The sequence below is a fragment of the Melospiza georgiana genome, chromosome 2, assembly GCF_028018845.1.
Source record: "Melospiza georgiana isolate bMelGeo1 chromosome 2, bMelGeo1.pri, whole genome shotgun sequence".
Taxonomy (NCBI): domain Eukaryota; kingdom Metazoa; phylum Chordata; class Aves; order Passeriformes; family Passerellidae; genus Melospiza; species Melospiza georgiana.
The window spans coordinates 107,597,329-107,669,417 of record NC_080431.1 but is presented as its reverse complement, the minus strand read 5'-3'; positions in this window follow the sequence as shown (position 1 = coordinate 107,669,417).

Below are 72,089 nucleotides of genomic sequence, written 5' to 3'. Positions count from 1 at the left end.
ATTGATCTTCCATACTGACCCAGCTTTCAAGTTGCTTTCCTCAGGTGTTTTGCTGGGAAAGAGCAAAGCCTCAGGATGCAGTTTCAATTTGACTTTAGATATGTGCACTCCAATCTGACAGCCAAGGTTAAATAGCCGGGATTATCAGAACATATGTGTCCCATTTCTGTCGACACCAGCAACTGATTGTCAACCAGATTTGAGTGAAACATGGACATTTAGAATTGCAGAAGCATTATGTCAAGAAGCTATGCCTGTAGGTAGAGATGCATTCACAGAAAAAAAGCTGCAGGGCGGTCCTTCAGTTTGCTACAGTGAGACCACCTGCAGACAAAGAGGAGGAGACCACTTCCAAGCAAGTGGAAAATGTCAATCCATCTTAAACAAACCAAGCTGAGAGGTCGAATGAAACTTGCTATCTCATTTTAAACAGAAACACATCTCCTGCATTTTGCACAATACACAGGAGTACTCCTGTACTACTGTATGTATTGCGACGTATTTATTGGATGCAACAACTTTACCTAGAAGAGTCAGAGTTTTTATTCTTTATGAAAATCTGATAAAGGATGTTCCGTAATAGTTTTAGGAAAATTTGGGACTTGAGATAAAATAATATTATGAATAGAGCAAATTGAGATAAACCAGGAACAGTAGTGTTCCACTATTCTAACAGGGCTTGTAAACAAGATTTCATTCTCAAATATCTATGCCTAAACTTTTAAACTAACAGTATACTTATCTTGCTTTATAGAAGTCCTTCTAACCTGAATTAAACTTTTCTTACTTGAATTATTCAATAAATTTTTAACTTTCTTAATCTGAGTAACAGAAGATGCTCAAAAATATTATCACATGTGAATGATGACTTTTAAAATGTGCACAGAAGTTTAACTTGATCAATGCTTTGTGTTCCTAGTAAAATCTTACACATTTCTTTTATCCTATACAGGCCAAAACACATTTTTATACCAAGTATTAAATTAAAGTAATGAAAATACAATTAACATATGAAATAAATACTATTGTTGTCCTCGATTTATCATTGAAACAAGATAAATATATGTACAATAGATCAAATAGATTTTATCTTCATTAATATGTATATCAATTAAAACATCCATGTACTAAAATGATCCCATTACCATGTTCAATGGGCTTATAAAATTGGACATAAAAATACATTAGTTGCCTTTCTCATGAGCCACTTTTGGTATCTATTTCGTCAGCTCTTCAGATAAGGTGTAAATATATTTATGTATGCTGCATAGATAATGATGTAAACATACAAAAAGCTTATGCAATATGTCTGAGTAGCAGTAAATAATTTTTTTTCTATTCTCCATTGTTAAGATATGCAGTTGGTTGGCTTGGACAAGTGACAGCAATACCAGGATTTTCTTTCATCTTTGCATGTCCTCCAATTCTCAAACTAACAGTGACTAAAGAGAGAAAGATGCTCGTTCTAGGAGGAACAGAACTGAGTTCTTTGACAATTTCATTTAAGTGTCTGCAGCTACAAAATTGATAGCTGATGCAACATGGGACTCCTGTAAAATGCCTCATTTGTTTGAAGAAATGTATGTTTACTGCAACAATCTGTGGGCAGCTGGGTGGCAAAATGGTTCACAAAATATCAAACACCATTCACCATAGTGAGATACCAGATGAGACTCATGTCTGCTTCATGAAACAGGTGATTACAAACTAATAAAAGGGAGAGGGGAAGGGAAATGTGCTGTATTCACCTCTTCTGTGCAGTCCTAAGTACTGATTTATCTTTTTTATGGGAAGGAAAGGTTTTTTCTTTCTCACTGAGGAATTTTGCCTCACACAATAGCCACTGGATTCCTCAGTTGGTGCTGGGGACGGAGGTAAAAATATTTATGGCGAAACTTAGCAAATGTATTTCAGTGCAGCTTTCAGATAATGCCTGGGATAGCTGCATTTATTTTTCATCAGTCCCTGGAGTCTTGTCACACCTTGCAACAGGCATATTTTCCTGGGTTAGAGGTAAAAATACCCTGTCAGTAGCTAGTGGTTAATGGGTAAAGAGTTTTCATGTGGCTCTGCAATCCAAGACCGACCTATAATTGAATCAAAATATGAAGATTTTACCATTGAAACTAAAAAATCAGACAAGAGTATTAGTAGAAAATCAATTTACTCTATAGGTTTAAAAGAGGGAAATTGGGTGACTTAAAGTTTGACAGTGGATGAAACTATGAATAAAAGAATGAGCACCAGGAGTTTGGAAAGGAAGATGGGGGGAACACTAATTTACCAGACAGTATAGCTATATGTTTAAACACAGTGAAAACCTCCACCTCTTCCAGCTAGGGAATGAAGTATGGACATGATGCCATAACTGTGGAAAACTGCTTCAGGAATTTGGGCAGCAGAAGACAATGATGACCAAGGAAGTGAAAGAAATAGGAACATTTCCTGAATATTAAATTGGGGGAAAAGGGAGTAAGCCCATATTAGTAGATTTCATTGAATTACATAATAAAAAATTAATTTTATGTACTTAGTATCTAAATGGCAATGTTTAAACAACACAGAATTTGGTGAGAAAGAACATGTGGACAGTGCAACTGTCCAAAGAATGACTGGACCATGTCTAACCATGTAAATGGACTAACAGTAAATTTATTGTCCATAAAATAATTAGAAATCAGAAGCACAGTAAAACAAAAAAATGTCAAAAATGTCACTGGCCAGAAATTTAAGAAAACCATACAAGTATGCTCTCAACAGTATTAATGTTTAAAGTAGAGCTAAAAGATCACTAAAAAATGAGAACACTGCTCAGATTCAATAGCCTCTCCATTGTTATTGAAGAAAATCTCAGGAAAGAAAAAATTATTGTTGAATCTAGGATTAGAAACAAGTAATAATAATATGGAAACAGAAATTATCACAAAAGAGGTAGTAGAAACTCAAAGACTATAGTCCTCTTGAGTGAGGGAAGGGACCTGGTAATCTTCATTTCAGAAATCTGAAGCAATTGGTGCATGAAATTGCAGTCTCAGGAACATTTATGCTTTAAGAAGACAGTGAAGTGATCTTGGTTCTTTCAGGCTCATTATTCTGACATCTGTAATGTACAGCTCTCTGCAAGGGCCAATGCAGCCCTGACCTGAATGAAGGGCTGAGCATCTGTGCAACCACAAGGCATGTGATGTCCAGAAGCATTTTCCATGCCAGCCAGTGCTAATGGAGTGAGGAAATGAAAGAAATAAAAGGAAATAAAAAGAGATGCTAGCACCTAGATTTAATATATTTATTTTTATAACAGTTGTTTTGTGTATGCTATTATTTAAACAACATTAGAATTTTATAAAATATCAGATTAGGAAACATTAATTAGGAGGGAAAAGAGGAGAATAAATAAAAATATGACACAAGAAAGGGCCTCATAAAAGGTCAATACTCAAGAGTCCTGGAAGAAAAAACATATTAGGTTGAAATTAAGTTATTGATAATGTTTTTCATGCACTGCTCACCAATTCAGCAAATACTTATTGATATTTTTATTAATTATTTTGGCACAGGAATCAGCAAAGTCCTAGAGAAGCTGGATTGTGCAGTGCAGACATACATTTATTTCTAATTTAGATATACCCAGACTTTCAAATACCTTGAAGGAAATGCATTAACAGCTGAACCTGACCCGCATTATTAGCACAGAAAAACAGCAGTACACACTGATCTGTTCTGCAGACATCCACAGATGTCAGAAAAGTTGGAAAGATGGTGGCACAGAGAATTTCAGTCTAGAGTTCAGGTCATTTTTGCACACTCAGACACTTCAGATTACCTTGCAATCTCTCAAAATAAATCTCTTTTTCTCTCAGACATTGCCAAATGTCTGAAACTTCCAGTCTGTCATGTATGTTTGTTTCACTTTTTAAGCAAGGACAGAGAAGGTAGCTAATTTTCTGGATTGTGTCTGTTGGACACAATGTTTCAAGGCTGTTTTAATTTTAAAAAATCTTTAGTGAACAAACAGCATTTAATGTCTTCTATAATATTTTATCAATAAAGGTCATCAAATTCCAGTTTTTCCAGAGTATTTTAACATCAGCCTTTGAGAAAATTCCTGGATTATGCCACAGTCAGTAAGAGATTTCCAGCTTTGATTTTCCTGAAAATCTTACTACATGGAATACTCAGTCTGAATTGTAGAACTTATTTTCTGCTTGGACAAAATAAACTTCATAATAACATTTTTCTTTAACAGATAGCCATCTTTAATTTGTGATTCCAGCAAAATATGTCAATTATTAAGATTTCAAATTCCAAAGAATATTTCAAAAGGTATTTTCTGATACATGGAAACCATGTAATTTAGTCCCTACAATCTCTAGCGAAATCTTGGGAAACACAGGGTTTATCTTCATATTGTACTGAGATATTTGAATCTCAGGTTTCCTCAAAAAGGATGAAAAGGATCAACGCTATGTATTTTAATTATCTTTTCCTCAGAAATCAAAATGCATTAATTTCAAAATACAAGCTTAAGGTACTACAAGTAGCCAGCAGGGAATCAAAGCGAGTTCGTCACAGACCCCAAATTCACGGATGGAGCAAAGGACACGACTGGAGGACACCTGGTGTACTTGGGGCCGTGGGTCAGAGCAAGGTAAGGGGCATAGCCTGGGCACAGCATCTGTGAGGCAAAAGAGATCACACAGAATCACAGAATCACAGAATTTTCAAGACTGGAAGGGACCTATAAGATCATCTAGTCCAGCCGATGTTCTAACTCTTCAACTAGATCATGGCAGCAAGTGCCACATCCAGTCTTTTTTTAAATTCTTCAAGGGATGATGCCTCCACCACCTCACTGGGTAAATGATTCCAGTTTCTGACCACTCTTTCTGTGAAGTATTTTCTTCTTACTTCTAACTTACATCTACCTTGACGCAACTTGAGACTGTGTCCTCTTGTTCTATCCGTTGTCGCCCGGAGAAAGAGGCCGACCCCCAGCTCACTACAGCCACCCTTCAGGAAGTTGTAGAGAGTGATGAGGTCACCCCTTAGTCTCCTTTTCTCCAGGCTGAACAACCCCAGCTCCCTCAGTCGCTCTTCATATGGCTTGTGTTCCAAGCCCTTTATTAGTTTCGTTGCTCTCCTCTGGACACGCTCAAGTAACTCGACGTCCCTCCTGAAGTGAGGGGCCCAGAACTGGATGCAATACTCTAAGATCAAATCATGTGCTAAGAATTTAATACCTGAGTGAGAGTTGACCTTAGGAAATGGGTTCTTACTGGGAACAGGCAGACAGGTACATGCAGCTCTCTGAGACCGGGAAGAGCAACTGTTGTTGTTTCAGTAAATCAGAGGGAAATGAAAACAAGGACATTGCTGCTGCATTCATTGAAAGACACAACTTTCAGTTTTCATCTCCCATCTAGTTCTGTGAGGAACAGAAGCTGAGCAGATCTCATCTGCTAAAAGATAATGAGATCTTCATTTAAAGTCCTAATGTTTGTATTCTTACCTCCATAGGTATTTATTATCACTTTCCATATTTGAAGTTGTTACTCTTAACTTTCCTCTTTCAGATTTTAGTTATTTGCTTAAAGTCACATTATATTAATCAGAAAATTTTAATTATTTATCCCATTCTCACTTGGATGTTGGCTGCATAATAAAATATAACTGGATATACCAGCAAATACTGGTACTCACTACTTACTCGCTCTGTAAAATATTCACGTTAATTATTGTTTTACATTAATCTCCCACTCCTTTCTAGCCTTTTATCTCTATTTTATTTTTCTTAAATGCTTCAAGTTTTTCTTGACAACATCCTGAAACAGAAGAGCTTTTGTAATACATATTCCATCCAAGACGGAAATTTCAAATGTGCCTGGTGCATACAGTAGTCATGGAATTCTAGGAGCATTTGGATACAAAGACTTGTGAAAATCCTCATTTAGGACTTTAGGGGAATGATTCATAATTCCATTGAAAGAATCTCTTTAACATATGGGTGTCTCAGTGGGTGCAACTCAGATTGATTGCACTGTATTTCTTTTCCTCTAAATGGCACTAAAAACGTAATTTCCAATTTGACTGGTTGGTTAGTTTGTTCATTTCCTGATGTTTCCTCCTGAAAGAATGAGGTTGCAGTTATCCAAGTTGAAAATCACATTATTGCTTCTAGTATATATAATTAACTTTGCTTTTTCTATATATTCTTTCATGGTCCAAAACACCCCTTCATAGAATAGCTTCAATGAATCTATTACTACAATATTTACTGATTTCTCACTTTTACTTCAAAGCTAAACACTGTAGGCCCATTTATCAAGTAAGACCAAAGTTTGGCTTTATGTTCAATTCAAGATTATTGCCAGCCACAGAGATCATGGTACAGATTCAAACCTACAGCTAGTGGGCACAATATGTTGATACTAATCCTGTAAGCAGTTTAGTGCTTAGCAGCATATAATTTAAAATTTTTTGGTTGGTGAGCCAAATCCTGAAATCCCTCCTGAGCTGCCATTACATTTTCTCAAGGCAAAATTTTACAATCTTCTGATTTCAACTTGTGGCCAAAATTGACACCTTGTATAAGCAGGATTTTCATACAATTCAAGCTGCCCCTGTCCCTGTGTAAACCACTATTAGTGTGAAAAACTAATTGTTTCAGCACAGCTTGCAATCTTTCTAAGCCCAAAAGTAGTATTTAACCCAAACATTATGCTACTTTGGGCATAGTGCTACTTAAAATGGTGTTACAGGGCTTGCAAGGGTCTTCAGGGTGAAGAGAGAGGCGAGACTCTTGACCTCATGTTCAGAAGGCTTGATTTATTATTTTATAATATATATATTACATTATAACTACACTAAAAGAAGGAAAGTTCTCAGAAGCTAGCTAAGCTAAGAATAGAAAAAGAATGAATAACAAAGGAGCTCTCTCTGATTCTGTCCCAGAGAGAGCTCGGTGAGGGATTGGCCACTGACTATACACATCCAACATGGGCCAGTCACAGGTGCACCTGTTACATCCCACAGCAGCAGATAACCATTGCTAATATTCTTTTTCTGGGGCCTCAGCTTCCCAGAAGGGAAAATCCTAAAGAAAGGATTTTTATGAAAAGATGTTGGTGACAAAATGGTTTATCATTTGTGTTTGGCTTCTTGATCACTTTTGTTCCAGGGAATTGTTTCACACAGGGTCTGGAAATGCCCCAGAAGACAGTAATATCCCAGGTATGGGGTGTTTGGGTGCTTGGGCAGGTTTCAGCAGTCATGCTTAAAGCCTCCTGTGGAAAGGAGGAGATCTGGAACAGCCACACTCTCCTGTGCCCAGCTAGCACAACCACTCACACACTGACCTACCCATACAAATCCCTCTGGAAAATAAATGCACTCTCTCAGCAATTTAAGTCTCAGATAACATTTAAAATATTATTAAATGAGTGTAAAGGATATAAAAGTAATAAACATCCTGGTTTTATTATTTTTTTACATGGTACCTAGGTATGTAGCTTGTAAGCCAATCTTTCCAGATGTTACCTAAAAGAGACAACTTACAAACCCTTGAAATCTGAGGCTTGTAATACAAATGTTGACAGCTTTTTAACTAGAGCAGAACACCAGTTCATTTGGTGTGTATACATACTTTTTCAATGCTGCCGTGCCATCTGTTCACTCTGTGAATTGTAAATGGTTTTTCATGTATTGGTTTTAAAATCTGTTGGATAAATTGGATAGTAAAAGGTGAAGACACAAATGGATGACGCCCTCTCTTTCTCTTCCCCTGAATTACACTACCTTTCATGCCAGTGTCCAAATGCTGAGAATGGAAAGGTTATTGAAAATTGTGATGTGATCTTGCAGCAAACCATTGCTATAGCTGTCACTAAGCAAGAAATGCTATCATTAGGTTTGTAAAATATATTTTATAATCACACCCAGTTTTGCGACAGTGATACCTTCTTGATAGTTTTCTTCTGGACTGAAAGTATTCATGTTGATTCCTGGCCAAAGATGAGCTCTTCAAAGTAACTGAAGTGCCTTCAGTAATTGTGGAGTTTTCCTAGTGTAAGAAAATTTCATGTCTCTGTATATGTGTTTTTAAAAAGTTAAAAGGTAAGCAATAAAATCAGATCGACTCTGAAATGCAGAGCTTTGAATCTGGCAACAGGGAATTTAAACAGTTCTTCTAAGAATGGTTTTATGTTAAGAAACATTAAATGAAAAATTCATATATAAATATATACACATATACAGGGAAATCTGTTAAGATTTGTACTGGATTGCTACCCTTAAACTGCCTGCTTGGATTTACTCATGTGAATTTTCATTGTCACATAATTGAGCTCTTACATCTGAATAATTGAGATATTATCATGACAGGAGAGAAGCCTGATCTTGTAAGGCAGGAATGTCTATCCTTTCCTTCCTCCTGTTGCACTTATACAGACTCTGATGTCTGTGGCTGGAAAAACTGAAAAAACTGGAATTTGGGAAACTGGAACATGAGCACACATGTTTAGCACAGACATTCAGATGGACAAACTTGTACCTTGGGCATGGATGAGGAATGCCTTAGGAAAGGCAAGACAAAAAGGTAGCTCAACACCTGACTTGTAATAGAATGTGTGAAGTCCTGTCTTAATAGTTTCTGTAGATGTAATTGGCAGTGAAACAAGTATACTCCAATTAAATTTTTTGGGAGAGGTTGGGGGTGGAATGAAGTGCAATAACTTATGCTGTGTGAGGTTGCCTGGAAAACTTTTGACTTTTACCCACATTTTAGGTCATTAAAAAGCTGTCCAGTGCTTTTTTACTGTTCATAATGATGACATCTAGGGCAGGTTCAGTTCATATCCCTCTCTCTAGGGCATACATCAGTCAGCTTTGTCAATTAATTAGTATGCCTCCAAACTACACAGGAATGAGCTCTCTTAGTAGGGAAACTTATCAACAGCATTAGTTGAGTCCTTCTACTACAACTACAACTACAACTGCTACTATACTACAACACTGTGGATTTGATCTTTTTTCGGTTGGAAAAAGCCCCATGAGCTATAACAACCAGCAGATTTGGCTTTTCAGCATTCTAAACTCAACAGCCTAAGACAAAATACCAATAAAGAAAACAAGAATCTGCTGTTCTTTTTGATAAAGGAGTATTCTGACATTTTTTTTCTGCACATTATTTTGTACATCCTGAGGCTAGTTGGGTTTTTTTTTTTTTGTTTTTTTTGGGTTTTTTTGTACATGTATTATTGCAGCACAGAGGGTTTTTTTAGCAAAATTTGAGTTAGCTAAATGATTACAAGCATTGTCACCCAGGGATAACCAATTGCAAAAAAGGAAGACTTACAAACGTGGACCTCCTGCAGTAATTGTTATGTGGTAGCTATCTATGAAATTGCATAATTTGACAGTAACATTATTTTTCTTGTACTATTTTTATTGCCTCAGCTGAGACATCAGACTAGACCCTCTGAGTTTAAAGAGAATCTAAAAATAATCCTCCCTGTGCAAGGCTGATGGGATGTTTATCTTGTTGTTAAGTATCTATTTGTTCATATTACATCTCAAAACATGTTATGATGGGGTAACTGAGAGTAATGACACTAAATTAGGATAAGGAAAATTGAGGTTAAATAGCATGCTGATAATCTTCCTGACAGTAAGATCACTGAAATCACTGAATAATCTCCCATGGGAATAAAATGCAGCTACACTGCTTGATGCTTTGGAAAGGGCTAATAAACACTAGGTGTGCACCTTAGGGAACAGCCATTCACTAGTAAGGAATGAATAAGGTGGCTGAACAGGTGGCTTCTTTCCATCCTTCTATAATTTTTCATGTGTTTTTTGTTCTATTTATAAAGATACCACTGCTTTCTATACTATCTTTTAAGACAATACTTTCAATATTTTGTAAAATGTGACATATATTTGTCACATATTTTGTAATATGTGACATAAATTTTTCACATACTGAGAAAAATTGTTTACAATAGTGAGTGTTTTTGAAGAGGAGGGTTTTATTTAAAACAGAAATATTACTTTTCTCAAGAAGGTAGCACACAATGTTGGGCTAGTTCTCCAAAATACCTTCTTAATATTCAGCATGAAATGTACTTTTACTCAAGAAGAACCTGAATAGAGAACTCCAAATATCCACACTATAAATTGTTATTTATGGTTTTGACTGTAACAGGAAAGTGCTAGAACTCCTCCTGGCTGAAAGGAAAGTTAAGGAATTGGGGTTTTTTTCATGGTACCTACTAGTAAGCTGAAAATCTTAGATAGCACAGCAATTCTAAACAGCAATGATCCATGTGTTTCCTTTCTTACTAGAAAGCACATTTTAGTATATTTTATTTTTCTTAACAGTTTCTTATTGAGTTTTTGGTTGGTTGGGTTTTTTGTTGGTTGGTTGGTTGGTTGAGTTTTTCCTATTATAGAAGGAAACAAAGCTCAACATGGAGATCTTACAGGCATCTTTTGGAGGTGGGGTCCTGTTTGTTTGTTTGTTTGTGGGGGAGTTGCGTGGTTGTGTTTCTGATTTGTGTATGTGTGTTTCTTTGTTTGTTTGGGGAGTTTTGTTTGTTTCTTTTTTTCCACTGAGTTTAAGGCCTTCTACATGCTTTCTTGAAAAAAACACCACATAATAGTTTAATTTCAAAATTAAATTTCTGTTACCCAGGAACTCCATTTTACAATGTCACAGGCTGCTATGAAGTGCCACAAGTCCCCCCACTGCTGACTAAGATCAAGACAACTCCTGCAGGTGTCCACTGTTGTCTTCTGTTGGGCTCTACTCTTCAGTCAGTAACAAGGGTCTGACAAGGTTCAGCAGTCAGATGACAAAGCCCTTGATGTTGGTTTTTAGAAGGGTATGATGAAAAATGACAAATAAACTGATCAACAGTGTTCACCCATGTTTCTAAGATCCTGATAGTATGGAAGGACCTGACAGTAACAAAGAAACTCGGCATCATTGTTCTGTATTTGCCCTGTTCTGTGAGCAGATGAGAAAAGCAAACCTAAAATGTTTCTCTCAAGACAGAAGGTTCATTGTCCTGGCAGGAAATCAGGCAAGATTACTTAAGGCATTACAAAAATTAACTTTTCATCATAAAATATTTCTATTTTGTCTGAGAAGCAAATCCTAACTCCTCCAGAAACACCCTCAGAACTCTGTCAGGCCATTCCTGATAGGAGACCCTTGATAGCTTTCAGCCAAAGAAAAAAGTGCAGGATGGAGAAGTCATGAGGGAAAACCCAAAGGCAAATATCACATATTCACAGCTAGAAGTGAAACCCTCAATTTTACCTTCTTGGTTAAGTCATAGAAACACTGTGTGGGTTTGCTAGAATTAAGAAGCAATATATATTAATTTGTTTAGAGATAATAATTATAACCATGCTGTGTGAGATCAAGGCAGCAGGGTTTGGTTTCTAACAGAACTCATAAGAATAAAAAAAAAACCCCACAATTGTACACATCTTGTCTGCATTTTTTTTTTTATTTGGCTATTTTAATTCCAAGAACTGGATATGTTTTCTTTTGCAGCTTAGAGAACACAACTTTATTACGAGAAGAAGGCCATAAGTCTTTTATTGCCCTGATAATGCAGGGTCTCAGCACTGTTCTCAGCACTATTCTGAGCTTACCCACATGTGAGCTATTTCTAATTTGTTTCCACAGTGTGTTTCCCTAATCTCTACACACACCAGATCTGTAAGAGGTCTGAAAACTCTGGCTTATCACTGCACAACAAACAAGAGCACTTTCTGTTAGTAATTACTGTAAAATGCTACTGCACAATTTTCAAACTTTACCTGGGAACCAGTGAAGTGGAATCAGACCTTGCTAAACATAAAAGCAGGTCTAAGAGTGAGGAGAAATTACTCTTGCCACCAGCACATTGTTCCTTGCACCAAAAAAACTGAGAATGTCACTGATAACCTTTTCCCTGCTGCTATGCCTCAGGAAAACTGTTGCTGTCAGCCTGGAGATCCACAGGGATTTTTGCAGAATGATCAAAATGAAAAAAGCAATGGGTAAACATTAGTAAGTTTTCTTGCATAATAGTTTTAGATGTACTATTAGTGATGCAGCTATTCTCTATTAATTTGCTCTGTCAATCTCAGTATTATTTTAACTGAACAACTAACTTTTTGTTGCATTTCTGATGATATTATTAAGTTTTAATTAGGCTATCATTAAGTTCTTGGCTTCACATGTATATCATATTTTCTCTTGTTAATGTAATATTCTGAGTGCAAATTTACACATTAGGTAATCATCACTAAATCATTTTGAAGCAGTTGCCCAGTCTTCCCTCAAGCCCCAAATTTAGCAGCCACAACATTCTGACAGAAGTGCCACAGTCCTTCTATCAGCAAAATCAGATCATTTGGCTTTTAAACTGGCTAATAGAGGCATTTTCAGGCTCACCATTAATTCTTATGCTGGAAGAGAATATGAACAATGATTTGCTCACCATGCTACTAATTATTTTGTAGACCTCACTTAAAGCATATCTTTTCCACGCTGACAATTGCTAGTTGAACTCCTTATTCCCCATACACAGGCTCTTCCAAATATTTGATCAGCTTTCTCTTTGAAGCTTAATAAGATCAAACATATCTTCCTTGAGATGAATGTACCAGAACATCACTCCACACTGCACATGAAAATTAGCCATGGCATTGTGCAGTGTCATGATGAAGGGACTTCAGGAGCAGTTTCCTGTCTCAAACACTCACATAATGATAAGGTGAGTGCATTTTATTTTGTATTCCCTACCTATCAGTTTCATGGTATGAACCTAATTCTGAGCAGCAGTAAATAAAAGAAAGCATATCATAGGAATCTTCCAACAAAAAACTCAAGTCATACCTGAGTGATAATATCAGCTCCAAGGTATTCTGTGAGCATGTGATTTATCTGTAGAATGAGTTTTGCTTGTCATTGGCAAACACATTGCTCAATGCTGAGTTCCTTCTGACATTTTAATGAGTCAGGAAGCACCATAAGATCCTTCTCCAGCTATCTAGATTTGTCCTTGTCCCTAAAACAAGAAACTAATGTCAAAATGTTTTTGTTCTCTTATATATTCTTTTCTAAAATAGTTCACAAATACAGCATAAGACCCAACAAAGATGCCTCTAGAATTCCAGTGTTCCCAATATTGTGAAAACTCTTCCTTTACTACCTGAGCCATGATCATTTAATTTCCTTAAAAGCCTTTGGTCTTGCAATATCAAAAGCCTTCCAGTAATTCAAGAAGACTGCAGAAATCACCCCTGTTCAACTGCTCAAGAACTACAAATATCACCACTCCCAAAACACAGGACTTTTGTAAAAGTCCTGTTGAACCTTTCATACTGATTATTTTTAAGCCGTATCTACTAATTCCTTTCTTTCCTAAAAGTGTCTACTAATTTCCACTTAGCACAACAGAACTAGAGGGCTGCAGTTCCAGGAGAAATCCATAAACAATTCTTTAAACAAGAGAATCATATTTCAACTTTTAGTCAGAAGTATCAAAGCATCTTAAAAGAGAGGTTGTGTGCTTTATTGCTTCAGCTCTCAGGTCCTGCAGACCTCTTGGATTAATGACATTTGGCCTAAGCAGTTTTTTAGTGTAGCTTTGTTTAACATCTACAGCTGTTTCAGTTTCAGACAGATCCTCTTCTGGTGTGGGTATCTCCTGAAGTGAACAGTGCTCAAAAGAATCGATAAACACTTCTGCTTTTATGCAGATACAAGATTCTCTGACAGGTTTTCTACTCTGCGTGTGTTTGAAAACAGGTTTATTATTATTTTTACTCATTTTGCTATTTAATTCTCAGACTCTCTTTTTCACTGTCTCTTTGCTTTTGCTGTCCATATTCAGAAATTTATGATTGTTTCTCTTGCCTGTATTTAGACAGATTTATTTTTTCTAGATAATCTCTTCTTGCCTCTAATATCTTTACTCATTTTTTTTTTTCATGCTGGCTGCAGTTCACCTCTGCTCCAGCCTTTTTAATAGTGGTGTGCCCAGGCAGTAGTATTATTTATAGCCTGATCTTTAAATAGTGAATATTCCTCAAGAAACTCTATTAGACTCTAATTCAATAATACTCGTGCCCAAGTTAGAACATTGTGAGTGGCCTCACTTACTTCCTTGGAAGTGCTTATGTTCACATTATATTCATGTTTAGCCAGTATTTTTTAACTGCTGCAAGAATGAAGATTGTTTAAAAGTTTATTAACAAGATGTAGAAATCAGATTTTTTTGGTTGTTTTTTATAACATAGTAAAAAAGATGTTATTCTTGTAACTTCCTCATGTCTTTTGTAGGTTTATTCTAGACGGTTTTGCCCATGAGTAAATAAATGTTAGTTAGATTGGATCTTTTTCATTATGAAGTGCAAAGGAAGTTGAATTTCATAAGATTGCTTATTTGATAGAAAATGTATCAAAATTCATTTCAAGCAAAAGATAACTTCTGCTCAACAAATGGTTCTGTGGATTTTTTTCTATGATGGAAAAGCACCAAATAATACTAGAATTGTCTTTGCAATTTTACCTTTAATAAATATTGTATAAATTACAATTCATACAAAATATTAACTGAAATTAAAATGAAGAATGTAGATTATGTGACTGGCTTCTCATTCTCTGCTTATGAAGTATTACCAGTAATTTTAATTAAAGTGTTAAATGACAGATACATCTGAAAAGCAAATCCAATAAACAATTCATAGTTCATTCTTAGAAAAGCTTTTTTCATTTCTGTTCTATAATTAAAATAAAGAAATAGATGTATACATCCTCTTATGCTTCTGTATGAAGGATAATAGAAAAGGTGGAAATACACCCAGAACTGTATATAAACCTCATAACACTTTCTGAAAATTCATTTTATAATCCCCTAACACTGCAGAGATTGATTGGCTTGTGCAGATATAAATGAAATTTTACAGACTAATTTGCTGCCCTCCCAGCATGATATGCCACACAATTTCTTACTGTTAGTCTACACAGCTACAGATTAATCCAGGTTAAAGAAAACTTTGCATTGCTCTGCAGTAATTATAATAAAAAATGCTAGTTTATGGGGGCCTGTCTTGCTAACAATCACATATAGATTAATTTCTTAGTGCATCACAGCCTATTTTTTGGTAAAACACTCCTTTAAAAAAAGCATGTAGAAATCGCCGAGTGCTCTTTTTTGACTGAATAAGTCTTTGTGTCACCTTTAAACAAGTCTCTATATGTGGATACAAGATAAAAGTAAGGAAAATAACTTCAGGGATAAAAAAAGTTGCACTTAGGCAAAATTTGTTCATCATAAACAGATGGTCTAGTAGGTTAGATTTTGAAAACTGATCTGTGATATCGTCTTTCAAAATTATTGATGTTTCTGAATTTATAACTGGGCTGATTTTTGTAGTTTTAGAGGCTTTATGAACTCTCAAACAGTTGTCTTGTCCTGCTTAGCAATAAAGATTACAATTAACCTAAATCAGCTAAGTCAGTGTAAGCACAAATGTGTAGTTGGGTGAACTATAATAGGTTTAAATCATTTGTTGAGAAAACAACAAACTGTCATTTTAGATTATAGTCATATTCTCAACAACTTGGATTGCACATGTTGATTATCATATACTTTATTTCTGATAATGCTAGCTTATCTACACAAAGCCTCTGCTTCCATGCCTTGTTTCTTAAAATATGTTTATCAAAGTTCTGAATAATTGCAAATGTCTGCCTGACCTGTAAAATTCAACTCTGAAAAGCAGCCTAGGCACGTCCTGTTTAAAATCCTGCTGGATTCTATTGGTTTGACCACCTGAAGTAAAGTATTTAAGTAGTGCCAATATAATATATGTTTTGATTACTACTTGTTTCATTTCTTGTTTTTTGGTTCTTTGTCTTTGGTTTGTTTCTGTATAGATTCACATGAATGTCTCTATTATTTCAGCTGTTAAACTGTCAGGTTGTACAGTGGATGTGATACCTCTGCCTGTTTATTTTGGAGAATCTGTTTCTATTCAGAACTTTGCTTTCTGCAGTAATTTGCATGTACTCCTATATTCACAACAAACTACTGTGAGGAATTTTCTCTTCAGGTTTGAAAAATTATTTTCCAAACAGAACAGAAGAATAGATCACTGATTCCCATTTTTTTCTGTTTTGCATGGATGTACATAAATGTGTGTATGTGCATGTGCCCTGTGCTTGGCACTGGCGAGGCCACACCTCAAATCCTGTGTCCAGTTTTGGGACACTCACTACAAGAAAGACATTGAAGGGCTGGAGTGAGTGCAGAGAAGGGCAAGGAAGCTGGGGAAGGGTCTAGAGAGTCCTATGATGGAGCTGGGAATGTAAAGCCTGGGAAAAAGGAGGTTGAGAGGAGATCTTATCACTCTACAACTCCCTGAATAGAGGGTGTAGCCAGGTGGGGTTGGTCTCTTCTTCCAGGCAATCAGTGATGGGACAAGAGGAACTGGCCTCAGGCTGTGTCGGGGGGATTCAGGTTGGACATCAGTAAGAATTTTTTCACTAAAAGGATGATTAAACATTGGAACAGGCTGTCCAGGGAGGTGGTGGAGTCACCATTCCTGGAAGTGTTCAAGAAACATCTGGATGTGGAACTCGGCCATGGCTTAGTTGACATGGTGGTGTTTGTTCAAAGGTTGGACCTAATTAACTTGGAGGTCTTTTCCAACCTTGAAGATTCTTGTGAGAGTACATACTTTTTGATGTTTTATTAAAATTTCTTCTGCATTTAGCACAACCTTTGTCTTCTTATATATTACTTTTTCTATTCTAATTTCCAATATGGACTAGAAAAAAAGGTGTTCTAGTATTTTTTAATGTGTAAATAACATGCAACAAAAAAAAAGGTCTTTGCTTTAGGAATGACTGTCACTCAATCTAGTAACTGGAATTATTCACTCTTTCGTCCTCCTGGGAGTGTGTTCTTGCCAAAATGTTGATATTGGCCATAGACTTAGGGGATGTAAAAGACATACCACAGTCATATAAATATGCTCTTAGGATGCAGAAGCAGTTTCCTTCCTCTGATCAACTCAAATATAGAAGATTTTTTCTAGTCCATTTTAAGCCAAATTGTCCCATAAAGTAATGATTCCATATAGACTTGGAGTACCCTAAGGAACTGATCCCTTTTTAGACCATCACTAGATATTTACCTCTGTTCAGCTTCTGCAAGTACCTCATCTGTTCTGAGGCAGTGAAAAAGGACAAATGAGAGAAGAAAGTAGTTTTAAAGAAACATCTAAATCTACCTCATTACATATTTTCTCTTGAAATGGGCCAATGGGTCTCTGATGAGCTTTAGATTTAACAATCAGTAGTCAAAAGGGCTCACCAAAAGTGATTTTCTTTCTTGTAATACCAAGAGTTTCTTCAGTGAGAAAACACCTTGGCTTGACCTTTTGTTTCATATGCTATAATTATTTGGAGCTTTGCTATAATAACAGCATTTTTCCCCTTTCAAATGTGATCTCAGGTAGTAGTATCTGTGCAAATGTTTGGCTCTATGTCAAGTCATTTGACAGCTAAGCTCCTAATATATTCAGGCTAGAAAATAGGAAGTATACACCTTCTGCATTTTAATATGAGAATAACATTAATTATTCAAGTTAGATCAGCACAAATTAAATATTAATGCCAACAAGTCATTATCCTGTTATCTTAACCAAAGAGAATATTAAGTCTTTACTTCAGTTCTTTTTTCCCTGAGTGAGCAGGTAAATTTGATCTCACCATTTTCAGAAATCATGTAGTTCTCAACCTCAAAAGTATTTGAAAGAAACTAAAAAAATTGAAAACTTTAAAATCTCCATTTTTGCACATATTAATATTTGGGTGATCACAGGTCTGAGTGACCTGCTGTAGTTGATGCTGCCCTGAGCAAAGGGCTGTACTGGGTGATCTCCATGGGTGCCACAGTCACTCTGTGGGCCTGTAGTACAGGTAAATTCTAAAAAATCTACTCTATTGCTAAGATGGAGTTGCATAGATAAAATGTGTGGGTATGTGTGTATGTAAGTGTATATATACATACTATATATACATATGTTTGTGTACATTTACATTAATTAAATCCCAACTACCAAAGGCAAGAATTCTATGAATATACAAGATTCAGCTGTAAATCTGAACCCTATTCAGTACATTATTATGAACTGCAGTACTGAACATTCCATTCTGTTAAAAAAGCCCCAAGCTAGGAAAGGAAAATAGGATAAAATTTTTCAATAGATTTTTTACACAACTCTTTAAATTCAGCTGCAGTAAATGCAAGTGGATCACTCACCACACAAGAGAGTTAAAGAATAGAATAAAATTTAGTAGAGTCAAGACATTCTTTTAAATTACTAAGTTACCAACCTTGGAATTATTTTTTCTTCTCAGACTTCAGCTCCTTCCAGAAATTATGTACATTTCAGAATAGAGATGCAGAGTGCCAGTACTCTTCCAGAACTGACCACAGGGAGATTGGGGTCATTCCCCAGACTTTGGGAACAGAACCTGCTCTGCACACCTTGACATCTGCACTTCTGTACTTGGGATTTCACTATAAATCCTCAGTGCTGCTCAAGTGTTACAAGTGGGCAGGCTATTTATAAGGAAATCACTGCTAGAGGTTGTACACTGTACACTGCAAGTGATTCCAGACCCACTGGCAAGGCAGGGAGGTCCTTTCCCATGATGGGATGGGACTGAGAGACAAAAGGGTGAATAAATTTTTTCCAACAGAGTTTAGAGTCCCACATTTTAGAAGCGCAAACCAGTCCCAGGGTTTCCTGTCTCAGCTGCACTTGTTGCAAACCTGGATGAGTTTTGAACAATGTTCTCACTCTCAGGGAGAAACTAGAGAAACAAATTCTACAGAGAATGAAAGGTTTGTCCTGTCCTGAAGAGTCTATGTTGGTTGTGTGCAAACAGAGCTAGGTTACTGTGAAGCCTTCATTAGGAGTTAAAGAATATACACACTTAATAGCACTTTCCTAAAGTCTAACATTGTAGTCACTACTAAACTCACTTCTGTAATTTAAGATCTTTAGTAAGGCTGTGGATATTTCTCTGTGCTTAACATTTTAAAAGTTCTGGTCTCTAGTATCTTCCTTCTATTTTCCCTTATTTATGGATATTGATGGAGGGAAATTTGGAGTGTAATTAATAGAGCTTTACTAAATTAATAGAGATACACCACTTTTAGGGTTATTTCTTTTTTCAAAACACTTATATTCTTCATCTTTAATATCCATTGTCTCTTATCACCATACACTTTTATGCTCTCTTTAAACAATGAATGTGTCAAAAAGGCACTTTGGGGGATTTTCAGAATTATGCCACTCAAAAGATTTCAATAACAAAGTGTGCTTTCTCTAAGGAGCATTAAGTTTTAGGTGAGTTATTTGGTCCTGGATGGCTCTTTCAACCAATATTTTAAAATCCTTTATAAGCTTCAGATGGCTTCTGAATTTACAGTGCTGCTAAGCCACATAACAATTCTTCAGAATATGGCCATGGTTCTGCAGTACAAACATGCAGGGTGTTAATCACTAAAGCAGTTTCTGAGCTCCTGAATGAACTTGTTAAAAATGGAACACACACAGATTATTGATATTTTTAGCAAGCTCTGATTTATAAATTTCATCTCCCTTCCCAGACTGATCTTTTTTCCTGGATTTCCATCCAGACTTCACAGAGAGTTCACAATCCTTGTGTCTTCCTGGTCCTGTCTGTTCAATGTCATTATTCACCACAATTCAAAAGAGATTTTTTTTTCCTTGTATTTGAGGTAATTATGCAGTCCTAAAACTAGTCTCATTTATAAGGTAAGGCTACAGTCTAAAAAAATATAGGTCTACATGGTATCCTATCAGATGCAGGAAGAGCCTGCAAGGAGCCTTGCTGTGAAGCCACAGGGTCTGCATCTCAGACTGAGGTGTTTAGAAAACCAAATCACCAAGGTCTGCTGGTTCTTACTCTAATCACATAAACAGATTTTACCAGTTTAATAAATTTGTATTAAAATAATTTTAATAATTGGTCTTTAATTTAAAACTATTGTAAGTGAAATATAAATAAAAAATCTGCAACTGTAATGTTTTAAAAAATTCTTAAATAAGCATTACTTTATACATCACATCAAATAAACAGCTACAATCTCAATTTTTGTGAAATGTTCTGGGAATGACTGCAAGATAATAATGTTCAGTGATAAGGTTTCTTATTAATAAATAGTGAAGGAGTTCTAACGTGTTTTTTAAGAACATACTTAGGAATTAAATGTGTTGCATATATATGGGATGTTTAATTTCCACCTTAAAGAAGTTACATATTGTAAGACTGTACTTTTTAATGTGACATTCCAATTTGTTCAGCAAATTATAATTTTTACTTATTTTAATGGAAGCTGATCTAATTTTCAACTAGGAGAAAATACTGAGATGCTGACCGGTGCCAAATTTCATTGAAATACATTATTTTAATCAATGATGAAAGAGAGAAATAGAACAATTAAACCCTTTTCATATTCACTGCCATTAAGTAATAATATTGTCATACTTTTGTCATATTGTGCCTTCAAATATTTAATTAACCATCTGGAGAAAGGATAAAATGTGCAGCCTATTGTGCATTTCGCATTAATTCACATTTTGCTAATGACCCATACTTCACTAATTTATTTTGGTAGACCTTGGAGCTTTAGTTATATGACTGAAAAATCATTGAGAGTCATGAGGAGTATTGTAGATGGTTTTTCTTCATAAAAATAAAAACTAAAAGTGCCATAAAAATCAAGGGCTGTAATGATTTTTATTAAATGGTTGAAAGACTAACAGGTTTTGTGCGTATTAGTAATATTTAGACTGATGAAATTGTATTGAGAATATAAAGTAGCTGAAGTACCTCATTTATAACAACACTAAAGAGACAAAAATAGAAACAGCTTGGACACAAAGTGAAATAGAGTAAAGAGAAAACACATAGTCTCAAAACAGGAAACAAAACATTGATTTTTTCCTTGAAATTCAGGATTTTGGAAAACACCTTTTTATATTTCAGAGTAAGAGTTTGTGAATAAGAATTGTCAACAGCTTTTATTTCTCATATCTAGTAAGAATACTTTGCTGGCTCATGTTCATCTCAGTGCCCACCAGGACCCCCAAGGCTCCTTTTCTGCAGAGCATCACTGGGTGGTCTCCAGCACTCACTGGCACCTTGGGTTGCTCCTCCCCAGCATAACTTTGAACTTCCTTTATTTGAACTGTAAGAGATGCCCACCAGCTGACTTTTCCAGCCTGCCAAGGTCCCTCTGGATGGCAGCACGACCCTCTGACATCAAGGAAGGAACATCCACTGCTCTTTCCTCATCCACCCAGCTAGTCACTTTACTTTAGAGAGTGACTGGGTTCATTAAACATGACTTTCCCTCTTTGAATCCATGCTGACTACTCCAAATCACCTTCTTGTCATTCATGTCTCTGAAAATTATCTACAGGATTAGCTGATCAGTCTGTGTCCTTTTTGTTGCCTTTCTTGAACACAAAAGTGACATTTTTTCCCCCTCCAGCCCTCAGAATTGTCTCCTAGCCACCAGATCATCTGAAGATAATTAAGAATAGCCTCACAGTGACATCTGCCAGCTTCCCCGGCTCTTGTGGCCCATGGGCTTCTGTATGACCAGAATTATCTGATCTGATTGTCTTCCACCAGTGGTAGTTTTAATTTGCTCCAGACATTCCACCCTGGTCTCCAAGGCCTGGGATTCCTGAAGGTTGGTCATACTAGTAAAGACTAAAGTGGAGAAGAGACTCAGTACTTTTTTGTGTGTCCTGTGCCTCTGGGGGCCCTTCCTAATTAAACAGTGGAGACACATTTCCTCATTCTTTCTGCTCATGGACTTCAGGAAGCTTTTCCTGATGTCTTGACACGCCTGTCCAGGTTCCACTCAAGGTAGCTTTGAATTTCCTGACTGCATCTTTGCATGCTCAGACAGCGTCTCTGCATCCTTCCTGCAACATCTATCCCTGATTCCACCCTTTGCATACTTCCTTTTTAGGTTGTTTCAGATTTTCTAGGATCTCCTGGTTTGTCAAATTTTCCCTGACTTGCTGTTTGTTGGGATGAACTGTCTCTGTAGTAAGCTGTCCTTAAACAACAACTGGTTTTCTTGGATCCCTTTTCCCACTAGGGTCCAAATGTTCCTGGGCTCTGGAACCTCAATTATCTCTGCTGTTAACTCGAGAAAATGCTGCCTTGCCATTGTCTTGTCTCTCCCAGAAGCTGTTACCTGTGGGAATTGTGTCAGGGAGCATTCCCAGTACACAGAATGGAAATGGCTGTCACATTTTGGAAGTTAACAGCTTACGGATATGTGCTCTTTCAGAGAGGATGACTTACAGCTCAGGGTTTTGTCTGCAGTGTATTTTTAATTCAAGGCACAGCAAATCAGAACTGCAAGTCAGGAGCTAGCATCCACATTCAGTATATTCATAGAATCATAGAATGGCTTGGGGTGGAAGGGACATCAAAGACCACCCAATCCCCCTGCCTTTGGCAGAGTCACTTCTCACTAGACAGGGTGATCTTCTGTTCCATCCACAGGTGAAGTTCAGTGAATTTATATTGGGAGTGACTGCAGATCCTGTAGGACTGTATCTGAGTGGTCCCAGTTGCCTGGTTCTGCAACTGGACAGATGATGTTGCAAATTTCTGAGTTTCTCTCTCTCTGACAGACTATCAAGGTCCTAAATGTAGGTGGATAAGAGCTCTCCACCAAGATTCTAAATGGAAAGAATGCAAGCTAGCATTTATTAAGCTCTGTTAGAATTAATTCCTGTATACTTTCTATGAAACTGTCATTACTTTTCAAAAATAAAATTTCTTTTTATTTCTCTTCAACAAAGCACTTAGTATTTAACAATATACCACTACCTACCCTTCAGGGAAAATTTAAGGGAGCTCAGCCTTAGGTAGCATACTCTATATTGATCTCTTTCTGCATTGAAAAACAATTATGTCATCCAGAAAATAGGACAGGACTTATGGATATTAATGAGTGGATCGTGGCTTGCTTTCCATCACTGAAAGAGAAAATATTAGTACGATAGTATCTACTATGCTAACATGTAATGCATTTGTAAATTTTATGTAGAAGTGAAGGGAGACGACCCATTCTTTGATCAGCATCAAACTCCAATTTATTGATCCAACATGCACATTTTATAACTGTGTTAATTAAGTTCATACATATTGCAAAACCCAAGCTCATCATTGGTTACAGATTACACACCAACCCCTCCTTTTGTTTTCAATACCTGTGGTTTGTTATTGAGACCAAGACTTGTTTTCTCATCCTGTTATGAACGGTTCTCAAGGCCTCCATGTTTGTCACTTTTGCTTTCCCATACTATCCAAGGACAAAATATTTACTTGTTATTAAAAACAACCTGAGAACTTCTGCTGTTTACAGAAACGTGCCTGAGAATTTTGTTGTTTACAGGAACAGGCTTTGAGAATTAGCTGCTTACAGCTGCCTTTTACTTTTCCATCAGCTGTATATGATTATGGCATGTCTGAACAAAACTCTATAAGCCATGTCTGAGAAAAATTCTCCAACAATTTTATATCTGTAAATGGAAATACAGTTTCCACTCATCACTTTATCAAGTAATTCAAGCAACAGTTAAACTGCCTGTCTCATAACACTCAAAGACATGGTACTTAATTAGAGATTGCTTTGCTTTTAACATAAGTTCTAGTCAAATGACACAGAGCACAGCAATTATTGAAAACTCTATGTGATTTACAAGATGATAAGAGAGATGATCTAGGACTGCTCATATCTGGAAAAAGATTTATGTATTCAAGAATGCAGTTTTTCAAATCAAACTTTTATTCTTGATGTTGTCAGACTACATGGTCTAATTAATCTTCTATTACTCCAGCAGCAACTTCTATTACTTGCAGCATTACTATCTTTCCAGTCACAAGGAAATATTAAAAATTACACACTCACAAGACAAAATATAAAAACAAATGTTAGTGTTCAACATTGGAATTAGAGTCCCATCAGTACATTAAAAAAAATTTTTAAATTTAGTATATATATATATATATATATATATATTTGTAGAGCATAACAAACTAAAAATTGTGATAAGCAGCAAATACTGTTCCAAGGAAACAGTTTTAAAAGTACTATTTGTGCCTTACCTTTTTTTTGCATTTCCAAGCATTTTCTAAAAACTACTCAATTAATAACTACAGGTATCTGATTCTCCCTGACTGCAAAATCACTCATTTGCATTTGCAGTAACAAATACACAAAATAGGCACTATGTGTCTCCTTTATGGGTTCCTATTTAATAGGTATCTCTTTGATCTGCTTACCAGTTAAGGCTCTTAGATCCTCAAGTAAAAAGAGACTATATCACAGCTCATCTACTTATATCAAGAAGTTATTTTTTTTAATCAGGTGCTGTATTTTTCTTCTTTGTTCATGCCCAAATCTGATTAAGATTTTCAGTATGCTGTGGAACACCATTGAATTCAAACTAGAAGAATTAATTTAATCCAACAATCAGTTTGGTGCAAAACTGATTTATTTAAAGTCCTAAAGTGATCTAAGAGCCTTCAATTCCCATTAAATTCAGTTTATTAAAATCCCTCAGGGCTGGGTTTGTCTTACTCTTCCTTCCACATCTGTTAGCACAGATGTGTTTGTTACAGCTGTACCTGGCTTGCACAGAAGCCCACACACGTTTTCCACAGACACAGAAGTTTCCAAACCAGCATTAATCAAGGCAGCATATAACAATGCACAATGTGTAAGCAGAAAAAATCTGATGTGTCTGGGCTACAGGGGCAGAACTTTCATCCTGAATTATTCCCCATATTCAGCTCTCATTAGCTGTACAGATTATAGAATGTTTTTGTGCTGGAGCAATTTCAGGGACTTCTGCCCATTGTTAGGAAAGTGTTATAACATTTCAGCACTATTTGATTGCATTGCAGGACTGCAATGTGCTAGAAGTGCAGGCTTCCATTTATTCTCCCACTAGAGGCCTAATTGGTGAGAACACTGACATGTGAATTCTGCCCCAGTCAGCTGAGATCAGAATAAATATCCCCACTGTCACCTTTCCATTGCCTTATTAGCATTCAATCTAGATTAATTTCAACAAGGTCCTTAAAATATCAGGCATCTACTCATAATTTTGCAGCTTTCAGATCAACCTATTCATTTCAAAATTATCTGAGATTATTTTAATAAAATCAGATGAGATCACTCTCTTTTGTGACTTTTAAGACCAAACCACCACTGTTCAAGCCTTAAAGACTTATCACTGCACAGAGTAATTAAGCACTGAAACAATTTCTTTTCCACATATTCAAGCATTCGTATCTGCACAAGCTATAACTGAACATGCTTTAGCATACAGTAATTCTGATATTTCTTTTTTTCATGTATATTTTAATTTTAAAAGTTTCACTGCATTTTTACAGTACTAATGATACACTGAAACAGAGATATCAGCTGTCATTTCAAGCACTGATTGCCATTAGACGGAAAATTTACATTGCCTTCAAACAAAGTAGGGAAATCTCCAAATATGGAGCAGGTTAAACACAAACAGTGTATCTCACAGTGTTTTACCAAGTTTTTACATTTAAGTTTCCTTCATGTATTCAAGTTGATTCTGCCTGCAAATCTTTTTTTTCACTCCTCTCATTTTTTTTAATAGAGAAAACAGACAATCCTCATATTGATTCCAGTATCTGATCCCATGAAATATGAATTCCCAGTTATTAAAGTTCTGCAACAAACATATCCAATAACTTAAATCTCCCTCTTGTCTCTTAATATGTAAACCTGACCATTCAGAGAGCTATCTGTGGGCTGAATGTCCTTACATAAGAAACCCTATCAGTCTCCTATATTTTCATGCATCCATTTTCTGAATTTCCTGATATAAAATTTCCATTACAAACAATTTGAGGAAAAAAACTTAGTTCAAGCCACCAAAGGAAGCTGTATGGTTTTTTGTCAGTGGTGGTCCATTGTCTGATATGGCACCAATGAATTTTGTCTTTTTCTATCCTGTAAAACTGAAGCTTTCCTGGAAAGCTGAGGAAGTCAGAATTTCTAAGTGGTAAAACAAGAATGGGCTAATAGGACAAGAGAGAAGGAAACAAGAAGAAAATTAATTAACATATCTGTTCTTTAGTGAGGCAAGTCAGAAGTAAAGAGAACAGTTTCCTACAGTTGTTCCTCCCATGCTGCCAATCAACTCAAAAATAGGATATAAGTCAGAAAACAAAGAATTCAAGGCAAATTATTTTGAATGCTCATTTAGTGCCATTTAGTAATTGATAGGAATGATAGAATGGAATTAACAGAGCCACTGAAATGGAAGATGAAGAGCAAATTATGTTCCAGTCAACCGTGGGTTTTGATATCAAGGAAAAATTACACAGTGTATACTTAAGAACCAATAACCTAAACCAAATAAAATGCTATAAACTTCTCCTGTATTGTTAGACATAGTAAGCAAGTGATAAAATCAACTTCTGTGCAAATCAGTCACAGAACCCAGATTCAGTTGTATTCATTTTCAGTTTTTATCTGGTGTAATTGCACACACTAGTAAATTAAATATATGTCTATACCCTATTTACTTCCAGGCTATTATGCAGTCACTGTAAAGTTCTTCATTGCTCATAGAAGCTTTTATTTGTACTTACTGCTACTTTTATTTTTGGCATAATTCCTTCCCACTTTCAACAGGAAGAGGAGGCATGGGAAAAATATCTTTTTTAAAAGCTGGATTTGCACTGATCTGATCAGGACAAATACTGCTAACATAATTTATTCTGAATAATTCTTTTCAGAGAATTTAGTGGGCTATTAAAGCATCTTCTCATCATGTTCTGTGTTTGCTGAATTAAGAAAAGTAGGATTAGGTTAGTATATTAGCTATTTTCTTATATCATAAGCAAGGGAAAAAAACCATAAAAATATTTTACCATTTAACCATATATGTAAAATTATTTAACTGCACACTGGATTAGTTATTCCTTACATGGGGCTTGGATTGAATGACTGAAAGCCATAAATAAAATTGCTATCTGCTGTAACTCCACTAACTTCACAGAATTTAAGCAGAGTTTATTCTGGTCTTTGTATCCACATAGGCTACTAAAAGCAGAGAATAATTATGCCAGCTCCATAGGTGGAAATGAGATAATGAAATCTAAAAGTTCTAACATTTACTTCAAGTGTGTGTGTGAAAGAGCACATGGGAACATCTCTGTGTTCCTGCATGTACTTACAGAGTTTATTGAAATTTTCTAAATCACAGATGCCCAATTAAGTTTCTGGATAGACTGTCAGGCACTTGTGTTTATCAGCAGCGAGTTTCAAATAAATGTATTTACACCCTCTATCTCTGCCTACCAAAGTAGAGCTCTCTCTTCCACCTTTCTCTACTGATTGTAACAAAAAAAAATTGTTCAGTTTTCCTGTCTGTGCCACTTGGTGGCTGGCTTTGTGGAATGGATCTGCAGAGTGGCGTGAGAAAGCAACTGACAGGTAAGATCACAAGTATTCAAGTTTTTACTGAAGAATGCAGTCCATAAATGAAAGAATGTGTGGGGTAGGTACAGGCCACAAATTGCTTGAGTCTGGTCCAGATTCTTGAAAGCATAATCAGAGTAAACTATATCTGAAACTCCTGTGGAAATGTACATTTAACCTTCCTGCCTCTGAGCATCCTCTTTAATGACTTTTGTTAAGATATTTAGTTAAGGGACCATAAATACAAAGTAAATAACAAAATTAAAGAAATGCTCTTGCCAATTTAGGTCTTGGCAAAGGAGGTTATGAGATTGCACTCTGTGCATACACGTGGATGTGTAGATTCTTTCTTCCCTAGTACTGTGTCAACACACAGGGCAATGTCAGGCAGACTTGAAAGAGATAAAGGCTAAAAGGACATCAGACATTATCTATAGTAAGATAGAAGAGGGAGTTCCTGTTCATGCCCCTCATTGTGAAAGTGCATTTTGGTCAGAAATAAGAGACTCTAGAGAGCCCTTCAGGACCCAACACCAGGGACACATTAATTCCACTCTTCACTATCATGAAGCCTTTTTCTCTATGTATCTTGCTGATAAGTTACTTTGCATTGCTTTAGCATTTTTGGGTTTGAGGCAAAGTGAAGCAAGTATAACAGTTTCCTGAAGAGTGCTTTAACTGAACTTTAAAATTCACACTTCAAAAAAATCAGTAAATTAAGGCAAAGCACAAGTATCTCTGATTTGCCTGCTATTTGTTGTTGTTTTCCTGAAACACTGGGTTAAAATGGAAGATACGAAACCCATTTTTAATAATTATAGGCAGCAAATGAGGAAAAAGAGAATTTTGAAAATGTGGTTCATTGAAAGAGTGGGTAGCAAAAATGTTAAGATAACTTCTTTTGTAGAATTATTCTGTGACACATTTTAAACATATTTCCAACAAGTCTATGACTGCAATGGTAACCTGATTCAAGTGGGGTTGTTTTGAAATTTCAAATCTCTACTCTGCATACAAAATCTGTCTCACTGGCACTTTTCAAAATAACTGGGATCAAATGCCCCAAAACTAACTTACAGGCAAAGAATCAAGTGTGTTTTTTATTAAAATGTTTAGTTGAAAAGGAGGAAACAAAAGCCATTTCCTTCAGCTCACAGCAAGATATTTAATGAATTGCTAGCTGTGGTAATATAGAAGCAACAGTTCTAAAAACTAATGAAGGCATCTCAGAGAAATATTGATTTGAATGATTTACTGAGCAGCAAAAAAGTCACATTGAAGTAAATTAGTATTTGGAAATGTAATTACACATAAGAATGTGTAAATTTTACTGTCAGCAATAAAAACTGTTATAGTAATAAAATAAATTGCAATTTTAATTACAACAGTAATTTTCTATTTATACCTAGGCAAATATGCAGAACAAGCTATTCTTGGCCCAACCACCCCATCTAACATTTGCACTAACTACAACACCCCATGTACACAGTCCTGAAATTTATTTCTAATGTCCCTGTCTTCAGGAATGCTGAATAATATGCCATACTATAGTGCACTGCATCAATCTGCTTGAATTAAAGACTTTGTTGAATAATTATAGAGGACGGTTTACAAAATTTAATTCTTCCTTAAGTGGTTTCTTCTCCAGTTATAGTCAGTAAATTACATTTATGGAATATCTCATACACAAGTTACTTCAATATAATGGAATTCTTTTATGTAAAGGAAACCAGCAGCACGTAAGGTTTTATATCTGATTTTCTTATTATCAGCAAATTCTGTTTCCTTTAAAAGTTTCAGTAGTTCTGAGAAGGTCATCAGAAGAATTCCAGGCTGAAAGTTTCTGCAGCAAAAGCATATTTTGCCATTCTAGTTCCCACTGATCATTAATATACACAAGAAATCTCCTTCTCTTTCCAGTCTCAAGCTGATTTAACATTTCAGCAAGAGATCAGTAAACTTTTTATCCTGTAAAGCTTCAAGCAATAATGCTTCAGATGCTAGACAGTGAAACAGACATTCTACAAAGTATTGCTTTTGCAGTATTAGATCTGTCATTTCTATATCTATAGAGATATAGATATGCACAAGCTATAACTGAACATGTTATAGCTCTATAAAGTTCTATAAAGACAGACTACAATCGCTTTATATTTAATATATTGTGTTAGCTGTAATATGCAGTACTTAAATATAGTTAAATAGCCCAAAGATTCTTCATCAGATAGTTTACTGAAATTAAATTCGCTGACCTAAGAAGACTAAACCAACCCTCTACATTGTTTTCTGACAAATAAATAGATGGAGATACTGTAGTCTTTTGATGATCAGAAATTGCATTATTATTGCACAGAGGAAAATGAGTGTCCACACCCACCTGTGGACAAAATTTTGTGCTTCACCTTCTGGTATCACACCTTTCAGATTTTAATCTAGAAAAAAAAAAATGGTGATATCTGTGGCCCTACATGATCAGAAATCTTTGCCATTCTTGGAAGCATCTCTCCTGCTGTTTTCCATTACCTATCCACCACAGAGCCAAGTCTCATCAGCAGGGACCAACTCCAGTATGCTGTTATGAATATATTGCTTCTGCAGAAGAGCAAAGATATTATATTCATTGTAATATCCATTGATATTACTTTAATCTGGTTTATTCCTTTATCATTGCTTCCCTCAGTCCATCCCTCAGGAAACAGATGCCTGAATGGAGGCAAGCCTGGTATTTTTCAGAGTCTCAAAACAGTATCAGAAAAAATACCTGGTCTTACTACTATGGGCAAGGTAAGATATTTTGTCTAACTTTTGGACTTGGGTGAAGTAGTGGTGGGGACTTGAGACTACACAACTTCAGTATTAACAGAGCCTCCCAAATTTCCCAGCTAGTCTCTCTGCAGCAATAGGGAAGCTATTTCAGATTGTTTAATCTCTTTCTCCAACTTGCCTTCTGGGAAAGTCTCTGTCTAGAGAGACAATTCAGACCAGAGATATTAGCAACATAATAATATTGCTATTGCAGGTCCAAAATAGAGTGGGAAGCAAATTATGACAGACTTAAATGGGACATCAGTATTGATCCCACTTATTTTCACTAGCAACAATCCCAGCCCAGCTCACTCCTTTCCAATGAGCAGGTAAAGAGGCTAAAGCAAAATACACATCCCTCCTTTTACCCTTCTCTTGCCTCCACAGTTTAATCCCTTCCTTTAGCTAATTAATAAACTTTCTGTGCTCACAGAGTGCAGAATCAAAATTAAGAGAGTGAAATGTGGACAAAGCACATTTATGACCTGGGGTGTTTGTCTTCTCTTGACCTCTGTGTGTTATGTAGGAGTGCAGCTGTCTTGTGGACGCTTCTAACATGAAGCTGGTGAGGAAATGGGTTGTCGGGAACTATTGGAAGGTGTTGACAGGGTAAGAACAGGGTATTACATTGAGAAAGTAATGATGTGTAATTCAGAGATGAAAGAAAAACTTCAGGGTTGAAAATAAATCTACAATATTTCAGTGTTTCCTGTGGTAAAGCGATATATCATAGGTATCCTCAACCCTATCGCAGCCCTCATGTTTCCTTTTAGAGGAAAAAATAAATAAGTGCCAGTTTCTGTCATAAGTCCTATGCTTGGAGCATTGTTGTTATCTAAAAGATACATGGAAAAATTTCTCAAACATAAACCATTGTTTGTTTGTTTGTGATAGATCTTTCATCCAAACATCTGTCCAAGACAACTCTTTCTTATTTAGGAAAATTCCCAATTCTGTGAAGAGTTGTTTTAACCCCAGGAACACCATTAATCAAAACTTTAATCTCAGATATATTACCTTGGAGAGGGACTCCAGGAATCAGCAGGAATTGATGACTGACCACACATTTTACAATTCCTTTAAGAAGAACCTCAGATTTGTAAAACTTTAGGTGTAAAAGTTTATGCATTGGTGCTTCATGGGCTGCATGAAGGCAGCATTTGTTGCCATAGCAATATATCAGATCGCTGACCTAGCATTTCACTTTCAATATGAGTTGTTTGGTTTTGCTTTGGTTTTTAAATTTGTGTGCCAGTATAACAAAACCAGGGGTATATAAAAGTGAGAACTACTTTTCTTGTGAAATGGACAAACAAAAACAACTTTATAAAATATTTATTTAATCTCTAAACTTGGTAAAAACTTATATTTTGCTTTTTTTCAGTCACATTCTGTCAAGACAATAGAAGGTGCTGTAAATTAAAAGGCTGATTTCACAATCAATACACCTATATGAAAATATTAGAGTATTATTGAAAATACCAGTTTCTCTTCCTCATATTATTCAAACATAATAACTTCAGTGCACCTTTTGGAATGACCTAAAAAGCCTGAAATACTGACTTGCAAATTTCAAGGAGTAATCATTAGAAGCAACAATACAGGAAACAGAACCATCTTTAGACTGATTCTTTAAGACTTTTCAAGGAAAGTAGTAAGGTTCATTTTGCTAAATGATTTAATTAATTTTACTAGGCAAAATTATCACTCACAACAGGATATTTTATTACAAATTAGTGTGAGGAAGGTAGAGATTATTCGTTTGTGTAAATGTGAGAGTTATAAATTATTACTGACAAGTTGCTGCCAACGTCAAAAATGTGCCTCTGTTTTGACAGGCAAATATAATGATACTGACCCTAAATGAGTGAGCTGGAAGCAAAATTGTGCAGTGCATGTCCATCAAAATAATTAACCCATCAGGGTTTCCTCATGGTTTAAATTGGGAGTTTAAGAACTGCAGGGTCATGACTCTCTACATACATTAAAATTGTGCACAAATATCTCACGAGATCCTCCACACTCAGAACTGCTGCATCCCTCCTCTCCTCTACAGAAAGCATCATCCCTTTGCCCAAATCTGTTCCTCCGAGAGGGTTCCAAGACCTTCACAAAGGTCTGGCCAAGATACAACCAACCCCTGCAAGCACCTGATGGTCCCAAGGTCCCAGTGCTGGGGAGCAGATGCCCCATGGCCCCGGTTACAGCAGCCCTGGAGTGGGGGGCAGTGACAGAGCAGGAGCCACCCAGGAGGGACTGGGGCTGCCTGAACTGCAGCTGAGAGGATGTGCAGGATCAGAAAGGGTGGCTCCATGGCAAAATGACCGTGTGAAGCAGCATGGAGAGCTAAACAGGGCTGGAAGGAGGTTACAGTGATGTGAGGCTGCAGTTGAAGCTGAGTTCTGGAGCAGCTGGCTGCATGTGATGAAGCTGAAGTGTCAGAAAATAGAAGATTCACAAACTAGAACTTGTCCCATTGTAGGCTTTAAAAGCATTAAAAGGTATGGGAAGTGGTTCTGTATGCCCAGGAGTTTTGTGTCTTTGACCGTGCTCAGCAGCATGGATAACCTCACAGAAAGTGTCTTCACTCAAATATCTCATGTCCTGCTCTCCAGGGAGCTCTGTGCCAAGAGCTCCTGGAAGGTGTCGGTATAATTCCTGGTCATTCCAGAAACAAAGCATGAATTCAGACAAAGAATTCTTCTAACTGTTATAGAGTAGAGACAGCTGAATAAGCTGATACATAAATCTTGTCTTCTGCAATTTTCTTCTGAGTTGACCCAAAGAGACATAAGTAGCTATAAATTATGTGAAACTGTACTTTAATATTAATCTCTGTATTTGGCTTGTAAGAAATACAGCTTGAATATTTCTTTATATGGTTTTTGGTGGTTTGTTTTTGTGGGATTTGTTTGTTTGTTGGTTTGGTTCAGTTTTTCGGTTATTTGGTTTTTTTGTTTGGGTTTTTTTGTTTTTTTTTTTTTTTTTGTTTGGTTTTATTTCAGGTTTTTATTTTATTTTGAGAAATTAGGGTAACTGGCTGTTCTGGGTGTGAATTTTGCTATTTTACTTTTATCGTTATTTTTTGATAGCTGTTGTATGACATGCAAATATTAATAAAAAGTGTAAGCTTATTCCTCAAGGAAATGAGATTATTAAAAGCATCTATTTTATGTCTACAAGTTGTCTTGTATTTAGAGCCTATTGTGCACACCATACTTCTATAGGATTTTGAATTTTTAAAGTCAGTCTTATTTGTTAGGAACACATACTACATTTCTATTTTTCAAAGTAAGCAAGCCTACTAAAACTTCTATTTTTACACTTTCTTAGCAGTAAATTTATATGTATTCCCATGATCTCACAAGTTCAACTGAGTTTACAGTTATTTTTTCTATAAGAACTCTCATAACACTCCTGATAGATTTTAATCTCTCATATTTCTCAAAAGATATTAAAATTTATTTCTGTAATATCCATACCCCTTTCTGTATATCTATAACCCTTTCAGATTTCCCATGATATGTGTTAACAAATTTTCACCAGGTATATAAGAGGTATTTTGATATTCTAATGATTATGAAATAAAGTTTTGAACAAAATAATTTCCCGTTTCCTTTTATTTTTTTTTTAAGATGGAGTGCTTTTGTTATGTTTACTTCTGGAAATGAGTGTGGCAAACTAACAGCTAAATAATATATTTTTTCAGATAATTTCTTATGGTTAGAATAAGTTTTATGAATACTCTACAATTTTGAAGTAGTCTTTTCATTTCAGAGAGTGAATAATTCGACCTCTGCTCTGAGAAGAATATCCTCCCTACTCTGTAAATATTCTGGGAAGCCTGAAGAATTTATTTCTCTGCTTGTATGTTTGTTTGAACAAGTCTCTTTGATCCACCAGGATTAGTATTTTTAGCTCATATAAATGCCAAATTACACATAATTTCTACACTCCTTTATCTGAGAGAAAGGTCTAGCAGCAGCACTTGAGAGCTCAATATAGTAAAAAATCCTAAGAGCAACTGCCTCTCTAGAGATGTTGCCAGTGGCTTAGCTGATGAAGAAAGAAGATTGCATTTTCTTTACTTTTTTTCTTTTTTTTCGGGGGGGGATTTTGTTGAGATGGAGCTTCTCTGAAAGTTTCAGTTTCCAGAGGAAGACTGTAATGTGGTAGAGTTCAAATTCTTCTAAAATTTTCTTCAATATCTGAAGGCAACATTTACTGTCCTGTTGGACTAGGTTTGTCTGGGCATTTGTTAGTGATGAGAAACTGGATTTGTTTATCTTTTCTTCATTCCTTGTTTTTCTTTTTATTTTTTTCGTTTGCTGGTGGTGATTTTTTCCTCTGTTGTTTTCTTTTGATGTTGTTGTTGTTGCTGTTTATTACTAAACCATCTTTACCTCAACACATGGGTTTTGTCAGTCTTACACTTCTAATTCATTTCCCTTTCTTGCTGTGAGACGGATGAGTGGTTATGTGGGGCTTGCCTGCCTACCAGGCTTACACTAGAACACCTACCAACGTCCCTTAACAAAAATGTTGCTCACAAAGACACATTTTGGACTGAATCCAATGGATACAGAGGGTTTTCCAGGGCCCTAACTAAAAAGAAAAGATTTTCATAAATGGAAATACAATACTGTAACTTATGCAATACTTTCATATCTGAGAAAGAGAGAAGTTTAAGAGAAAAATTTTAAGAGAGATGGTTTCTAAAGAATCTGGCAGTGGGGTAAAATGCAGACATTTTGAAATAGGAAAAAAGATATGGGGAACTTTATTTCATTACACTTCTGTTTCCATGTGAGTCATGAGCTTTTCTAAGTTCAACTGGGCCATCAAGAACACCAGCCACTTAAAGAAGTTTGGCACTGATGTTTCTTCTGTCATTTCCTTTCTTATTTTCTGATAGAAGAAGAATACACCATAGCATTAGTTTACCAGTCACCCTAGGTTTAGTCCTTCTTTTTGTGATTCTTTTCTAGACTCAAAAAATAGGCCTTGACATAGAGGTCATGTTGACACTACAACAAGAGTATGTAAGAGAAAATATTTGGACTCCTGTGGTTAACATGAACATAACTTTAGTTGATGTGTGAATAATGAAAGAACATCCAGAATTTGGAAACATGTTGTTATTCATTTTATTTCATTTTTTTAACTAGTCTGAAGAGATGTAACTGTGTTGTCATTCATTGCTTTCTCAGAGGATGCCTTTCTTCCCTGTCACTGCCTTGGAGCTAAAGTAAAATTGCCTGGTGTTTGATTCAGAAGCTTAATCTACCTCTAGCAACAACAGTGTAACACAGATGGAAGATTATTACAGGAGACATATCTCCAAAGACAGTATTTGGTTAAGCAACCACAGAAAGGGTCAGGTTGGAGGGCCCACAATGGGTGCAACCTCCCTGCTCAAGCAGGGCCATCCCAGAGCACGGGGCAGAGGGTTGTGTCCACAAGGTCCTTGAACATCTCCAGTGAGGGAGACTGCACAGCTCTCGGGGCAAGCTGTTCCAATGCATGGTCACCTATTGCATTTGCTGGGAATGTCCCAACGAAGGCAGGGAGGAATGATGAATCTGACTCCATGTTCTCAGAAGGCTAATTTATTACTTTATAATACTATATTATATTAAAGATTATTATACTAAGGAATACAGAAAAGATGCTTACTCAATGCTAAAAAGCTAATAATGAAAACTCAAGACTCTTTCCAGAGTCTCGACACAGCTTGACCTTGATTCCAGTTGGCCAATGACTCAACTCACACCAGAATCCAATGAAACAATCACCTCTGGGTAAACCATCTCCAAACACATTCCAGATGAGCAAAACACAGAAGAAGGAAATGAGATAAGAATTGTTTTCCTTTCCTCTGAGGCTTCTCAGCTTCCCAGGAGAAAAATCCTGGGTGAAGGGATTTTTCAGAGAATGTGAATGCTACAGTCGCCCTCACAGTAAATGAGTTCTTCCTCATATTCAGGTGGAATGTTTCCAAACTCAGTGTTTTGTTTCTGAAGATGAACATTCAAGTCCTGTTTCTCTAAGCTCTCTCTCCCTTGCTCCACCTTCCTTTCTGCCTATCTGACTGCAGGCTGCAGTCATCTCCTCCATCTTCTAGCCTTTTACAGGATAGCTGTGCCTTCCAATCTGTAGGAAAGCCATGAATGGTGGCTGCCTTTCATATTAAAGATGCTTTGTCTTAAGAAAGTTTTATCTCTCCATTTTTTTTTCTGTTCCACCTTGTTCTTGGAAGTGTACATAGCCTGGGACACACTAATGATCCCCTAGGAAACATTTTGGAGTCAGAATAGAAGACATCACCTAGTGGTCAATAGTGATGAATCTTCCCTTACAGACCAGAATCCATGCAGCAGCTGAAAAAGGATTTTTCAGACTGATGTTTAAATTTAAATTTAGTTTCAGTTTTTTGACATCTTTGCTGCTTAATATAAAGGAATGTATATTACCGAACAGCTGTATCTTCTTTTGTCTTCTATTACTAGTACCAGTGGATAACTTTTTTGACAGTGTTCCTCATGGAGTGTCAGTACTCTGGCTTAGCAACAGAGTTAGGAGGATTCCCATTTCTGTTAGGAACATTTTCAGATTGGTAATTATATTTCAAGGATGACCACTCACTTCTGAAATAAATACCTAGGACTAGTCCACACTTAGATTGGTGTTTTATTTTAGCTGGCATACCAGACACAGTCAGCCTTTATGGATATTTAAAAGCAAATGGGAGAGAATAAGACAGGAAGACAAAGCCAAAGAACACTGAAGTTTATTAGCTGCCTGGAAATTATCAGACCAGCAAAAAATTATCATTTCCATGCACTGAGAGAATAAATACTGTTGCTTTTGATCCAAAATGTTCACATCACTGATCATCTCCTGGAGAGAAGAGACAGGATGAGATGTATTTATGTATATGAGATGTATACATGTATTTATAAATATAATAAGGTTCTTCTAACCAGGTTGGAAATAATTTGTATGAAGAAACCTGTTAAGACATCTGGGACATCCTGAGCCTTGCTGTGTGCTTCATCAGGTTGAAACTCAGGATTTCAGTAACACACACATTCACACAAAGGTTCACACTTAAGGGGAACTTGGTATCCCTGAAACATATTCTGCAACTAAAATGATAATAGCCCCAGAGCTTGACCAGTGCAACCAAGAGGAACTGGGTAATTACACAGAGAATTTGGGCTTCTGCTCTTTTCATCTCTCAGTAAAATTATGCATCCACATCATGACAAAAGAAAGCATATCAGCATTTAGGTCTCTATATCTTTTTCTTAAATGTAAAAAGATGTAGAAATTCTATGTTGTCCTTTGCAAAAAGATATTTAAAATCTGGAAAGTAAATTAGCTGGCTTGACAATTCCATTGTTATACCTGAGTTTTCCTGATAAGTGCACAATCAAATATAGATACTTTGATTCAAAAAATTATGTTTAGTTTGACATTAAACAGTATGGAGGAGCAAGTAAATTCACATCTATTACAATATCTTATCATCCAGACTTTTACCTTCTTCCCTTCAATGCAATGTGTTTAATTTATAGTAATTTGTCAGAAAGCAAAGAAGTTTTCATGTCCTTTAGATGTAATGTCTATACCATACAACACATTCACAGCAAGTTAAATTGAAACGAAGAACATATATAAATTGTAAATCTAGGTGTGGTGTGAAATCAAACACAGAAGCTTATTTCCTTATAGCTTCATACTTCATGCTCACTTCTGTGACTCTTTCAACCCAAAGACTCTCAATTGTTAAGAAATTTAATGATGCGTCATAATTTACAGCATTATACTGTTAATGTTCACTGATTATTTTACTGGAAAAAGCACAGCTTTAATTCATTTGATTTATCACCATAATTTTTTTAAAATAAACATCCACAAGTGATGTTTTATGGGATTCTGCAAGACAATACAGACATTTTAAAGAGTGCTGTGCCTATAAAATACCTCTCTTTCTGTCTGAGTGACCAGAAAGTTTTATGGCTCATGTCTAAGTGCCTTCAAATATTCCATGAATATTTACAGTGAGATATAGCCAAAAATAGCAGGACCACACACTCAGAGAATTTTTGTGATGTGTTAAAAAAGTCCTCAAGAAAAAAATTTGCAACATAGTGGAATTTTTCCTGTGTCCTGAGAGATGAAAGCAGAAGAGCTTGGAAGAGATTAGCTAAAAACTCTTGCATCTTTCATGACTAAGCTGAATTCAAACCCAATTAAATTTGCCACTGAATCTGTGAAGAACTTTACATCAACACCAAATTTCAAAGTTTGAACCATAAATTCCCATGATTTTCCCCAGATTTGTAATGTTTTTCTATTAGATTAAAGTGTGGAGTCCCTAATTCACAGGTGCAGGAGCAAGTTTGGGCACAGCTGGTCAAGACCTATCAACAAAGGCAGTTTGGCACAGCCTTCTGTGAGAGCTAAGGCATGATGAGAGGAATGGGAAGTTAACAGCTAGAGAGACTATGGAAAAAAGAAATTGTTCAACCTCCTGGCAAAGTGGAAAGCAGTAGCCAGTGCAGGTCAGAGCTTGGAAAGTCTGCTGCAGAAAGGAACAGGGGAGCAGAGGGAAGGGAGGGAAAGATCACCTACACAAGGTAAATATGGAATCAGCAAAATCCTGTCAGAGGGAGTTATAGGAACATTCCTAGCAGGAAAAAGCTACCTAAAACATCAAAAATGAGCTTATACATCTCTGGCAGAGAAAAGGAATGGCAACTGAAGAAGGAATACCATACTGAGCATGATACAAAAGCCCAGAGCTGAGATGTAAGCAAGAGCAAACCATGCTTCCAAAAGTGCAATAGGTGAGAGGTATTTGTTTTTCTGTCTCTCCACAGTTTGTGCAACTTGGTCATTTCAAAGGGACTATGGCTGAATACCTGGCAGCACAAGACACACAGACAGTTGGAGAGAACAGAAGAGAGAGAAGTTGCTGTTTCCACTGTGGAAGTGCAAGAGTGTCCCTTAAAAGAGCAGTAGGGTCCCTTAGGAAATGAGCACTGTCACTGTTGGAGGGGGTCAGCTGGAGAGCAGTAGAGTTTCTCCTCTGAAAGTTCATTGGATTGATATCACCTACAACTTTCCCAGTGCTCCTCATTAAAGAATCTAAATGCAGCTGCAGGGGTGAGAGCATGCTGCTGGTGAGATAAAATAGCCCACTGCTGTTGTTCTTTGAAGAACAGAACTCTGCTGAACAGGGAGGGGTGGTGGTTATGGAGGATCATCTATAATAAAAAAAAATAAATGCCACTAGTGTACCAGAATTCCAACATAGACATTTTCTCTCTTAACCCTTTTCTTTGTCAAATCTGGGGTGATGATCTCACTGGTCAACATAGGATAATCTGTTTAAAACTCCATTTTCAGTCTTAGCCCACTCCTCAGAACCCCATACCCGAAGGATGTATTTAATGTACATCTCTTGAACCCACTGTCTCTTTCCAGAGGCAAATCAAGCAAGAGAGAGTGCAGCTGCTACAGTTTTCTGATTATGTACTTTTGCTCTCCTCTCCCACGGGGAACTCCGAGAACAAAAAAAAATATATATAATTTAACATTTCTTGGTTATCAAAAAGAATACAAAACAGTGTCCTGTAGCTGGTTGCTATTCCCCAGACACTTAAAATTGTTTCAACAACAAAGATCTCAATAAGGCATTGGGAATGTCTAGATTGGCTTGCTCAGAAGCCATTGACATAAGCAGTTCATCTCATCAAAGTAAAGATTCAGATATTGATAAGAACAAGATGCAAAACTGGAGCAACTGCTCCCAGCAGTGAGCTTCACTACTAGTTACAGGGTAAGAGTGATAGACAGCTATGGGGCTGTTCAGGGAAATAAACTCCTAAAATGTGTGCCTGAAATTGATGTGAGATGCCATGCTGAAGATCATTGCTCAACGCCATTATTTGAACTGGGTATATGTTCAGCTGAAATGAAAAAAAAAATGAAGAATTCTAGACAACGATATAGAGTCTGAGAGCGTGAAGCAATGCCAACAGCATTTCTCAAAGGCATTATCCCCTTGTGATAGTTGTGAGGTTTTTCAATCCACTAGTGGAAACTAAGGTAAAGCTGACCTTTAAAGAAGTTAATAAAAACGAACTCTCATGAAAAGTTAATTTTTATTTGACATAGTGGACATATTTTGACATCTTCTAATTTTATTTACATCAGCTACTCCCCGTCCACTACATACAGAAAAAGGAAATACCCTTTGAAAAATCTACAGCAAGAAATCAATGTCCTAGTAACACTTGGAATGAAATTGTTTGAAAGAAAGATTATGCAAAACAGAGTACCTTTTACATGGAATATTTTACCTTTACCTTTCTACATGGAATATGAGGAAAGGGGAGAGGAGAGGACAAGATATAGTCACCATATATTGTTGGACTGGAAGGTCCACAGGTACCCATGAGGACAAAGTGCTTTTGGCAGATACAAAACAGCTTTTCAGATTAATATAGAAGGTACAGTGAAATTACACAACCTTTCAAATTTTCAGTCCATTTAACAAAGTGCTTCCAATTTCCATTTTATATCAGGTGAAACAATGAATATTGAACAAAATGTTAATCTCTATCTTGAGCTTTTTATTAATCTCTGTATTCAGAGCGGAGCATTTATTAAATGAAGGACTCAGAAGAAGGAAAAGCAATGTAGAGCCTTTGGCTTTGGACAGCTCTTGTCCATTTAATTACTTTTCTGAGTATAGTTCAAGATGCTGTTGGATATTAAGAAAACAAGTGTTTATCTTCATATTCCCAGTTTTCTCATTTAATAGACACGCTTCATCTCCTAAATCTAAGTTCCTCTTTTATGACCAATATCTTTTTATCACATCATAGAGTATATCTTTGCAACTCTTTTTATAAAGAGCTCAAGTAGGAAAAAACCAAGGAAGATAAAGGAATGTGGTGAAAGATTGAGGGTGAAGAATCACCATAGATCTGATCCTGATGGCAGAGGGGAAGTGGCCATATGCCATGACATTTTCTCTTGCTTTTTTCCTGTACTCTGGGTTTCAACCTGTGGGCTTTTTGCAGCAGAAAATCTGCCCAGTTTGTCAATAAACTTGATGGCACCTTGTAGCCAGGGTGCTGCCCCTAAGCCAATCTGACTTGCAGGACTCACAGACTGCCTGCTGGTATGAACCAGCACTGCTCCAACAGAGCTAGGTATTTCTCCAGATCACCCTGTGCTAAAATGTTCTCATTAGAAAAATTTGAATTCTCTGCAAAATTCCAATTCTGTATAATAAGGACAATGTTTCAGGCTTTGCAAAGGAATGCAAAGCAGCATCACTTGGGTACCATAAAGGCTACATTCAAGCAAGAGACATGATTACATGAATTAACTATTCCCTGCCTCCTGAAAGATGAGTCCTGGGCACACGTTGGCCTCTCTCCTCAACCACAGCCTGATTTAAGGTAGATCTGCCATACAGACTAGCCAGCTCCCCAGTCTGGATAGCTGGGGGAAATCAGGAAGCACTGCAGAGCAAGTCTAAAGCAAAGGCTAAAATCTAAATGTAGAGCAAAATTTTGTTATCACTATATTGCAAAGGTTTCATATTGTTGTCTCCTTAGTGCAAGAGTTTCATACCTCCTTGATGTTTCTCGTAGGCATCTCCTCTAGGCACTGACTCTTCATTTTTCCAACAGCAGCCAACTGACTCCAGTTCCCCCTCACCCAACAAATCCACTCTTTTATAGCACTCTTCTTCTCATTGGCTATAGCTGTGGCTTGTTAAAGTCAGGCCTGCGCCTAATCTTTAACGCAGCTGCAACTCTTTAGAGGGTTTACTTTCTATACTACCTTTATTTACTTACATTGTATGCCCCTACAAAATCTTTTTATTTATCATCAGGGAACCTGTTCTTCCATATAATTTAAAGCAACCTGCAGACTTATTGCAAGTTGGATGCATTAGATGGACCAAGAAATCATGAGAATTTAGAGTACCACCCGCCAAATTTTGCCTTTTATCGCCATTTTATAGTATTTGTGGGTTTGTTCTTGTTTGCTGTTTATTTGCTAATAAAGCTGCAAAACCAAAGGAATGATCAGTCTGCCCAGGCATCTTCAGCCAACCATTAGAAACTCAAACCTGCATATAGTCAGGAGAAAACTGCAAAACCAATAGAGGAAGAAAAACTCATCTTGAAAACAGAAAATGTGTGAAAATACTAAAGTGCAAGACACTATGCAAAAAAACCACTCACAGACTAAAGAAGACTAGGAAACAAGTTAACAACTTTTTTTTTTCTTCTTTTTAATCATTTATTACTCTTCTGTTAAGAAAATTACACCTAACTCAGGAAATAAAGTGGTTATCCCTAATTTCTGGTAGATATGCACTAGTATAATGGAAGACAGATTCACAAACACCTGAATTAATTAGTGGAATTCCTGACAACAACATTTATGTAATTTTAAGCACTCAGTGCAGATTCAGACTTAACATGTACACAAATGCAAAAGAGCATATAAAAATACAGAAAAAACCCCCAATTTTTTAATGGGATTTCTTATCTGTGGAAATGGGCTGTCTGCATTTGCCTACTAATGGGTTTGAGTCATATAATAGGTTACAGTTCTTTACATTTATACAAGGAGAGCACTGCTATTTAAGGAGAGGAAAAGGAACAAAATTGAAACACCTGAAATTCCTTTTTTGACAACTGCCTTTGTTCATTATGAAATTTTTTCTCCGTATAAGCCACTCTACATTATAAAATCTACAACACAGACCTCAGGAAACATTTTGTCACAGATTTACACTTTCTGTTCTTCAGTTTCTGGTTAATATTGCAAAATTTACTTGAAAGCCAGCTGTTTCTGAGAGCTGCCCATAAAGCTCTCCTTTTATCCTTTCTGGACTAATATTGCAGAAGTTTCTTGTGCCAAGCACAAAAACAGCTTATTCTTCATTGTTCTTCAAAGTCACTGTAAATAATAGAAATCATAAATATAATCATGTGTATAACTCAAGTCTGTAAGCACAGTAACTGTGGTGCCTTGCTGAAGCATCTGTCAATAAACATATTTGTCAGGTTTAAAGCCTATTTCAAAAGTAAATGCTGAAAAATATCCCATATTTGGCAGTTCGGATAATAATTCCATTTTCTGAATCTCCCTCTAGCACTTCTGGAGTCCATTCTGTGTTTTTCCAGTTAAAGCTTACTCGTTTTTATATCACTACCCCAATGATCAAAGCTGGAGGAAAAGCTTTTAGTCCTACAGAGGATAAGGAAGCTGTATTTTATCTGACTCTTCATGATGGAACTCCATGCTCAAACTGATCTAATTTTTTCAGATATACCTGAGGAAAATACCTCAGAATCAGAGCTAAGAAGCTGATAGCATCACTGGAGAAGAAGTTAAAAATTATTGGGGAAAAGATTATTTATGATTTTAGGTATTTATTTCATCATTTATTAATGTTGTCACTTTTATAATTTGTAAGAATATGCCATTAATGAGAAACATTTGGGTAAAAAAATATTCTATATTTTCTGGGACAAAACAAAGTGAGTTGTAATAGTATCTAGTTCTGTGAGTTTCTTTTTTAAACTTCACATTAAGAGATTTTTATGAAAGTGGAAACAGAGAGTTCAGCTGTCATTTGAAATTGGTTTTTTTTTAAATATTCCATGATAATGTACTAAAAATATTTTAAACTATTTATTGTGTCAGATGATCTTCATTTGAACAGGAACATACCATTGGTTATAAGCAGTATGAAGCATGCTGCTTGAAAGGCCACTTCTACTGCCACATCCATACAATATTTTTCATAGTAGTAGCTCACCATGTTGTACAAAAAGGAATTTCCATTGGCAAGTACAAGCTGGCTGTCTCTCTGCCCCACCTATATTAGCAAATTAATTTTGTGAAAATGTGCTTTATGATCTTTCCAGAAACTCAGGTGATGCTGACCGTCCTTTCTGATTTTACCCCAAGTATCAGAGCAATGTATGCCTATGATCTTCGCTGGTGCTTGTTCCCCCCTAATATGTGTTCCCACTTTCCTCTTGAATTCAGAGTCCTCTGGCAAAATTCCCAGTGTTCCTCCACAACAGGATAATTTTTTTCCTAACCTTCAAATTAGTTTTTCTTAAAAAACAAACCGCTTTCCTGTGTACTTTTCCCCTTGGTCAGTTTCCCTGCAGGTATTTTTTGTAGCACAGCACAGAGTCTAATATCCCACAGCTCGGAGCCCTAACTCTGATATTTGCCACCCACTTCTCCTCTGGGGCTTAACCACCACCATTTCCTGGCTGCTGCAGTCTGCCTCCTCAGTGACCACATCTGTCATTCCTCCTTGGTTGTGAACACCAGGAAAAGAGAGTGTTGCTCCTGTTCAGCCCCTCCACCCCCTTTTCATTAGGGAATGTCACCAACACAAGATTGCTGCACAAAGCCTTGCTGCACTCTTGCAAGGCAGTAGAGTGACTGTCACACCCCACAGAGACCCTTCCACTAATTGTTGGTGGAAACCCAAACCCACTGCAGGCAGCTTGCCCATATCCCAGTGATGGCACCACTCTTGGTCAGATCTTGGCCCACTCGTCTCCTGTCTGTCCCTGGAGCTCGGGGCAGCCAAGCCCTGCCTCTCCACAGAGCACAACTGTGACCATGTTCACAGGGGTCTGAGGATGAGGATCTGACTCCGTGTTTCAGAAGGCTTGATTTATTATTTTATGATATACATTATATTAAAACTATACTAAAATAATAAAAGAAATTATTTCATCAGAAGGCTAGCTAAGAATACAAAAAGAAGGAATGAATAACAAAGGCTTGTGACTGAGAGTCTGAGTCAGCTGACTGTGATTGGCCATTAATTAGAAACAACCACATGGGCCAATCACAGATGCACCTGTTGCATTCCACAGCAGCAGATAACCATTGTTTACATTTTGTTCCTGAGGCCTCTCAGCTTCTCAGGAGGAAAAAGATCCTAAGGAAAGGACTTTTCACAAAATATGTCTGTGACACACAACTTTCCTTCCTATTCTTACTGCTCATCCCTTTCAGAGACCCTGTACCCACCAGGGTCCCCATGGCACTGTCACAGCATAACCCTGTGACTGCACACAGGCTTCCAGCACTTCTTGTGTCCAAATACAGGCACTTCAGACAAGCCTCCCTTCAGAGCAGACATTGAAACTACCCAGAATGAGTTTTTATTTGAAAACACAACATGTGCATTACTTATCTATAGGATGATAACTGACAATGAAGATGAACTGCACATATTATTCAATGACAAGAGTCTTAAAAAATAGCAAAGACAATATGGATATTTTTTCCAATTTTATTTTACCTCCCTCCATATTCTAACTCCAATATTTGTTTATAGTATCAATCTTATATCCAGAGTATATGGAACAAGATTAGACACTGAAGTGGAACAGGATTAGATACTGAAGAGATCCTAAACACAAAAATATAATTTTGCATATTTATTTTCTTTTTTAAATATTTTTCTCAGCTTATAAAATAAATTTTGCAACTTTAATCTAGTATCTGGAAAATGTAAGTCATCCACAATTATCTACAACACAGAACATGAGTCAAGAAAGGAAAGGGGGGAAAAAAGGGATTCTTAAAGCTTTTACAGTGATTTCAGTTGCTGGAAAATGTCATGCCATTGCCAAAGGAAGATGTTTTAAACTGGCTGCACTTACAGTGCTCCAGCTAGAAATCAAAGGAGACCAAAGGAAGCCTGCTCCTAAGTAGCAGCCTCAATGCAAGCAAGGAGCAACAACACTAATATCAGGAGGATAACCTTGATATTAATTTTTTGTATCATAGCTGAGAAATAAAACTCAAAAGTGAAAAAGTAATCCTAATAACCAAAGTAATTTTTCAAATATGTTTTTTTTTTTAGTTATTCATCAGTAGAATGCTGAATAAATGTACCTGCATGGGTTATTAACTGCATGGGTTATTATATCTATTAGAATACTTAAATGCCATACTTCCTTATTGCTTTTAGTTGCTGTACCTTGTTTACTTCCTTTCTTTCAATGTCTTGTATTCAATGAAAAGAAAGAGAAAGTTAAGCTAAAGCTTAATCTTCTGTGTTTGAATAACCTTATGCTTGTAAATAGGATAATTAGTGTTTGCTTTTCATATATTTTACAATGCAAAAAGAACTATTAATATTTAGAAAATAGTGTATTTAAAATCATTGGTTATTTCCTGTACAGATACTATTGATAATAATACCTGACATTACATTCATTCCCATGGTAAGCAGTTGTTGCAGCAATATATGCAGGCAACATAACCTCAGAGGGGCAACTTGCAAAAGTCCAATCAGCTCCTTTGGAGAGTGCAGAAATTTATAAAGAAAAATAGAAGTTCAGCTTCTCGAATTATCAGTTAGGGAGAGCTGTGTTTCATAAATCTTATCAGAAGATATTAATAAAAAAAATATAGTGTAGAACTGTTTAAAACTGAACCATCGGAATTCTACGCAGAACTCTTCTGGTAACATAGCCAACAAGTGGCTTCACTGCATTTAAATGTGGCACTGCCAGAAACAGGATCCTAATGTATAAATATGATGACCTGGGAGAAGTGTATGCTTTATTTAAATGGATGCAGAACACAGATATGCACTCAAAACCAATCATTAATCTGTTTTCAAGTTTCCAAGTGTAGTAAGCAAACAGTCATAAACTGTCACACCTCATCTGCTGTGATTTTCACCAACTCTCTGTTTTGAGACATTTGGGTCTCTTGTCAGTTGACTTGCTCATTCATGCAGACCTTTGCCATCCAGTCTGCATTTGCACAGTAAGTTCATATGTGAAGCTATAAACCTTTGCAAAACTCTATTTCTAAATAATGATTTCTTCAAAACAGTGCAGATAGGAGGAGCCACCACTGGATCAAGGTTCAAGGTTCAGTCTTAGCTTTCAAAGAATGAACCATCTTTATAGCTGGATACCCATAAAATTCATCTAAAGTTTTAGGAACCAGATCCTGACTTCTACTTCCCAAGCATTACAAAGTTTATGATGCAAAAATTGTATAAAGGACCCCACTCTGCTCCAAAATGGAGAAAAGATGTTTAAACAAGTTAACTACATTTCTTTGATTTTATTATCTTTCAGAATTTCATTTCTATATGAAACTGAAATTCAGTTTCAACATTCTGTTGGTTAACTTATTTATTTAAAGTATGGTGAATCCATGGTGATCTTAGAGTAGGGAATGAATAATGAATAAATGCAGATCAGTCTAATGTATTCTCTCAATGCTAGTGATGGAGGTAGCAAAACATATACACTTTTGTAGGCATAAAATTCATTGAGAGAATTGTCAATTCTTGGAGATTAGCTTTTTTAAAAGTGCAGTTTTGGATAATTTCAGGTATAACAGTTTTAGACACATCCATTTCTATCAAATGCCACCCTATCTCCTCCTGAGGGTGAAGGATTTATATTTTCATGCTGCAAAGCTGAACAATCTGCCAGCAATGGTGGAGATAATCAGCTGCTTCACTGATAGCCAGCTACAGGCACTGAATTTTATTAATATGCCAATGAAAAGGTATCTCCCTGTTCTGAAGAAATGAGGTGAGTCTACTGATAATTTAAACATGACTCCTTCAGCCTAGTCTGTTCCACATAGAACAGTAGCTTAATACTGTGGTCAAAAAAAATCTCCCTTTCAAAATAGAAAATTTTGTTGGACTGGGAAATCATGACAATGCACTTCAGATTTTACAGCAGTGAGTCCAGCATGCCAATGCTTTATTGGAGGAAAGACAAGTAGCCATTGAATTTAATAATCACACCATCTGGAATCACACAATCACAGAATATTCTGAGTTGGAAGAGATCCACAGGGATTGTTGAAGTCCCGGCCCCACTCATGATGCTCAAGGATCCCACCACATCCCTGAGGGCGTTGCTCAAATGTTTCTGGAACTCTGTCGGGTTTGGTGCTGCGATCACTTCCCTGGGGAGCCTGTCCCAGCGCCCAATCACTCTCTGGGTGAAGAACCTTTTTGCTGATACCCAACCTAAACCTCCCCTGACACAACTTCTGGCCATTCCCTCGGGTTCTGTCACTGGTTATCACAGAGCAGAGATCAGTGCCTGCCCTTCCCCTCATGAGGAAGCTGTGACTTCACTGAGGTCTCCCCTCAGCCTCCTCCAGGCTGAAGAGATCTCAAGTGATTTCAACAGCTCCTCATGCAGCTTCCCCTACAGCTTCCCCCCATCACTATAAACAAAATGAAGATGTACAGAAAAGAGTGGATGGCACAAAAGACTAAAAAAGTGGGCAGATCTCGTATTGTATATTCATACAATAAAGTCATTAAAAGTGAAAACTCTTGGTTTCAATAGCAAATTTTAAGATATCTATTTCTTTGTGCTAGCTTACAATCTCTGCAAATATTTTCTTGCTTTTTAGTTTGGGTTCGTTTCTTTTTTTTGCTGTCCAAATAACCAATTATTGGTAAGAGGCAAGCTTCAGAAATATTTACTTTTCAGTGTTCATTAAGTTTCTCTTCATATTCCGTTTTCAAAACCCATTGTCCAGCTGAGAAAACACCATCTGTATTCCTTCCATATACTCAGAATAGAATTTTGTCCAAATCAAAAAAGGTGCAACCTGATATAGAAGTATGGCACTTCGGATAAATATTTTTATTTTATTTACATTTTTTAAATTTATTCAGATTCATTGTCTGAGTTTCTGCCCAACATCAGATTTCCTGGTCTTAACTTTGAAATTCCTCCTCTAATACTGGAATTCAGTCTTCACTGAACTATTGGAGTGTTTTTCCCAAAGAAAATATCATGATAAACATTTGTGCTTGGGTTTTATAGACTACACATGAAGTTCATAGTAGATCCTATTAAACATTGCTAGTTTTAGAGAAGTACAAAGCCTGACAGATTCCCTTCATTGGGCTATACCAATATGGTATTTAGTAGTGATCCAGATCAAATGGCATCCCTAGAGCTTTGCTACATTTCCTGGATTCAATACAATGAAAGATGTTATTGATCTGGAAACCTGTGCTTCCTCAGAAGCTTGAATTTGTCCAGAGACAGCCTCAGGCATTTAAGAGCTGAAGGAGAAGATCTACAAAGGTCACAGCAGAAGCACAGTTATGTTCTGCAAAAATTTAGACACTAAAGTTTCAAGCATATGACAGTCTAAAAACTTCAGAAATATTACAATCATTAAAGCCACAAAAATACAGATAAGAAAATATTTTTTAAGTAGTTAAAAGATAGACCTTTAAGAACTAAAGTTCTTCAAGGCAGCCCTGAATGTGCCTGTGCTCATGTGCCTTGCCCTTGCTAAACTTCACACGGTTGCTGATTGCCCACCTCTCTAAATTGTCAAGGTCTCTCTGCAGGGCCTCTCTGCTCTTGAGGGAGCCAAAAGCTCCTCCCAATTTGGTGTTGTTGGCAGATTTAGTACTCCTTTGAGTCCTGTGTCCAAGTCATTTATGAAGATAGAGCTCCATTTATGACAAGATGGAGCTCTGCAGAGCCCCACAAGTGGCCAGGCACCAGCCTGACCTCATTCTCTGTCACTCTCTGTGCCTGATCCACTGCAGCAGCTTAGTTCACACCCTCTCCTTTTTCTATTTCTTTGTGCTGTCACCCATGATTCATGACAGTGCGCCAGTCAAAAATGAGACAAGGCTTGTGCCCAAACCAGAGGCTTGCCTTTGCATTCTGCACAACAGCACTTGAAGGGTTAGGTAATTATTACAATGTTATAAAAAAATTATCCCTGTTGCCTGTTACGTGGCTGTGAAAACTTACTGCCATCCTGCCACAACACAGAGGCAGTCAATGCAGGAACCTTAATGTGAGGGCTGCACATCACAGATCTTCATATCCACAGCCTAACATGGGAAAGGCAACACCAGAGAGTATTTCCTCCTTATAGGATGGCATGTCTAGGAGTCCTAAATCTAAGATATCTAAATCTAAATTGTCTTAGGCATCTCTTAAATCCAAGACAAATTTTTACACATACTTCAAAGACACATTTCATTTTGAATGCCACTTATGGGCATCTGAATTATACATCTAGCAAGCATAATTATTGCATGGGATATGCTATAGTTCTATTTATTGTCTAGCCATAGTCAATTTTAGGTCAGGCCATCTTATTTTTGAATTTTTCAAAATAATAATCATATTTTTTAAAATAGTATTCCCTTAATTAATTTTATGCCATTATTTCTCTACTTATACTCAGCCTTTCCTAGCCCTGCTCTAGACCCCACACTGGTGTATAATTCTCTTTTTATGAAAGCTCGGAAGTTGCAGGATCTCTTATTTTTAGGAGCCTATCAAGAATTTTAAATTACAAAATCTCCAAAGAGTGTACAGTTTCTTCTCAAGTCTTTGAATGTCTTAATGTTTCATAGCTAGAATTGTATCAATCAAAACTTTAGAAATGTCTGTTAACTGGGTTTTATACTTTTGAGCCTTGCATAAAATAAATTCCAGCTTCTTTTTCAGCAGTATCTTGTTAAAATTGTAATAAAAATTTTATACGTTTATTCTAAATAAAATAAGTAAGTCACTGGCAGTGCAAATCTAATGAATGGTTGGAAGACCACTTTCTATGCTATTGTGTTCCTTCAGAGCTTCCCCACCTGTTTAAGGTAGAAACCCTTCCTTCTGCCAGGCCAGGTAAGCTGTGAAAGCACATCATTTAAACCTGGACTGAAGCTGGAGTCTGGTGATCCCCCCCTTCCTCCTAAACTGTCTCTGAGATCTTGTTTGATGGACACAAAAGTGAAGATAGTGTCTAAACTTGCTCCATCTTGGTAACCAAGATAGGGGGTATTTGGCAGCTGGAACCTCTCCCTCTGACCAAAACAGAGCTTGAAGAATTTGTTTCTGATTCCAAGTGATATGCACCACAATCTTCTTATTGAGAGATGAGGCAATTTTACATACGAAGATAGCAATAAGGTTCGTTAAAAGCATAATTTCTTTTACACTCTGTCCTCATAAGATGAGTAAAGAGTTTCTTTTACGTGTGCCATTATGATGTCAGAGAACCAGACTCCCTTGCTCAGGAGATCCATTCCTGGCCTGTCTCTCTCCACTGATACAGACAGGCTATAGCTGGCTTTCAAACATTAAGGTCACTGCCTATTTATATTCTGCAGACTCCTATTGCTTTAATTACACATGTGCTTAAAACATTGGTTCTCTTATCCATACACTGTCACTGTGCAGTTCAGGATCTACGTATTAATTAATTAATAGGAATAATTAATTAATATGTTCTATCACATATTTCTCCATTTCAAAGAAATTTAATTTATTTTCTGAATTCTGTATCTTTACAATATTTTAATAATATGTCAAAATTCATGCAAACAGAGTCATAGTCTTATGAGTACCAAGTCTATAAAGTTATTTATGCATTTGGTACTGGGATGGAAAGACTGAATGTGGGCAATTCACAGAAAACAAAACTCTTTCTCCATCCACCCATTCACACCAACCAGAATAAAATTAATAAAACTTTTAAAAAGTAAGGAAAATATATCATTTGTAACTCCTGAAATTTAATAGACTAATAGTCTAGCAGCATATTAGTATCAGCTTATTGTGGCAGTTATATGGCCCTGATATTATCAAACTGAGAAGCTGATAAATTTCTAGAACTCTGCATGTTTGCTCTTTTATCTTACCCCATTACTACCTATTTGCTTTTATAACATATACATACTCAGTTTCCCTTAGAATAAGTAGAAATCCTACAGAGCTGTAACACAATAATACAAAAAAAAATGCATCAAAAGCCATTTAGAAAGGACCAACATTTTGCTGCAGTCTAAAAGACAAGTGGCCATACACAGCAAAGAGCTGGAGTTTTGCATGCCTGCTACCTAGAGCACTGCATGCTACCATGTCCCACACAGTACAATTGTTTTAGGTTTTTATTAAAGAAAATATTGCATTTGATATGGTACATTTAAACATGCCCAGAATACACAGATTTTTTTTTTAATCTGTGGTGGGAATTAACTTTTCAACTCATTCCTATTCACAGGGAGCCTTAGGGGCAGCCTGCTTTGCAGGGGAGGTGGAACATGGGAGCAGGACTAGGAGCAGATGCACTGGCCTCACTTCCCACCAGCAGCTCTCAGTAAAGCCAGCAGAGACTGGGGCTGCTGGGGCCAGCCCGAAGCCCAGAGCAAGTCCACAGGGTGTGCCAGGCCAGGCCACCATGGCACATCTGCAGCCAAATCAGCAGCACACGTGGCTAAGAATGGCATGGCTGCGTCACAGGTGGAATGCAGCTCTAGTACAATCTGGGGGGAGAGCCACAGCTTAAAAGAGCTCCTAAGAGAAGATGGACAGCTCCTGCTGAGACCTTACCAGCAGAATTTTCTTGAAGAACACTTTTCACAAAATGGAACTCCCACACCATCATTTAGGTCTGCCCTGAAACTCCTGGAGGGGGCATATGCTCAGGGCTCTGACATCCCTCTCTGCTTTGCACAGTTGTGAAGGACAAAAATTCAGTGACTGCTTCTTATTTCTTTCAGCTTTCCAGTTCTTCATGCTTTCCACACAAGAGGGCATGGACTTCAGAAGATGCTGGTTTTCAGTCCACTGAAATTAAGTGAAGAAGAAATGCAACAAATCCTTAAATCTTTCTATGCAGTACTAGTTTTAATCGTATATACTTTTCATATCAGTTCACTAAAGCAAAACATTTATAAGTATTTGGTGAAAAAACCTGGCACCTTCCCACTTAGAGGGAAGTCTTTCTAATTAGGCATATGACATAGTTGGAAAAGAGATGGGAGAGCAATAGATTCTTGGGAGAGATTGTATGGCATTTTCTAAATTGGAGAAGTTTGTCAGTAGATAAGATTTGCTTGGCAAAGGCAAAAAATGGGGTACAGGTTTAAGGGGTAACTGAAATGATTTACAGGAAATATTTGAATAAAATAGTGAAAACTGTGGAGTAAGCAACAAAAGCCAGAGAAGTGCATGGGTTGTTACTCTGCTTTCTTGTGTCCTAAAAGGGGAAACTGGCTCAGGAGGAGGAATGTCAGGAAGCAATGTGACTCCAGCTTCAGTGGAGGAGTACCAGATCCTGCAGCGTAACACAAGGAGTGTAACACAGACAGGCCTGCAGCTGCTTCGCTCCCACCAATAAAAATCACACATCACTTCAAGTGGTGTATGCAGAACCTTGAGCAATGGCAGGGAAAAACAGCCAAATACTTCAGCTGTAACAGTAACAATAATGGGTGCATAGGTTGGTTCTGAGTGTCTTAAATCACTGTTGCATCAGCAGGATCTATAGGTTGATTTTTTATATGGAACTTCTTCAAAAAGCTTTATTGTGGACTCCAGGCAATCAAGTCCTGTGATTCTTAGCTGGAAGGTTTATTGTCCACCCTTTAAGTATATCAATTGCTTTTGGAAAGCTTTTCAAGAAGGATGAACACAGGCCTTAGATATCTTTTTTCCCTCAAATCCAGGAACATCATTTCTGGTTCATACAGTTTGTAAAGAGCAGCATAGCTTCTGATCTTATTTCTTATACAACCTAAAGTAACTCCAGACTCTTTAATGGGGTCACTTCAGATAGAAATTGCTGGCAGTAAGACTGAAAGAAAAATGTGTTATTATATTTCTTCCTTCCTAAGTCAGAAGGAAAATCGGAAACTGTACTTACACCAAAGTTTGCAGGTTCTTTAAAGCCATCAAAACAAGATTGTGTGTCCATTATTCCAGCTAAAATTATTATCTATCTTACTGCTGGGGGGAGGTAGTTGAGAAGGAAGCTAGCCACACTTAGCTGCATGAACATGAAATGTCTTCGTAATTTTCTTCAATTATATGGAAAATATAAAAAGGGTTTAACTTTATGAGTATGTTCTTAAACAGGAAATTAAGAAGTTTTCTCTCCAGATTTTGTGTGAACATCTTCATTATGGTATTTTTCAGAGAACTCAGCAGGCAGTCTATTTTAATGAGAAGGGGGTCTAAAAAATGTTAACAGAATTAGTGTAGCTACAAGACAAATTATTTAAGTGCCTAAAACATAGTAGATTTATGCAAATATTTAAAAGCCTTTTAAATATTCAAATATTAAAATAAATTATAAGAGAAAAATATTCATTTTTCCCTCTTTATAGATAGAGGAAATTAATTTCTATTCTGAAGTCTATAAAAACTCCTAATCCAACCCTTCAGAAACAGTGTCAGGAGCAATTTTTCAAGGAAAAGGTAGGTTAGGAGTGTTATACACAGGATTATTAGCAAGCAATTATTTCAAACCCCTTTTTGTTGTATGTGGCCGTGCATTGCATCAGATTAATTCTTGTACAGTAACAGATAAGATTCTCCTATGTCTCTTTTTGGGGCAGGGTAACACTTTAGTGTTCAGGTCTTGTGCCATTTCATTGTGATTTGAAATTGCACCAGAGTGTCCATCAGCTCTGTCAGCCAGGGACTCTCTGCTGGGCATTCCCAAAACTTTTATCCAACAGGTTTGGCTGAGAAGGACAACTATGGTTCTTCCATCACATGGGATATGCTCAGTTGCACATATAGATCATATACCCAAAATACTTGAATGGAGAGTATTTTGGTTATTTCAAACTTCACTTGAATAGCAATTTACTGACTGCAGCACCTTTGCTTTTGGAGTTGCTGGCTCTGCAGCACCCTTTATTGAATGGTAAAATTATGGAAAAATTAATTATAAAGAATATTATTCTTGCACTTATTGGAAAAAAAAAAAAAAAAAAAAAAAAGCCAGCAAGACAACACAGTCATCAGCACAGCCAGCAAAGTCTTTCAAACAAAGCTACAATGATGGGGAAGGGTCTTTAGGGAAAGCCATATCAGGAGTGGCTGAGGTTACTTCTTAGCCACTTCAGCCTGGAGAAGAGGAGACTGAGGGGACACCTCATTTCAGTCACAATTTGCTCATGGGGGGAAGAAAAGGGACAAGCACTGATGTCTTCTCTGGGGTGACCAGAGACAGATGAAAGGATCAGAAAGACATGAAGCTGTGGGTGGCAGAAAGACATGAAGCTGCCTCTGGTTTAGGCAGAGAACAGGAAAAATTTCTTCACTCAGAGGGTGTTTGGGCTCTGGAACAGGCTCTCCTAGGAAGTGGTAACAGCACCAATATTGATAGAGCTCAAAAAGTGTTTGGACAATGCTCTCCGGTGCATGGTGTGACTTTTGGGGTGTTCCTGTATAGGGCCAGGAGTTGAACTTGAAGGATCCTTGTGGGTCCTTTCAAACTCAGGACATCCTATGCTTCAGTGATTCTTTCCACCAAGCCATGAAAGATGTTAACTGTACACTTCTCACTGTAATTGAACCTGACAAAATGCTATGTGCTGAGTAGAAAACATTCATTTGAAGCATACTAAGCAGAATCAAAAACACCAGAATACTAAACACAAAATACATAGAACAAATTGAGATTTATTTTTTTTTCCAACTCTCTTTTGGTCACTGACTTTAAATAGATGAGGAGGACCACTGCAGGGGTTCTTACAGGTGGGTATTCATGCATTCTATCAGCACTCTTCCCACAGAATAACTAATCTTCAGTAATTGTAAATGCATGGAAAGAAGAAAATCCTTGGATTACAGGGAAGAGGGTTTCTTAAGGGATAGAAGAACTACACAGCTAGAGAATGCATGTCTGAGCATCCCATATTCTTTTCTATCAGGAATAGTATTTGCATGAATGAAATATTTTGCCATCAGCAAAACAGCTGCAGGTTTTGCCCCTTCAGCCTGCTTTTTCCAGCTCCAAGGGCAGGCCAGAATTTCCTGCTACCCCTCTGTGTCTGTCTCTGGCACTGTGCATCCCAGCTAACACAGGAGATGTAGCAATTGCTCACTGCAACAGAAAACTCTCTGCTTGTCCCTTAATGTAAGGGTTCAATGAACTATGATTACCATGTTGGAATCCTTTGGCTTATGGATTCAGACAGTGCTTAACCAGAATAAAACTATATGTACAGATGTTTTCCTTTCTTCAGAATATCATTTCATGATGTGAATAGGAAGATCAGTGGGAGCCACAAAATCCATTTCTTGTTTAAAAGTAAGGATGAGTTGCTTTGATTTATTATAGCACAGCAAACATACACTAACTCAAAAAAGGATGGAAATTTTAAGAAAGTTTCTTATAATGCAAAGATATAATAAGCTGTGTGTCATGGGCACAAATGCAACGCTTCCACTGAAAAGTGAGCTTTTCTGGTGTGACTCTGCCATCAGAGTCATGATAACCCCACAGACACAAATGTCAGTTTGTGGCATATGGATTTATACATTCTGATTTATACCAGAATGGTGTAATTCCTCAACATAATTACTCTAACACTGAGGAATCAAAAGTCAACTTTTGCAAAATGTGGTGTCATGTATATTGAAAAGTTTGTCCATAACTTTGATTAAAAACGTGTTTTCTAGAAAAATCAGAAACCAAGTTGTTACTTTGGAACAATTTTACTCCTCTTTCCCAGCTTTCCCCCACAAATAAACTGTCAGAAGAAATATTTAAATTCTTAGCAACCAAGCAGGAATAACAATTTCTTCACAGTACCTCAACAGTAGATACAGCAGTTTTTCAGATTAACTCTAACTAGGATAATCAGAATAGGTGTAACATCCAGCTTAATTTTGATAATGCAGAAGTCCTTAATTAGTATGTCCAATTTGATTGATACCGTGCCTTGAAGATAAAATAAACATAAATGTAAATCTACATTCACATATGGCTATTCTGTTGTAACATATTTATATTTTCCATTTCACTCAGTGCAAATCAGTGGGATACTGAAGAAACTCTCTTGATCTGATGCCCAGTATTAAATTTGATCAAATAATCACTATTTAAATTTATTGCAAGAAATGTCATTGTCAGCTATCCAAATATTTTAGTACTATTTACCACAATGTAATTTTAAAAACAAAAAATCCTTATATGCAGGCAAAGCAGTTAACAATTGCCCAGCAAATTAAGCTTTTTAATGCAATACTCAAAGTCCTGAATGTAAAAAAAAAAGCATCCTTTTTCAGATCAACATTACATTGCAGCAAGTACCAAGTATTCTTTTCCCTGTTAACACCAGCGACTTCTTTATTCTTGACGTTCACCTTACTGCATTGGAAATGGATTACATTCCTTCTGTACAATGCTCTTGGTATTGCTTAGCATCAGCTGTTAGAAAAACCAGGCACCACTTTTCTGTTAAAAATACATATTTAAGGTACCCAGTTGCCTGCACAGTAAGAGGAAAGTCCAGGAGACACTCAAAAAGCTCATGCTAGCGTGGACAATACCTACAACTTGCCATGCTCCTCGTGCAGCAGGAAGTGAATTGGACAAGGCAGCACTTTTGTGGAAATTCTTAAAAACCATGCAGCTTACATAAACAGCTTCATGAACCTGAGAAGCTTAGAGGAGAAAATGCAGAATATAACAACCCCCACAGAAAAACTCTTCTTTGAAAAACATTGAGTCAGAGCTGACATAGCCTTCTCAAGCTACCATAAAAGTAATCAAATGCCTCGCAAGGAAAATAAATGCAAGAAAAACTGACTGTCCTGGGATTTCTATTAACATAAATCAATATAGCATATGGACATAAAGTAATACTTTTCCATTTCAGGATGAAAGCAGAGATTACTCAGATGCCTTCTGAATAAGAGATCAAGCCTCTCTAGTACCAGAAATCATTTTGCTTGAAGATGTCTGCATGTTTAAAAATATGAACTGTAAATAATTAGGAGGGTATCTGTGCAAATGACCAAATTTCATCATCTGAAAAAACAGTAATATCTCGAATACCTGCATTTGTGACTCTGATGTAGATGCAGGATGTTACTCTCCTACAGGATGTCAAAAATTACATCTATGCAAAAGATAGTCATCAAAAGAACTTGTACAATGTTGCATTAAAAATATACCTCTAAAACTTGTGATTAACTATTTCTTTAAACTGTAACTAGTTTTTTTAACTAGTTCCATCAGGAATTTGGAGTGGAGAATATAACTTTATTAGTCATGTCCTACAGTTGAGTTATTTTTACTAGACCAACTGTAACTGGGAACTACAGACAAAGCTAAGAGCTCGTGATGAAATTTAATATCAGGTGATAAGCATCACAGGCTTTTCCTCCTGGGTAACATCCCAATTAGTTTCTTAATCACTTCCTAACAGTAATTTTGCTGGAAGGTGTGAATATGCATGCATGCTTACAGAAGCACTGAAGCGCCTGACTGACATCAGACCAGCCCTAGTCAGCATGTCAAGAAAGATACAGTTACACATAGGCTGAAAATTAGTATATTTTGTACTGTCAGTGTAGTAATATTTGTGCTTATGTCCTTCCCATGGTGCTGCTTCTCAATGTATTTACCAGGAATTTAGGAATTTATCTTTAGTTCCTGCATTCAGTAGAGATGGAAATTCACATCACCATTTTTTTTGCATGCCACCCTGGATGTCTATACAGAAGCACACATTGAGAAGGATCAGGGGAAATCTGAGTATGCTCCAATTATTCCATTATTTTCTCTTCCATTTTCTTTCCACCACATTTACTACTGAAGGGTGTGAGCACTATTTACAGTGTCCAGACCCAGTAGTGATGACTTCCACATAAACACCCACACAGCTGGATGGCATACCTCTGCTCTCCAGGTGAGAACCTGCTTATCTCCCAAATGGCCCCGTGCTGTGCCACCCAAATGCCCTGGATTTGTTTAGGTCACTGTCATTTCTCCTTTTCAAGCCATTGTCATTATACAGCACAGATATTAATTTTAGGGAATCAATTTCTCCTTAGTTTAACATTAATAACAATGGTAAATCCCCCCCTTTTTTGCAAGTGTTTTGAAACTGCAACTGATTACAAGGGGTAAATCAAACAACATTTTACCAAAGGCTCTTTCCTTTAGTCAAATGTCAGAATTCCTCAGGAGGAATCATAGTTTAAAATGTAGTTACTCATTTTGTTTTACAGTTTGATTGTTCTCCTAGGGGAAAGCTAGAAAGTGAAAATAAAGCATGAAAAAGATTTAACATCACCTTAGTGAAATTTCAAATGGCACTATATTAGTAGGAGTTACAAAAAGTAATGAAAACTGACAAGTAGCAAGGTAGATATTACTGAAACTAAGCACATTATTATTTATATATATATATTTGTTCTGGCTAAATGTGAGCTACTTCATGAATACTTGCCACTGATTTTACTATATTGTTATATTTTATCACAGATAAATGTTACACTATAGATTGTACCACAGCACAGAAACTGCTGATCTATGCATGGTACATAAAATAATCTTAAATACTTAGGATGTAGAAAGTTTGAAAGCTGCTGGATTGAAGGGGGCCTAGGAATGACATTGGACTAAAAATTAGGCGTTAGTTTGCAATGCACTTTGGGTCAATTTATGTAAATGTCTCCTGCAAGAAAAAAATGGAGCTGAAATTCTCTTTCTAAATGACCCTGTTGATTTGGATTTTCAGCCTGATGGGTATCAGGCCTCTTTGCCCCTTCCTTTTCCATAAATAAGCAGGAGGTAGCAGCTAGATGTACATACACGTAAGGGGGGTTCAGCATAGAAAGGATAATAGTGATACAGGAGAAAAAATGAACATTGTTTTCCATTAATATGTGTGTGGAATATTTGTAAAGTCACAGTGCCCAAACAATAAAAACAATGCAAAGAGTAAAAGTAACTGCAGCTACTCTAAAATTTCGTCTATTACGGAAGAATAGTTTTTTAAAAAAAGTTAAAATCTAGCCAATCTACGAGGGGAATAGGATTGTTTTAGGACTTCTGAAGAGAAGGCTGAGTTCAAAGCATTATTCAGTGCTGGCCATGGCTGTCCAGCTGGGGTGTCAGCATGTGGCTCTGATGCCAGAGACATCAGACAATGTCACAGAGCTGTGCCACCATCCAGCAGCGGTGAGTGGGGCGGGCAAGGGGAAGGCTGGGCAGAGTGAGGGCCAGGCCAGAAGGTGTTTCTGAGGCTGAGGGGAGGTAAGGGGCTCTGGGCAGTACCCTGAGCTGCCCCCAGCTGGGTGGAAAGGTGCCCAGAGCTGTCAGCCATGGTGAGTGTCCAAGGGGCTTTGGGGAAGTGGTCCCGTCCCTACAGCGCTCGCCAACCTTGGCTCACCAACCAATGCCATGATACCCCTGAGCTCCCACATCCCCTCTCACTCACATTCCCAGGTCCTTTGTCTCCTGTCCCTACTGTCCCAGCTGCCTCCTTCCTGTCACCCAGCCCCACTGAGTCCCTTCCCTCCTCCTCCTCCAGCCCATGGCCGGGAACATCACCCAAATCCTGATGGTGCTGAGCATCCTGCTGTGAGTACTGGGGGTGGGTGACCAGAAAGAAAATGTCACACAAGAGCTTTTGCATAGCATGAGGAGCAGCAAACCCAGGAGATGGCTTGGCTCCTGGAGGACATGGAGCAGAAGGGCCAGGAGTCACCTAGACTCAGCCAGGGAAGCGTGCTCCTCTCTGTCTGCCAGAACTGGTGGTTCTGGGCCTCTGCCAAAATTCTCCTGGTACTTTTTGGCCCCTGCTGCCTGACCAGGCAGACCATCACTGGCTCTGACAGCAGCAGCCAAGGGGGAACTTCCCATAGTGCTGAGAAGGAGAGGGAGGAGGGAAAAAATGAATAGCAGGGCACTTTCAGCTGGGCAGTGGAATGGATCTGCTGAGGAGAAGCTCCGACATCCATGCCACAGAACGTGTTGTGATTCCTCCTCTCTCATGTGACAATGAGAAGAACAGAAGTCAGATTCTGATTCCTGCACAGTCTCTTCACATGCTCCAGGTTGTGATGGCCTTCATGCCAGAAGGCACAGAAAAGACCCACCTTTTGTAAATACATTATTGAAATAGATTGGTTTTTAAAATCCTGTTTCCGTGAGTGTTTAGACAAGACTTTATTGGGAAATGTTATCTCCTGACTCCATCTTCCCCCTGTAACAAAGAGATGAGGCTTGTGCTCAAATTTACATTGGCAGTGGTTACACCAATGCTAATTCAGCACCTCCTCCTTATGTTCTCTCTTTTCCCCATTTTTCATGGAAAGTGATATTCTTGGAATGACGATCTTCATTGAAGTGAAAATGAGTTTTCACTTTCTTGACCTTTTCCTGCTTCATCATTATGAGTAACTGCTTAATTTTATAATGTGTGCAATATAAATTTAGAACTATTTGTAATTGCAAAATCCAAAAGTTTTGCCATCCTTGGAAATTATCAAGAGCCTCTTCACTCATGCTCAGATTTCCATCCAGGTGAGGAGAATCACTCCTTGTTGACAGGACAGCTACCAGTTTTGTATAAAAGAGATGACAATGAAGCATGTCTAGGGAGCATAGGCAAGAAAACCAGCAAAGACCTGATATTGCCTCAGCAGAAAACTGTTCTTCAGAGCAGCAGGAATGGTAAAGGGTATCTTTACAGCTGGGGAGTTCCAGTGCAGTGCTCCTGCAGAAGTGCAGGGAGAATTGCCCATCCCCAGGAGCTGCTGGGCTGCAGCCGGGTCACCAGATTGTTCTCACTGCCCCCTGCCCCTCCTGGCACTGCCCTTTAGGCAGCAGCTGGTTGCCATCTCCAGAAGCAGCCACAGCCTCCTGGATCCATCCCAAGGATCCAGTAGAAGGCTGAAGGAGAGAGCATGCCCTGGGCTTGGGCCAGCCTGCTGGCCTCCTGTTGAACTAGGCTGGTCAAAGAATAATAAGCAGCAAGGCTAAAAAAAAAAAAAAATTAAACCAGCTTTAAATAGTGTGTCCTGTTTTGTGTTGGATGTCTCCAAGCTAGAGAGGAAGAAAAGCATGCTTGATAAGCAGTGCAGTCTCTTCACAGGGAACTTCTAACCACAAATTGTCTATTAGGGTAAGAGAACTTTGCTTTCCTAAAGTCATCCTGAATCAGGTTTGGAGACCTATCTAGTCAAGCATTATTTTTCTGCCTGGCTTAAGCAGCCAAGGATGATTACCACCCTGCTGCTATTTACCTAACTTTTTTGAGGTTGTACTTCCATGTCAAAAGTTATGTCAGCTCATTTCTTCTGGTGACTGCTTTTATTGAAAACTGTGTCTCATGGCCTTAAGTGAAAAGCCATGCAGAAGAAGGAACATCAGCAACCACGTAGAGTATTAACTTCTAATATGGCATTGAGCAGCTTTTATGAAACACAGGCAGCTGATTCCAAAATGTTAATCATTCTTGTTTCAGATGAAATTAAAGCTAACAAAGTACCAATGTCATTTTGTAGCTGTACCAAGTAGCATGAAAATATTCTTTCCTAAAAGATAATGAATAAAGTGCACATGTGCAGCAAGCAAACAGCACTGTTGAAGGAAACCTATTTAACCATTTTCTTTAAAAATCACCTTTCATCTTCTCCTTCTTCACAGTGCTTAGATTTTTTTTTAGTCTAACATATATGTGCTATTCTGATTTTCTGTACATTCTCCATTCCTGTTGCCTCAAGTTCATTACTGAGGTAACCTTTCTGGAAAAAAATCTGCTTTTGTAGGATTATAATATAGATCCTGTCGTATTCAAGTATGAGATAGCCTTGCATCTCACAGGATAAGTAGACACTGAAATATTCTGTGAACACAGAAGAGACCTAACAGAAGAGGGAAAAAGAAAACAGAATGGCACTTGAAAAATTTTACAGAAATGGGCTTTTTCAAATAACTGAAGTACAGAAAATATTCACTAGAATGAAAGTTTATTGCAGGAAAATAATAGACTACTTTACTTAATATCTAAGATTTAATAATTCCTTTGGTTTTCATTACATGGTACTAATTTAATTGGAAATGAACATGAATATAGCATGCCTAATATGATTAAAATATTCTGCTGTAACTAAGAATTCTTGAATATGTCTTGTTGAATGTTAATTTTCAGAAACTATTAATTTGTGATTCCAACAAAAATATATTGAACCCTGAATGTACTCTTATCGTGAAGTATTTTGTTATTTTTCCCATTGAAAAGTTTGTTTACCCAAAAAGATATTTCCTCAGTTTTGGTGTAATTGAAATATAGTTCCTTGTTCTGAGTGATCATAGACTATAAACCTGTACAAGGACAAAGCTGCATATCATGACAATGTATAAACAGTGACAATGCATAGGGAATAATAAATATTACTCTTTAATTTTAATAAACCAAACAACAAACAGAGTACTGCAGAAAGAGGTATGTACTGCATTAACTGCAATATATTACTTTTCCTACAAGTTCTATTGTGCTGTAAGTAGGTACCAATAAGGGAAATAGTAAAGGTAAGAGGATTTTCAGGAAGCTGGAAGTGCAGGCCTTAGAAACAGAAAGAACAGAAAAAATTGGAACTAGCTGCAGCTGCAAAGTTTGAAGGTAGAAGAAGTTACAATAGTACAGCGAGCAAAGACATGAAACAATAGCTTCAGTTTTAGGCTTGGCTAAGATATACCTTAAGACTGCAGAAAAATATGCTTAGCAAGATAGTAGAAGGTTTTAAGCTTAACAAAGGAGCATTGTGTATTGTTAATAGAAAGAAGACAAGCAAGCACTGTGTGAAGCAGGTGTACATGTGCTTTTAGTGACTGGCTAGAACAACTGCCTGTAAGCTTTAGCAATATGCTATTGGCTGGAAAGTTTTTTAAATGTTCTGTAACAAAGAAATCTTTGGCTGCTGCTGGCTGTACACAAGCTTTTGCCACCTTCTTATTGTCTCAGCCTTGTAATGAGGCTGATGCTGCAATAAAAGCTCAAGGAATGTATCCCAGCAGTCCCATCCTGTTTGTGAAACAAACTCCCCAACACATACCATATGTATTTCAGGAGGCTCATATATTAAGTGATGGTTGTTTACTGACTGCTTTTTTAAAAGTTCCATTTTGAAAACTGGGGTCTGCAGCTTTAAAGCAGATGGCTGTTACCTTTAAGCAGGTAACAAGGAAAATATATGTCTAGGTCATTTAATTCAGTGAATTTGGGCTGTATTCTTAATGATAATATATCATAAGATGGAGAGGAACTTTTTACAAGAGCAGATGGTGACAAGGATGAATGCCTTAAAACTGAAGAAGGGCAGGTTTGGACTCTATATTGTGGAGAAATTCTTTACTGTGAGGGTGGTGAGGCACATGAACAGGTTGCACAGGGGAACTGTGGATGCCCCATCCCTGGAAGTGCTCAAGGCCAGGCTGGGTGAAGCACTGGACAATCTGGTCTAGGGAAAGGTGTCCCTGTCCATGGCAGGAGGGTTGGAACTAAATGGTCTTTAAGGTTCCTTCTAACTCAAATATTTCTATGAGTCTATTATATATCCATATTAATTTTAAAAAACTTTCTCTGATGGGAAGCATTTAATAGTCTTCAAGAACTAATTCTAGAGTAAAATACTATACAATATACTATAGAGTAGTCAGTGAAATATCAAATTAGCTATGGATGACGAAATCTGACACCACAGGACAAAATCCCTGGGGAAAAAAAAAAGAAAGAAAAGATACTGCCACCCTTAGGAGACTTTATGGTATACAGCACACCATGTAGTGAGTTCAGGTTACAGCTATGGATTTATATTTTTAGTGAGTGCTAAAATGCTGCATGGAGATTTAAAACATCAATAAGAAATGAAATGGTTTGTGCAGGACATTTGCAGCTCACTTTAAGATCCAATTCAAATAATTTTTTTCCACAATATATTTTCCTGGAGCAAGTGTTCCTGTCTCTTGCTATTAACATTTATTCTTATAGTCTTTAAGTTTATGGGTTTTTTATTGAAAAGTTTGGTTTGACAATCCAAACATATAATATTTGATTAATGAATAACCAAAACATGGAATGAACAAAATCTTGATGCAACAGTTTCATTGAAAGATATTTTGGCTATGTATTATCTAACTATAGGATATTTTTGGGGTTGAATTTGCTCATTTAATACAAAGCAGGATCTACCTTGAAAATTAGGGCAAGGAGTCCATAATAATTTGAAACTTTGTTTGACTTTTTATGATCAGTGTATCAGATTCTTAGGTACTTTAAGATTACCCAAACCTCAATGAATGTATCATAAGATTAAGCTTGCAGTTGTTTTCTCCACCATGAATCATGAATATGTAGAATATGTAGAAAGGGAAGTGCTTAACAAAGGAAAGTCCAAGAAGGCCATAAGATATTACCAAACTCTTTGATATATTGGTTTAATAACGAATTGAAGGGATAGAGAAGAAGTCAGTTCAGCTATTGGAGGTTATCAGAAATTATTTAGTGTAACTTCACAGAGTAGTAAGGACAGTTCTCATCAGATTTCTTTGGCTTTGTTTTTATTCAGTTTTCGTGTCTAAAATATTCAAGATGATAAACTGTACTGAAGTCTCAGGTAACATTTCTCTCTGTCCTTCCTTCCTGCATGCACATTGTAATTTAGCCAAGGGTATAGTAGTAGTAATGGTAATAATAAATGGCAGAATGAAACTCTTATTAAAAATCCTTTTCAAAGGCTTCAAAATTTAAAGGTGTACTCTTTTTGCCTGAATACAGTTCATCTCCTCTCAGACGAGTTTTTCTTGTTTTTTTTTTTTATTATAATGATCAGTTCAACATTTCTTGCCCTGTGTATCTCTTTGAAAGGAAAACAACTGTGCCTTTTTATGTCTGTCAGTAATTATAAAATACAAGTGTATGTAATTACTATATATTCTGATAAAATTATGTATAATTTCTGAATTTTTCGTTTTTAGAGTATCTTAAGATTTTCTTCTTGTATCTTTCCATGTTTTGAAGAAAATGCAGTAAAAGTCCCTTACTTTATCTCCATGAGTACAAGAAGAGGACAACTCCTCTACTGATAAAAGTGAAATTTTCACCATGTCCCAGGTGAGTGTCTATTGAGTCCCAAGCAAAAGGCCAAGTCTGCTTCAGAGGCAGTAAGTTTTCCACAGAGAAACCTTGGGCTTTGTGATGAGTATAAAATGTAATTTCTGAGATGGCAACTCAGACAGCTCAAACATACGAGCATATACATCCTCTGTCATCTTTCTGTCTCATGGTTGCATGCAGTTTAGAACAATTTTTTGCCCTTAAGGGTAATGTCATTGATGTTACAAATCTGCCATGAATCATGGTGACATTATACTTTCTCCTACAGACCTGAAACCAGAGCTCTAAATTTTACTGCCAGGATCAATAGGATATGCAGTGCCATGAGTTTGTACATAATGAGCTTTCAAGGCCCTTTCTTTTCGCCTCCTGCATGCATTAGGGAATTATTATACTTCCCAAAATGCTGGCCCAGAATTCCATATGGAGAAAGCATCCCAACTTCAAAAACTCTAGAGGCACCTTGCAAGCAGTGTACTAGAGAAAAAACCAGTGTGAACTCTGTGTAGACTGCACAAGAAAATCAGTAAACGTGTACAATCTGTGCACTAGCTGGGTTGCTATTTTTTTCATGCTGGTTAAAATGGCTGATTTTACATTGTCATTGGTGTCTAGTTATTCAAGGTTCCACTTCTAAAACTGACATTACTTCCTTCATGAAACAGTCAGTTGATAAGCTAGGGGAAAACTGTCAGAATTCTTCTCTCTAATTAGAATTTTATGTATAATTAAAATTTTAATTAGAGCAGTCTCAGGTGTTACAATATCTTTGCCTCTTTGAGGGAAGGGGGGGGAGAGAGAGCATGATATGTTTCTAATAGTTAAAAATTAGGAAACTGGGTTTGAGGAAAAGAAACTTCAATGCGTACAAGGTAGCCCAAAGACCCTGTTCTGATTTGTCAAATTAAAATTAGCAGAGAATATGTTACATTTACATTTCATACTCCTTGAGAGCAACATTTCCAAGTGTGCCTCCACAGTGAGGAAGCACCAGTGGCATTCCTGTCAGGGCTGAACACTCTGCTCTTTACCCATCCATCTCTCTGGAAATGCTTTCCTTTTGGGAAAGAAAGCTTTAAAATATATTTGCAGTAATACAACTTACACATAATTTTTATGTCTGCAGTTGCCTTTTTTAATAGATTACCAGTCCTGCAGGGCAATCCTTCTACATGATATTGCAGTCAAATCCATTGCTGTATCTATAATATCACTGCCTCTTTCACAGATATTCTAAGTTCTCCTGTGCCTCTTCCATTATTGCTCAGCCTTAAAGCTGCTTCAACACCAGAATGAATTTATCCTTTTATTACTAGACAAAACTGCTGCTATTCTTCCCATTATTTGAACAGCTATTGAGCTGCACAAATGTCATCAACTATGGTTCAACCAATAAATCATGAACTTGAAAATATTAAGCACTGCTAAATATACTCTGGTATATTTGAAGGTGCTGTTTCAGTAGTTCTGCCTTATTAAGCCTGAGAGCACCTTTTTATTGTTGCCTTGAATTTCTAGCAAATGTCTAATCTCCCCAGTCCATCCAAGGCTCCTCATTTAGGATTTATTTCTAGAAAATCTTCAGACTTGCATTCAACTATGTCAGAACCAGTGTTTATTTAATTTTGTTTCCACTGACCATTTTAAAACCTAAACTTTCAATTTCTTAAGCACATTCACAAATACTAAAATAGTTATTTAGAAAGATAAGCTCACAATCTGCTGCTGAAAGATGACCTTTCCAACATCAGTCCAATTGTCCACTCTCGTACATCAGATCCCTGCCTCAGACGACTGAAATTTTAACAAAAGCAGACAAATATGACCTAAACCCTTGAAAGGATTATTCTTGACCTTAACCTAAATCTGAGAATCTTTATTTAATATTAATTCCACTCTTAATCCTCTGCTATTTTCCCTGTATTTTTCACTCAGTGTATTCTTTAGAGAAGATGTTTGGTCTAGGTATTTCAGAAGCATCAGGGAACATGATATGCCATTTTTTAGAGACCAAATTCAGATCTTCTCTTGGGAAAATTGTTGATTCTCACTAAAGGATGCATGAATAAGACACTTAATACAAAAATGGGGGTGTTTTTTCTTACACTTCAGATAAATAAACAAAATACAAAAACAAAAAAATCCATAAAACAAAACCAAAAAATCCAAAACAAAACAAAAAAAAAATCAAACCCAACCAACATCGGAAGAAACTTCTATAGCTGTTAGTTCTTACTTCAGTCTTCTGAATTGGGGCATATTATGGCAGGAGCTAATGCTACCCACACAGAAGTATATTTGCACAGACCTGTGGCTGTGTAAGAAGCGTGGTGGGTGTGGGCAGCACAGGCAGCCACAGATTCCAGGCAGCCTTAGGCTGCTGCTGCCATTAGAGCATCCAGCTTTACTCAGCCTTCCTCATGTCTCTGCTTTCACCTGGCATCAAGTCCATCAGACAGCTGAGGAGTCAGGCAAACAAATTCAGTCCTCCTGGGTGGTGTTTAAGGGAAGACCTGTGCTTTAGAGCAATTTCTTAGAGTGGGACGTTTGCACAACTTGAAACAGCGAGGAAGAGATTTCCACTTGCGGTCTTACCACTCTGCTCACCACCCTGCCACAGATCCCTTCTCCACCACCACCACCACAGCAAAAATGGATTTTGCTCTCATCAGTCCAGAAACCAAAGGGCATTTTGTTCCTCCTATTTTGTTTCTTTAACAGCAAAGTCTGGGACAGGTCACTTCAGTTTTGTCCAGCCTTTTAAGATGCTGTATGTATCTTATGTTCTTTAAATTGTCTTCCTGCCCAGAATACTTTGATCTAAAAGGTCAACAGTGACATTATCAATCAAGTTTCCTTAATGTGATCTCAGGTTGGAATTACAGACCTTTGAACAAACTCAACATTCTCCTACAAGGAGACACAATTATCACTTGAGGATCCCTCTGGCAACTTATTTTTAGGCATAGTTTCATTTAACAGCCAAACTGTTCATTCCTATTCAAAGGCTAAATTTTTATATCCGTTTATAAAAATGTTTTATGTATTGTTAGGCCATTTTTCAAGCTTCACAGTAAATAATTTTTTCCCAAGCCAAATAAGCATGAAATGAGATGACTGTAAATGTTCAGACTTATATTTAAGTGTAAGTTGACATTTAAGTATTCTCCAATTACGCTGCTGAAAGGGCAAGGACAAAAATGTATTCAAAATCAAATGTAAGTTTTGATTTGCCAGACACCATTAATCATATCAGCAATGAACTGTTCATTTGTCATCAACAACTGATCATATCAAAATACCTGTTTCTTTCGTGTAAAGCATTTTTAAAGCACTGAGAAATCAATTTAATATTCAAACTGAAATTTTCTTTACGCAGACACCCACACCCAGTGCATTAACACAGCTGCCTTCATCATCTGCCATGTCCTTCAGGTCTGGGTGTCATAATGATGTAGCACTGTAAGAACTGCAGTATAGTAATACTCTTCTATTCTGTTTCTCATGTAAAAGAATTTCATCTCTCTATCTCATGAATAATCTGATCTAGGTTGTACAACATTCTTCTACCAGTCATAAGTATAAGATGAGAATTCTGAACCATCAGCAAATTTTTGATGTAAATCAGTGGTCAAAAGAGAATTAAGTAGGAGACAGAGTATAATAATGGAACAATCAGCTTATCAGAAACCTCACTTCTCAAAACCAGCTAACTTTTAGCAAAGCACTTCCTAATTAGGCTGTCAAGAGTCAGCATTTATCAAAGGATAAAGAAAAAACTTTGAAACTGCTGTATGTGATAATTAATACATATTTGAGATGGAAAGGTATTATTACTAGATATTATTAATTTAGGAAGGGCATTTGTACAGACCATTTCCAAATGGACTTAGTATACTTAAAATATGAATGTGTCAATTTTTCCTTTTTGATTGTACCAAGAACAGAATAGAATTTGGTTTTCTGACCTTCATGATGATTGTATGAGGATCATGGACAAATCCTGAAGCATATTTACATATAAAAGTTTTCCCAAATGAAAAGAATTAGGGGAATTATTTTGCTAGACTTAACAATTTTTGAGCCATCATTTTCTTATATCATATGGCCTCAGATAATTTGGATAAAAAGGAAAATAAAACAACTGCAAGTTCAGAGCTACAAATAGTATGTGAGAATTGTTTAAAGCAATAAATTATACAAAGTATTGCAATTCATAATGATTGGAAAATCTATTTATGGGCCTCCCAAAATTAGCTTTAAAGATGCTACCTCAGCTATGTGGCGTCTTCATTATAAGCAAAAAAATATTGTCCCATCAACATCAGACTCTTCTCATATTATGTATCTCAATATTCTGAAGATTGTTTTGCCTGAATTACAGACCTTCTACAATTTATGGGGGATTTTGTATAAAGCTTTTATATTTTTTTCTGTAAATTAAATATTCTAACATGATAGTACTAGAGGCCAGTGATGTATTTAAATAAAGGACAATGCGTATTGATTACAAACTAAGCCACATTTGTGCATTCTCAAACACCAAGAGCTCAACATGTGCAATTCTGTTTTCAGAGTTCTCTGCCACCCCCGTATTTGTCAATCAGTAGATGCAGAATCTTATCAATCACATCATCAACTGAGATTTCTGATCCAGGTGAAAGATGTCCCTGCCCATGGCATGGGTTTGGACCACAGGACCTTTAGAGCTCCCTTTCACCCAAAGCATTCTGTAATTCTTTGATTCTGTCAGGCCCTTAATATGTGCCCTGCTCTTCTTGTCTCATTCTGTCCCACTGCCCTCAATCCCCTCATCCAGATCGTTGATAAAGATGTTAAACAGGAGCAGCCCCAGTGCTGAGACCTGGGGAACACCACTGGTCAGCAGCTGGATTAACCCCATTCCCCACCATTCCCTAGGCCCAGCCATCCAGACAGGCTTTTACCATGGGAAGTGTCACAGACATCTTTTGTGAAAAATCCTTTCTTTAGGATTTTTCCCTCTTCTGGGAAGCTGAGGCCCCAGAAAGAGAATGTAAACAATGGTTATCTGCTGCTGTGGAATGCAATAGGGGCACCTGTGATTGGCCCATGTTCCATGTGTACAATTAAGGGCCAAAGACCAAGCTCTCTCTGCGACAGAATCAGGGAGAGCTTCTTTGCTGAATTCATTCCTTTTCTATTCTTAGCTTAGTAGCTTCTGAGACTTTTTCTCTCTATTCCTATTAGCATAGTCATAATGTATTATATATAATAAATTAATAAATCCAGCCTTCTGATCATGGAGTCAAGATTCTCGTCTATCTCTTCACCCCTGAGGAACCCTTGCAAGTCCGGTAACAAGAGTGCACCTTCCCAAACCACAAGCAGCCAATTCCTCCAGGAGGATGCTGTAGGAAACATGACAAAGCTTTACTAAAGGCAGACCACACCCTCATCCCCTCCCTGGGTCATCTCCTAGTAGATCAGATTACTCAAGCAGGACTTTTGTTGAGCACCCAGCTTCTTCCTCCATCTCTTTTGTCACTATGTTTGCTGTTACATGCAAAAAAGGATGAAGATTCTTCTTAGCCATCCTTTTGTCTCTATAACACTTATAGAAATATTCTTACTGTCTTTGCAGCACTAGTCCAAATTTCTATTTGGACTTTGGCCTCTCTGTTTTTCTCCCTGCA